The 72089-nt window shown below is 36.8% G+C and overlaps 2 pseudogenes; both read left to right on the plus strand.

Moving 5' to 3' along the window:
- The first annotated feature begins 5508 nt into the window (after window positions 1-5508).
- LOC144338527 (histone-lysine N-methyltransferase SETMAR pseudogene) lies at window positions 5509-48169 on the plus strand (annotated as a pseudogene).
- Window positions 48170-66521: 18352 nt separating this feature from the next.
- Window positions 66522-67470, plus strand: LOC144338528 (gem-associated protein 8 pseudogene; annotated as a pseudogene).
- Window positions 67471-72089: the final 4619 nt, after the last annotated feature.

Below are 72089 nucleotides of genomic sequence, written 5' to 3' on the forward strand. Positions count from 1 at the left end.
ATAAACCTAGAGGAATAAAGAAAGTTGTGTCTGGGACAGTTTCAGGTAAACTAGAGGGAGACTATATTAGTCCATTTTCACGCTGCTGATAAAGACATACCCGAGACTGGGAACAAAAAGAGGTTTAGTTGGACTTACAGTTCCACACGGTTGGGGAGACCTCAGAATCATGGCAGGAGGCAAAAGGCACTTCTTACATGGTGGTGGCAAGAGAAAATGAGGATGATGCAAAAGCAGAAATCTCTCATAAAACCATCAGATCTCATGAGACTTATTCACTACCATGAGAACAGTGTGGGGGAAACTACTGCTGTAATTCAAATAATCTCCTACCATGTCCCTCCCAAAACACGTGGGAATTATAGGAGTACAATTCAAGATGAGATTTTGGAGGGAACACAGAGCCAAACCATATCAGAGACTTTGTAGAGGAAATGCTTTATTGGAAAATGGAGGATGAGCAGTTCTTCATTGTAGGTGTTTATGGTTCGGGATAGTAGATAAACGTCTCTCTGCATTTATCTCTCACTTTGTAATGTACTTTTAACAGAGATAAACTAAAGAGACATTAAACTTTGAATGAAGAGGATTTAAAAACATGGGACACATTGTCCCCTTTGAAAACCATGGACAGTGACATGTGCAAATGGAATGAATGGTGACCACATGAAGAAGACTAAATATAATTTGATGTATTTTGAGAAGCTTCAAGCTGATCTACAATAATTGGTATTCTTTGTATAATTTCAGCTAACATTACTTTATAATATGAACTCTGCACACAAATTAATCTGAAATACTCAATATTCTCTAAACACATACTACTCTCTACCAAAATATTACATTGGTCACCCCCGACCCCATTTTTATAGACTTTGTTTTGTAGGACAGTTAATAGATTTTCAGAAAAATTTAAAAGTACAGAGAATTCTCATATATCCTGTACCTAGCTTCCGCTATTATTACCATCTTAAATTAGTATGGGTAAATTTCTTATAATTAATGATCCAATATTTGTACTTTATTTATATTTTAATTTAATGTAATTTTTTTTTTTTTTTTTTTTTTTTTTTTTGAGACAGAGTCTTGCTCTTCCACCCAGGTTGGAGTGCAGTGGTGCGATCTCGGCACACTGCAACTTCTTCCTTCCCGACTCCAGTGATCCTCCCACCTCAGTCTCCTGAATAACTGGGACTACGTGTGTGCACCACCATGCTTGCTAATTTTTGTATGTTTTGTAGAGTTGGGGTTTCACCAATTTGCCCAGACTGGTCTGGAGCTCCTGAGCTCAAGCTATCTGCCCGCCTCAACCTCCCAAGGTGCTGGAGTTACAGCCATGAGCCACTGCGCCCAGCCCAATATTTGTACTTTAGTATTAACTAAAATTTTCACTTTATTCAGAATTCCGTAGTTTTTACCTAATGTCCTCATGTTCTGTGATTGCATCCAGGATACCTCATTCCATTTAGTTGTCATGTTTCTAGGCTGCTCTTGTCTGTACAGTTTCTCAGATTTGCCTTGTTTTTGGTGACCTTTACAGTTTTGAGTACTGGTCAGGCATTTTTTAGAATATTCCTCAATAGAATTTGTCTGATGTTTTTCTGATGATAAGCCTGGGTTTATAGGTTACTGGGAGAAAGACCATTTTCATCACATCACGTCAAGGGTACATACTATCAGCATGATTTATAACTGTAGAGGCTGGCCTTTCAAAATAAAATTTTAAATCTTTGGTTTAGCTTGATGTCTTGTCTAGTATTCCACCATTTTCTGTCATCAGCCCACACTGAAGCTATACTGACCTCCAGGTACAGCTATACAGTACTTCTTGCTATTTCACCTCTTTAGACATATGTTTCCCCTGCTTACCTTCCATCTCCACCTATGTTGTGCATTCATATTTTTCAGAAATAACACCCTTGCTGGGATGTTGCTGTTCAGTCATAATTAAATGACCTCCTTCTCTGCTAACTTTGGAGCTAATACAGAATGTTCCATTGGCTGAAATTTTGAGCACCAACATGATGCCACATGGGTAGCAGAGATAGTAACGCCTTTGCTTTCTGATGGTTCAATGTACAAAAACTTTGTTTCATGCACAAAATTATTTAAAATACTGTAGAAAATTACCTTAAGGCTATGTGTATTAGGTGAATATGAAATATTATTCCATGTTTAGACTTGAGACCCCTCCCCAAGATATCTCATTATGTATCTGAAAATCCTCCAAAATCCAAAATAATATGAAACTCAAAACAGTTCTGTTTCCAAGCATTTTAGATAAGGGATACTAGGCCGGGCACAGTGGCTCACACCTGTAATCCTAGCACTTTGGGAGGCCAAGGTGGGTGGATCACCTGAGGGCAGGAGTTTGAGACCAGCCTGGCCAACATGGCAAAACCTATCTCTACTAAAAATACAAAACTAGCTGGGCATGGTGGTGGGTGCCTGTAATCCCAGTTACTTGGGAGACTGAGGCAGGAAAATCGCTTGAACCTGAGAAGTGGAGGTTGCAGTGAGGCAAAATCATGTCACTGCACTCCAGCCTGGGTGACAGAGCAAGGCTCTATCTCAAAAAAAATATAGATAAGGGATACTAAATCTGCACAACACTGTCCATGTTTCTGTATAGCACCTATTAAGCTGTTTGATAATGGTTTTGCTTGTTTGACTTTCCCACTGGATTTAAGCATCAGGACAGGAACTATGTCTTATTTGTGTTTGTATCCTCAAACAGCAGCATCTTGTACATTGTGGACACATAATAAGAGCTTATTGAATGAATAAATGAATAAAGAAGTGAATAACGTAACTCTGAAGCTGAAAACAAAATTGTTAACACAAGGCCATATGTTATATATTTAATATACAGTCATGCATCATTTATCAATGGGGATACATTCTAAGAAATGCATAATTCGGCAATTTTGTCATTGTGCTAGGGTTATACAGTGCATGTACACAAATTTAGATGAAATAGCCTATGACACACCTAGGCTATATGATACAGCCTATTGATTTTAAGCTATAAACCTGTATGGCATGTTACTGTACTGAATATTGTAGGCAATTGCAACACTATGGTATTTGGGAATCTGAACATACCTAAACATAGAAAAGGTACAGTAAAAATATGGCATAAAAGATAGAAAATGGCACATCTATATAGGGCACCATGAACAATTTGTGGACTGGAGGTTACACTGGGTGAGCTGGTGAAGGAGTTGTGAGTGAATGTGAAGTCCTAAGACATTACCGTCGACTTTACAAACACTGTACGCTTAGACTACACCGAATTTACTTTAGAGCTTATTTCTTCAATAATAAATTAACCTTAGCTTATTGTAACTTTTTTTACTTTACAAACTTCTATATTCTTAAAAAACTTTTTTATCCTTTTGTAATAACACAGCTTAATACACAACCACATTGTACAACTGTATGAAAATATTTTCTTTATATATTTATTCTGTAAGCTTTTTCCTATTAATTTTTAAAAACTTTTAAAACTTTCTTGTTAAAAGTAAAGACACAAAAACCCACATGAGCCTAGGCCTACACAGGGTTAGGATCATCAATGTCACTGCCTTGCACTGAAAGTTCTTCTGGGGCCACAACACACATACAGCTCTTGTCTCCTGTAATAACAATGCCTTCTTCTGTAATACCTCTTGAAAGCTCTGCCTGGGGCTGTTTTACGTTAACTTTTTTTTTTTTTTTATAAGAGGAAGGAGTACACTCTAAAATAATGATAAAAAGTACAGTGTAATACATACATGAACCAGTAACATAGTCCTTTATCATATCAAGTACCATGTACTATAAATAATTGTATGTGTTGTACTTTTTATACGACTGTCAGCACAGTAGGTTTTTTTTTTTTAATACCACCAGCATCACCACGAACACGTGAGTAATGTATTACATCATGACACATCGACAGCTATGACATTGTTATGGGATCCTTGGGGTGTGCTTCGCCATCCAGAAACCTCTGTGGCTGGTGCTGCCTCTGCCTGAGTTTTTACTTGAGCCCACTGTGCTCATTCCACCCATTTGGCCTGGCAGGCTGTGCTCGGCTTGTGCTACTGGCCTGACTCTCACACCTGGCAAGGGAGAGCCAGGTGTGGAGCGGCAAGGGGTGTGTGAGTGAATGAGCATGGGGTCTGGCCACTGCACATGGCTGGGCACAACGGCTGCAGTGGATGGGTAGCTCCAGGCACCGGCATGGGTACTGGCTCCCTGTGAGGCTGTGGCTGGACCAGGCCTAATCACAAGCAACTTTCATGGCTGACACTGAGGAATGCAGTGGTGACTGCAAGTTTGGAGATGTCAGGAATGGCAGAGCCCCAAAGAGACTGTCACAGCCATGGCTTAAGGAGCTCCTAGGTCTGGGCTCCCCGAAGTGCCACATCTTTTCTCTCCTTCTTATCTCACTCAATGTGGTGAGCAAGGGGCATGTTTCAGCCCTGTTTGTGTTAAAGCTCTTTCAGCCCTGCCATTCAGCAGGTCCCAAGTTCTTGTCCCATGCCTAGTAAAAATGAGGTGTGTGAACAAGAGGAGGGTGAGCAAGGTGAAGAGGAGCTTTATTAAGTGATAGAACAGCTCAGAGGAGACTTGCAGTGGGTAGCTCCTCACCACAGCCAGGGTGTCCCAATGACATTTCAGCTCTCAGCAGAGAAGAGACTCTGGAGTGAGTAACTCCTCTCCACAGCTGGTCATCTCCACACCTCTTCAGCTTTCAGTAGAGACGCTGGGGTGGGTAACTCTACTCCGCAGCTGGTTGTACTATAATCTCTTCAGATCTCATCAGAGAGGAGACCCTGGGGTGGGTAACCACTCTCTGCAGCTGGTCATCCCATTGTCTCATCAGCTCTCAGCAGAGAGGAGACCCTAGGGCGGGTAGCTCCTCTTTGCAGCTGGTCTCCCATCATCTTCCCAAGTCTGGCTGAGTATGGGGTTTTTAATGGGCCTTCAGAGGAGAGGAAATGTGTGCTGATTTGTCCATGGGTGGCCATGGGCAGGCCTGGGAAAAACACCATAATTTCTCACTCTGGTCCACAGGACTGGCAGCCTGAACCCAAGGCTTAAGCCCTACCTCTACTTGAAGGTAAGGCTTTACCAGTGACCTCCCCTGCTTTCTGCCCTGGAGCCCATCTGCTTCCTGCCATTGTTCATGGTGCCCAGGCTGTTTGTGCTGAGGGGCATCTGCAGGCCAGTGTCAACCTGCCCTCAGCTCCCCCTCAGTCTCCCTCTCATGCTCGTTGATGCCTAAAGTCTGAAGGGGGCTGAGGTAACAAGGGGCTGGCACGTCAGCGCTGACCTGAGGATTCACACACCTGGCTGGGTTGCAACAGCACCTGGGCTCAGACTCAACTTTGCTCTGAGATGGGAATGGATGCCAGGCATGAGGAGAGGCAAGGCAGCAGGAGCAGGCATTTCTGAGCCTGTGTGGGCAGGGGGCCTTCCTGGGTCCCTGAGAGTGCAGAGATGCCTGGGTCCACAGCCATGGCTTGGGTGGCTGCAACTGTGCCAGGGAAGGCAGGGCTTCTGCCTGCTCCTGGCCCCCAAGAGCACAGGGATGCCTGGGTCTGCAGCCATGGATTTGGCAGCTCCAGCTGCATCCCGGAGGTCAGGGCTCCTGCCTGGTCTCCACTCTCAAGAGCACAGGGATGCCCAGGTTTTTAGCTGTGGCTGGGTGGCCACAGCTGTACCCAGGGAGCACAAAGCTCCCACCCTGCCAACTCAGAAGGGGACAGGCTCCCACCTATTTTTGGCTCCCACTGGTCCCATGTATGCAGCCCTGGCTGCATCTCCTTTGCTACAGCCAGCGTCATGGTAGCAGCCACTCTTGATGGGCCACTGCTGCCACCAGCATCACTAGGCAATAGCAATTTTTCAGCTCCATTATAATATTATATAATGGAGACCAGTGTTATTATATGGAGTCCATTGTTGACTGCAATGTCATAATTTGGTGAGTGACTATAATTATTTTCTCCCATTGCAATCCCAGCACTTTGGGAGGCCAAGGTGGGCAGATCACTTGAGCCCAGGAGTTCTAGACCAGCCTGTCCAACCTGGTGAAACCCTGTCTCTACTAAAAAAGAAAACATTAGCTGGGTGTGTCAGCACATGCCTGTAGTCCCAGCTATTTGGGAAGGTGAGGCATGAGAATTGGTTGAACCTGGGAGGCGGAGGTTGCAGTGAGTTGAGATTATGCCACTGCACTCAAACCTGTGCAACAGAATGAGACTGTCTCAAAAAACAAACAAACAATAAAAGAGTGAGGCCTATTGAAAAGGGAAAAATCAGATATTTGCTGAAAAGTAAGAGTAAATATCTTCGATGGAGTATCCTTTGGCAGTACATATTTTGTTTTCTTGTTTTTCTACATTTTTCATAGTCATTGGCATGCAGAATTATGACCTTGTGGTTTTGTCAGATCCTTAGTCATCTTATGTTTTGAAACTAAAGCGATTTTCAGCTTAATCTTTAGCCAATCAAATTTTCTTGAATCAGAATGACCAACTCTCTGATCATTCTGGTTAATCAAGAATTTATTGTATTTTATTTGACAGATTTTAGCAGGGTCTTATTCACAATAATAAATATTTCACAGTTCTAATGGTTTGTCCCTAATCACTCCTTTTACCTCATTGAACTCATTTTTGTGTATCTTTTAGATGCCATTTGGCAGGATCCCTTTTCTAAATGCCGTCAGATTTCTCCTAATGATATGGGAAGCATTCAGAATATATTTCTGGCAATCCAGGGTGATATTTTAAAAAGTGACATTGTTCTTGATTTTTTTTTGTGCTCACCAACTTTTATATATAGCTTTGTCTTTATTGGAAGGCCTTCAAATATTTTCATAGCACTAGACACATGTGATACGTTCTTACAAGGAGCTAATCAAGTCCTTTGTAGCAAAGAATAAAATGCCAAGCTGGTAGTTTTTTATAGTTATAAAACCTACTCTTAAACTTTGAAAATAATATATATGTCAGTAAAAATATTTGTAATGTTCCAGCATAAGTCCTTGCCCATTTATTAAACTGCTACAACAGTACTGCATTCAAATAATGAAAACTCAACATTCGAATGGTGTTTAATAAAATTGCTCTCTGCCTCTCTCTTGTATCTTGGATGAAAGAGCAATTCAGATATAATAGTAGCTTGCATCGTATAATGAATGTGTGTCCCTACCAGTACATAATGCAAGAACATGAAATTAATACAAATAAAAGCTTTATTTTTTGATATCAGTTGTATGCTTTCTTTTTGAGTTCAGTTAATTAGTGGGATAACTAAATTTTTTATTAAAATTCAATAAAGTGCTTTTTATTTAAAAATATCAATATTGTTCTTAAACAAGCAAATGTAAATCATGATAAGATAATTCAGCTACAACAGGATGGCGTTAGTGTGTTGTATATTTATGAGGATTAGTGGGGTGACTGCTAAAAGTGCGAAGTACTAGAAATTTTAAAAAGTAAAGAATTTGCATTTCTGTAGCCAGTGAACCATTTCTATGCTGCCAATAGAGAAAGCAGTAAGGTTACAATCCCAAATTTTATTCATTGTGGTTTATATTAGCTGATGTAGTATTATTTTAGTATTATTTGCTTTGATGGGATAAAGCAATCGTAGTTTTTGGTTTGAGCTTTGAAGTAACTGATTTAGATAGTTTTTTTTTTTAATTGAACTATAAATATGAGTGCAGATATTATAAGTATACAACTTCTCTGATTTTTTTTTTTTTTTTTTTTACAAGGGAAATACACCTGTGCCCATGTAGCCAGCAACTAGGTCAAGAATTGGAACATTATTAGCATGCAGAAGCCCCCCTTTTTACCCCATTTTAGATACTACCACCTGCCAAGGGACAATATGTATTCTAACATTTATGTGTTTGTTTGCCTATTACTGACCTATATCTAAATAGAATCACAGAATATGTAGTCTTTCGTATCTGGCTTATTTTATTCACCTGTATGTCTGCAAGATTCATCCTCATTTTTACATGTAGCAGTAGTTCATTCTTTTTATTGCTGCATAATATGCCATTGTATGAATATAACAAAATTTACTTACTCTTTCTGCTGTTGATGAACTTTTGGGTTGTCTCTAATTTGGGTTATTTTAAATGATGCCTCTGTGAGCAGTCATGTGTATGCCTTTGTATCTTTTGGTAGACAAATGCACTAATTCTTGTTGACTATAGCATTGCTGTATCATAGACTTAGTCTTGTTTTAAGCCTTAGTAGATGATGCCATATAGCTTTAGACTTCCATCAGCAAGCAGAGTATGAGAGTTCCAGTTTCTCCACATTGTCATTAACACTTGGCATTATCTATCTTTTTCATTTTAACCATTTCCCTGAGTGTGTAATGAAGTTTGTTAAAATTATTAGATGAGGAAAATATGTGTCTGCATGGAGGATTTTAAATACTGAAAATTCTGTTCAGTGAACATGTGTAAGTGATAGCCCAATAGGGAGTATAGAGGCCTCTGGCTTGGAAGAACAAGTGTCCTTCTTGTGTTACAGTTTCTCTGTGGCTTAATGTCATTCATTTCATCTCAATATTTTTATCTCACCAATTATAACCAAAAGCAAGAAACTACCAAGGCTGATTCTAAACTGTCATTTGAAGCCAGTCTTGGAAGGTAGAGTGAGTCCTGGAACAGAAATCTTTATAGTAGTTTTGAAAGATTAACCTGGTTAAGCTCAATTTAGAATTGTAAACGTACACTCATCACACAAGAGAGTTTTGTTGTTTTGGGTGGATCAACAAGTAGATTTTGATCCCAACAAGTGGATTTTGAAAGCCTGAGAAACGTTTTGGAATGTTAAAGTTAGCTATCCTCAAACTTAAATTATTTGAGCTAAAGGTATTTTGCAGTTGAATGCAATAAGAAAATATATTCATCACCATGGAGGTTGTATCAGATTATTATTATTATTATTACCTTTTGAGACATAGTCTTGCTCTGTCACCCAGTCTGGAGTGCGGTGGTGCAACCATGGCTCACTGCAGCCCTGACCTTGTGGGCCATAGTGATTCTCTACCTTAGCCTCCCTAGTAGCTGGGACTACAAGCACATGCTGCCAGGCCTGGCTAATGTTTATTTTTATATATATTTTTGTAGAGATGGTGATATGGTTTGGCTCTGTGTCCCCATCCAAATCTAATGTCAAATTTTAATCCCTATATGTTAGGGGAGGGTCCAAGTGGAAGGTGATTGGATCATGGGGGTGGATTTCCTCCTTGCTGTTCTCCTGATAATAAGTGTGTTCTCACAGTATCTGATGGTTGAAAAGTGTGTGGCACCTACTGCTTCTCTTTCTCTCTCTCTCCTGCTATGCCATGGTAAGATGTGGATGCTTCCCCTTTGCCTTCCACCAAAATTGTAAGTTTCCTGAGGCCTCCTAGCCATGCTTCCTCTACAGCCTGTGGAACTGTGAGTTAATTAGCTTATTTTCTTTGTAAATTACTTAGTGTCAGGTAGTTCTTTATAGCAGTGTGAGAATGGACTAATAAAAAAAAATGGTAAATTTTTTTATTTACCAATTTTTTGTAGTGGGGCAATGCTATAAAGATGCCTGAAAATGTGGGGTCAACTTTGGAACTGGGTAACAGGTAGAGGTTGGAACAGTTTGGAAGTCTCAGAAGAAGACAGGGAGATGTGGGAAAGTTTTGAACTTCCTAGAGACTTCTTGTATGGTTTTAACCAAAATGCCGATAGTGATATGGACAATGAAGTTCAGTGGTCTCAGATGGAGATGAGGAACCTATTGAAAACTAGAGTAAAGGTCACTCTTGCTATGCTTTAGCAAAGAGACTGGTGCCATTTTGCCCCTGCCCTAGAGATGTGTGGAATTTTGAACTTGAGAGAGATGAATCAGGGTTTATGGGGGAAGAAATTTCTAAACAGCAGAGTGTTCAAGATGTGGCTTGGCTGCTTCTAACAGCATATGCTGATATGCATTTGCAAAGACATGGTCTGAAATTGGAACTTACATTTAAATGGGAAGCAGAGCATGAAAATTGGCAAAATTTGCAGCCTGATCATGAGGTAGAAGAGAAAAGCCCATTTCCTAGGGAGAAATTCAAGCTGGCTGCAGAAATTTGCTTAAGTAAAAGAAGCTGAATGGTAATAGCCAAGGCAATAGGAACAGTCTCAAGGGCATGTCAGAGACCATCACAGCAGCCCCTCCCATCACAGGCCCTAAGGCCTAGGGGGATAAAATGGTTTTGTGAGCCAGGCCCAGGGCCCAGCTACTCTTGCAGCCTTGGAACATGACGTCCTGCACTGCTTCAGGTCCACCTGTGGCTAAAAGGGACCAAGGCACAGCTCAGGCCATGGTCTCAGAAGATACAAATCCCAAGCCTTGGCAGCTTCCACATGGTGTTGGGCCTGCAGGTGCACAGAAGGCAAGAGTTGAGGTTTGGGAACCTCTGCCTAGATTTCAGAGGATGCATGGAAACATCTGGATGTCTAGGCAGAAGTCTTTTGCAGGGGCAGAGCCCTCATGGAGACCTCTACTAAGGCAATGCAGAGGGGAAATGTGGGCTTGGAGCCCTCACACAGAGTCCCCACTGGGCCACTGCCTAGTGGAGCTGTGAGAAGAGGGCTACTATCCTCCAGACCCCAGAATGGTAGGTCCACTGACAGCTTGCACCATACATCTGGTAAAGGTGCAGGTACTCATTGCCAGAACTTGAAAGCAGCCAAAGGTGCTGTACCCTGCAAAACTACAGGGGTGGGGCTTCCCAAGACCTTAAGAGCCCACCCCTTGCATCACTGTATCCTGGATGTGAGTCAGGGAGTCAAAGGAGATTATTTTGGAGCTTTAAGATTTCATGAGTGCCCTGCTGCATTCAGACTTTCATGAAGCCTACAGCCCCTTTGTTTTGGCCAATTTCTTCCTTTTGGAATGGTAGCATTTACCCAATGCCCGTACCCCCATTTTATCTTGAAGGTAACTAAATTGTTTTGATTTTACCGGTTCTTAGGCAGAAAGGACTTGCCTTGTCTCAGATGAGACTCTGGACTTATTTGGACTTTTGAGTTAATGCTGGAATGAGTTAAGACTTTGGGGGACTGTTGGGAAGTCATGACTGGTTTTGAATTGTGAGAAGGACATGAGATTTGTGAGAAACCAGGGGCTGAGTGATATGATTTGGCTCTGTGTCACCTCCCAAATCTCATGTCAAATTGTAATCCCCACGTGTCAGGAGAGGGACCTGGTGGGAGGTGATTGGATCATGGGAGGCGGGTTTCTCCCTTGTTGCTTTTGTGATAGTGAGTGTGTTCTCATGAGATCTGATGGTTTAAAAGTGTGTGGCACTTCCCTCTTCTTTCTCCTGCTCCATTTTGGTAAGATGTGTTTGCTTCCCCTTCACCTTCCATTATGATTGTAAGTTTTCTGAGGCCTCATTGCCATGCTTCCTGTATAGCCTATGCAACTGTGAGTCAATTAAACCTCTTGTCTTTATCAATTACCCAGTCTTAGGTAGTTCTTTATTACAGAGTGAGAATACGCAAATATAGATGGGGGTCTCACTATATTGACCAGGCTGGTCTCCAACAGAGTAGTAGTATTTTATTTCTTGTTCTTCATTCTTTCCCAAATTGCTTTTAGAATTAGATGATACAGTGGTTCCCAGGAGTTGTGAGAGCTGAAGTTGGTAGAAAATGGGGAGATATGGATCAAAAGATACAAAGGAGCAGATACATAGGGAAAAAAGTCAAGAGATCTAACTGAAGACTACAGTTAATAAAATTTTTTTGGATTGTGAATATTTGTCAAATTGTACAGGTTTTAGTTACTTTTCTAAAGAAAGTAACGATGTGGGATGATATATGCATTAATTTATTTCACTATAGTAAGGATTTTACTATCTATTTCCATGCCATAAAATCATTTTGTAAAACTCAGTCACACTAAAATTCATGTTTTTTTTAAAAAAAGAACTAGATCATAGTGAAGAGATAGTTGCTGTGTCAATTATAATTTTCTGGTCATTACCTGTGTAAGAGAGATTGTTTTTTTCTACTTTAATGGAGTATCTTGATTTGATAAATCAAGATATTTGTCGCTATTCAGAGACAGTGGATTTATACAGAAGCAGAGACTATTTTCTTTGATATTGTCACTCCTCAGGGTTCTCTCCAAGAAAAGTGTGCTCTCCACAGTCTCTGGTTATTTCTTTAGTTCATCACAATAAGACTGTAAGTAAAGCATAGAAAGAACATACTGTCAGGAAAGCATAGAAAGAAATCAGATCAATGTTTGTGAAGTTTAATTTATTATAGACTATTCAATCAGGCCACAAATTAATTCTGGTGTATAATTTTCTTCAGAGTCCTGGAAACCATTTAGATCTTTCCATATGAAGCATCTGTACTCCATCACCTTTACATTAGGAAACTGGCAGTATTTTATAGCATTATATTAAATATTTAATAAAAAATTTGTGTTGATAATCTAGAATAATCTATTTTTATTTTCTTTTATGTCAATATCCGATTATCTGGGAAATTCAATGACTCTTTTATATTCACAAAGCAACGTTTGTATGTTAGGCCTACTGTAATACATTTTAATATCTGACTATTTTGCATTAAGATGTGGAAATTATTCTTAAAGGGGTTTTGTTTGTTAATAGGTCCTAAGTGAAGCCACATTACAAAGCCAATCAAAAAGATTGGGTACATCAGTCTGGGTTTATTGCAGTTCTACACTGAATTTGAACAAGGGACAAAAGCCTTTCTGTTCTATAATCATCCCCTGAGTCAATTGATTATCCCAATACTATTAATACTTCTTCTAATACTGAATAAAAGTCAGGAGAAGATACAATCATAGCTAACTTATGGATGAAGCAAGGAAAATTATTTGATTAGATGGAGGTATAAGCAGCGAGTTGTGGCAGAAAGAAGAATAGAAGACAGAAAATATCAAATTTTCTCCAAAATTAGCTGGGCATGTTGGCATGCACCTGTAGTCCCAGCTACTCAGGAGGCTGAGGTGGGAGGATCGCTTAAGCCCTTGAGTTTGACAATGCAGTGAGCCACAATTGTACCACTGCACTCCAGCCTAGGCAATAGAGTGAGATGCCATCTCTAAAAATAATTCTAGTCTTGGGTTGGCTGAAACCGTTGCTGTCTGTGTGATATGCAAGTCACTTAACTTCTCTTGATCATAGCTTCCTTGTCTGTAAAGTGAAAAGAAATATTCGCTGTTACTACCTTAAATATTTATCACGAGCATTAAAAAGTTTTTCAAATTTATAATACTCTATAGACAACACATTATAATTAGAATTTCACGATCTGGGATAAAGAGATTGCCATTAAAAATTATTATAGAAACAGAAAATACTTGCTTCCCAATGAATACACATTATATGTAACTGGTGAAATATGTAAAAACAAACTAGAAAAATACATCTACCACCTTGTATTATATGTAGATATGCAGTCTTTATTATTTAATAAGGTTTGCACTGTCAGTAAGATATAGTCTGGTAAAGGACTTAAGACAGGACTATAAGAACAACAAAATTAAGGTATTACAGAAAATAATATAAGATATAATGTGATAAAACCAATACAACAAATTGTTTTTATAGCTATTATAAAAGCTGTTATTGTTTTCTAACTGTTATAGCTGTTTTACTTTGAAGAAACATTGAAAAAATACTCAGTGTTCCTGCTGGCACTAACATACCCCACCCTGCCACTGTCAGGACATGTGCATGCGCAGGCACTGCCACAGAGCCACAACTGGTGCAAGTGCATGCTTGCACTCCCCATGACCCTGACACCACCTATGCATGCTTATGGACTCTGCTGCCCCACTACTGCTGGCACATGTGCACGAGCATGGACCCTGCTGTCACCACCTGATGAGGTGCTTTTGCTAGTAACTCCCCATCAGAATGTTGTTGCCAGTGTACCAGGAACATCTTGCCCCCTTTAGAGCAGAAGGTGTTTAACCTTGAGGGGCCAGAGAACAAAGTCATGGGCCTGGTACTAGCCTGGCAGGGTTATAGCACGTAGCCCAGGAATGCTGAGCTGATCTTTGGTCCCCTGAAACCAGCCAGAAACGAAAGCAGTTGACTGAACCAAAGTTATACTACAGTCAAATCTTCAAAGGCGTAAAAGAATATAGAAGCAAAAACTCCCATCCAAAAAACAGCAACATCAAAGATTAAATGAATATCAGCCCACACAGGAGAAAGAACCAGCACATGAACTCTGGCACTTCTATAAGCCAGAATATCTTGCCTTCAAGCAACCACACTAACTCTCCAGCCATGATTTTTAACCAGGCTGAAATGGCAGAAATGACATATAGAATTCAGAATCTGGATAGCAACAAAGATAATCAGAATTCAGGTGAAAGTTGAAACCAATCCAAAGAATCTCAGGAATCTAATAAAATGATACAAGAGCTGCAAGATGAAGTAGCCATTTTAAGAAAGAAACAAACTGATCTGATAAAGCTGAAAAATACACTACAAGAATTTCACAATACAATCACAAGTATTAGCAACAGAATACACCAAGCTGAGGAAAGGATCTCAGAGCTCGAAGACTGGTTCTTTGAACTACCTCAATCAAATAAAAATAAAGAAAAAAGAATAAAATGGAATGAAGAAAGTCTCCAAGAAATATAGGATTATGTACAGGGACCGATCATATGAAACACTGGCATCCCTGAAAGTGAGGGAGAGAAAACAAGCAAATTGGAAACATATTTGAAGATATTGTCCATGAAAAATTTCCCAAACTTGCTAGAGAGGTCAACATTCAAATTCAGGAAATTCAGAGAACCCATGTAAGATACTATACAAGAAGATCATCTCCAAGACATATAGTCATCAGATTCTCCAAAGTCAACATGAAAGAAAAAACATTAAAGAGAGCTAGAGAGAAGGGGCGAGTTACCTACAAAGGGAACCTATCAGGCTAACAGTGAACCTTTCATCAGAGACCCTATAATCCAGAAGAGATTGGGGGTATATATTGAGCATTGTGAAAGAAAAGGAATTCCAAACAAGAATTTCTTATCTGGCCAAACTAAGCTTCATAAGTTAAAGGTGAAATAAGTTCCTTTTCAGACAAGTAAATGATAAAGTAATTTGTTGCCACCACACCTGTCTTACTAGAGGTCCTTAAGCGAGTGCTAAACATGGAAATGAAATACTGTTACCAGCCACCACAAAAACATACTTAAATATGTTGCCAAAACATACTTTGACCGTTGACAATACAAAGCAATTATAGGATCAAGTCTGAATAACGACCAGATAACAGTGTGATAGGATCAAGTCCACACATATCAATATTAGCCTTGAATGTAAACAGGCTAAACACCCTACTTAAAAGGCTTAGAGTGGTAAGTTGGATAAAGAGGCAAGACTGAACTATTCGCTGTCTTTAAGAGACCCATTTCACATGCAATGACACGGATAGGCTCAAAGAAAAGGGATAGAGCAAAATCTACCAAGCAAATGAAAAACAAAATAAAAGCATGGGTTGCATTTTAATTTCAGGCAAAACAAATTTTAAACCAACAAAGATGAAAAAGACAAAGACAGGCATTATATAATGGTAAGGTTCAATTCAATGAGAAGACTTAACTATTCTATGTTTATATGCATCCAACACTGTAGCAGCCAGATTAATAAATCAAGTTGTGTGAAGTTCCTAACATCACATATAGAGGAACTAGAAAAACAATTGTGAACCAACCCTAAAACTAGCAAGAAAAGAAGTAACCAAAATCAGAACTGAACTGAATGAAATTGAGACATGAAAAACCACACAAAAGATCAATGAAACCAAAGTTGGTCCTTTTAAAGAATAAATAGATCAATAGACCACTAGCTAGACTAATGAAGAAGAAGAAAAAAAGGGAAGATCCAAATAAAAATAATCAGAAATGACAAAGGAGATATTACCACCAACTCCACAGAAATTCAAAAAAAATTCAGAGATTATTACAAATACATTTATGCACACAAACTAGAAAATAATAGATAAATTCTGGGAAACATACAACTTCTCAAGATTGAACCAGGAAGAAATTGACTCTCTGAACACTTATAATTTATGAGTTCCAAAATTGAATCAATAATAAAAAGCCTACCAACCACAGAAAGCCCTGGACCAGATGAATTCACAGTCAAATTCTACCAGATGTAAAGAAGATCTGGTACCATTCCTACCGAAAGTATTACAAAAATTGAGGAGGAGGGCTTCCTCCCTAACTCGTTATATGAGGCCAACATCATTCTGATACAAAAACCCAGCAGAGACACAACAAAAAAGGACTTTAGGACAATATCCCTGATTAACATAGACGCAAAAATCCACAACAAAATACTAGCAAACTAAATCTAGCTGCACATCAAAAAGCAAATCCATCATGATCAAGTAGGCTTTATTCCTGGGATGCAAGGTTGGCTTAACCTACGCAAATCAATAAAGCTGATTCATCACATAGATAGAACTAAAAACAAAAACTACATGATCATCTCAATAGATGCAGAAAAGGCTTTCAATAAAGTTCATCATTCCTTCATGATAAAACTCTCAACAAACTAGGCATTAAAAAAACATACCTCAAAATAATAAGGGCCCTCTATTACAAACCCACAGCCAACATTATACTGAATAGGCAAAAGTTACAAGCATTCCTCTTGAGAACTGCAACAAGACAAGTATATCCATTCTCACCACTTCTGTTCAACATAGTACTGGAATTTCTAGCTAGAGCAATCAGGCAAGAGAAAGAAAGAAAAGGCACCCACATAAGAAGAGAGGATGTCAAAACAACTCTCTTCACAGACAATATGATTTTATACCTAGAAAGCCCCATAGTTTCTGCTCCAAAGCTCCTAGATCTGATAAATGACTTCATCAGTGTCTCAGGATACAAAATCAATACACAAAAATCAGCAGCATTTCTATACACCAACAACCTCCAAGCTGAGAGCCTTATCAAGAATACAATTCCATTTACAATAGCCATAAAGAAAGAAAAATATACCTAGGAATACAGCAAATAAGGGAGGCTAAATATCTCTACAATAGGAATTACAAAACACTGCTGAAAGTAATAAGAGATGACACACACAAATGGAGAAATACTCCATGCTCATGGATAGGTATAATCAATATTGTTGAAATGGCCTTACTTCCCAAAGCAGTGTATAGATTCAATGCTATTCCTATCAATCTTCTGATACCATTTTTCACAGAATTAGAAAAAGTTGTTCCAGAATTCATATGAAACCAAAAAAGAGCTCAAATAGCTTAAACAATCATAAGTAAAAAGTACAGAGCCTGAGGAATCACAATACCCAACTTCAGACTATACTACAAGGCCACAGTAACCAAAACAGCATGGTACTGGTAAAAGACAGACACACCGAATGATAGAACATAATAAGAAATCCAGAAATCAGATGGCTTTGTTGCACACCCATAACCATCTGATCTTTGACAAAGTCAACAACAACAACAACAACAACAACAACAACAACAAAACAATTGGGAAAGAACTCCCTATTCAATAAATAGTGTTGGGATAACTGACTAGTTATATTCAGAAGATTGAAATTGGACCCCCTTCCTTACACCATACACAAAAATCAACTCAAAATGTATTAAAGACTTACAGGTAAAACCCACAACTTAAAAAACCCTAGAAGAAAACCTAGGTCATACTATTCTGTACATAGCCCCTGGTAGAGTTTTCATGACAAAAGCTTCAAAAGCAATTTCAACAAACAAAAACTGGTAAGTGGGGCCTAATTTAACTAAGGAGCCTTTGCAAAGCAAAAGGAACTATTAACAGAGTAAACAGACAGCCTACAGAATGAGAGAAAATATTTGTATCTTATGCATGCAACAAATGTCTCATATCCAGAATCTATACGGAAATTAAGCAAATTAATAAGAAAAAAAACACCCTATTAAAAAATGGGCAAAGGACATGAACAGAAACTTCTCTATAGAAGACATACACTTGGCCAATAAGCATATGAAAAAAATGCTCAATATCACTATTTATTAGAGAAATGTAAATTAAAACCACAATGAGATATCATCTCACATTAGTCAGAATGGCTATTATAAAAAAGTTAAAAAATGACAGGTGATGCTGTAGAGAAACTGGAACACTTATATGCTGCCAGTGTGAATATAAATTAGCTCAGCCACTGTGAAAAGCACTTTGGAGATTTCTTGAAGACCTTAAAACATAACTACCATTTGGCACAGCAATCCTATTACTGGGTACATACCCAAAGGAATATAAATTATTCTACCATTAAGACACATACACATCTATGTTCATCCCAGCACTATTCACAATACCAAAGACCTGGAATCAATCTATATGCCCACCAATAGTGGATTACATAAGAAAATGTGATACATATACATCATGGATTACTACACAACCATAATAAAGAATGAGATCATGTCCTTTTCAGCAACTTGGATGGAGCTGGAGGTTTTCATCCTAAGCAAATTAATACAGCAACAGAGAAGCAAATACTACATGTTCTCACTTATAAGTGGAAGCTAAACATCGAGTACATATGGACACAAAGAAGGAAACAACAGACACCAGGGCCTACGTGACGGTGAAGGGAAGGAGGAGGGTGAGGAATAAAACATTACCTATCAGGCAGTATGCTTATTACCTGCGTGATGAAATAATCTGTACACCAAACCCCTGTGATGCACAATTTACCCATGTAACAAACTTGCACATGTACTTCATGAACCTAAAATAAAAGTTGGAAGGAAAAGAAAAACTCATTGTAAATACTCTGCCATCTATTTTTCCCATCCTTGGCCAAGGAATTTACGTAATTGGGAAGATTCGAGATTATCAAGGGAAAACCATTAAAATGTTGTCAATGTGGTCGTTTTATATGCACTGGCAGGGTATATTTGAGAACTGAGAGTCTATTTTTTTGCTATAATAGGAGGAATTTTAGCATGTACCTATCACAGGTAATTCTAGCTCAGAGTATTGCTTCATTCTTGGCCAATAAATCAATATCGTTATATGGATACACAAAAAATCAACTGGAGTTATAAAAACAATTGTTAATAATACTGCATATTTTATGCCACTTTGTACTATTTTAAAGTGATTTTACATATTTTCCTATTTTCTTCATTTGAAGTCATTCCACATTTTGAAAATGTTTTCTGAGTTCTGTACATTCTTATTATAAACAGTGTTTAAAGATGACCACAAAGTTCTAAGAGTGGGGAAATTTAGACATATCATTTCAAATAACATTTATTTGGTTTTTAAGTTAATGTTGCTGATAAGACTCTGCAATATAATAATTCAATGAATCCACAGTAATTTAACACCAGATAAAGAATGTATAATATTGTTCTTTCTGGGTTATTACATCTGCTTTTAAAGGTAAGTGGAGCATTGACACCTGAGGCTACAGCATTGATAATAACATTGTTATTGTAAAAGTCTCACTGCTGTTGTTTTAATTCTAAAATAAAATAAAGTTCAGTCTACCTTTCAATCAGGTGACTAACTTACTGGAGCTGCAATTGAGGTTTCCAGTTTCAAAAAGGTATGTGTCCCTGTAGGTATCCTAACCCCTAACTTTTATAGATGTTCTAGGCATCAGATGGTTACTTGCATTGTCTTTCCAGTAGTGCAATTTGTCCACACCTTCCTTGAGCATAAAAAAATGTTATTAAAAGTATTTATGTAAAGCATAGTTGTCCATTAAAAATAGACATATACATTAAATAAGGCTTGGAGATGGTCTAAGAAATCTCCATGGTTTCATGGCAATATCAAAGTTGTAAAAGCAGCAAATTTCATCTAAGTTTCATTAAATGAAGAAATACTTTAGCCTGTTTGGAATCTTCTCTGTTATTTCATTGACAATCTTTTAAAATTTTTATTTCCATAGGGTTTTGGGGAACAGGTGGTATTTGGTTACATGAGTACGTTCTTTAATGGTGATTTCTGAGATTTTGGTGCACCCATCACCCAAGCAGTATGCACTGAACTCAATCTGTAGTTATCCCTTAGCACTCTCTCACCCTTTCCCCCGAGTCCCCAAAGTCCATTGTATCATTCATATGCCTTTGCGTCTTCATAGGTTAGCTTCCAATTATGAGTGAGGACATACGATGTTTGATTTTTCCATTCCTGAGTTACTTCACTTAGAATAATAGTCTCCAGTTCCATGCAGGTTGCTGCAAATACCACTAATTTGTTACCATTTATGACTGAGTAATATTCCATCATATATATGTATACCACATTGTCTTTATCCACTCGTTGATTGATGGGCATTTGGGCTGCTTCCATATTTTTTCAGTTGCGAATTGCACTGCTATGAACATGCGTGTGCAAGTATCTTTTTCATATAATGACTTATTTTCCTCTGGATAGATACTCAGTAGTGGGATTGCTGGGTCAAATGGTAGTTCTACTTTTAGTTCTTTAAGGAATCTTAAAGAACACTGTTCTCCATAATGGTTTTACTAGTTTACATTCCCGTCAGCAGCATAGAAGTGTTTCCTTTTCACTGCGTCCATGCCAATATCTATTATTTTTAATTTTTTTTTTTATTGTGGCCATTCTTGCAGGAGTAAAGTGGTATCACACTGTGATTTTGATTTGCATTTCCCTGATAATTAGTGATGTTGACCATTTTTTTCACATGTTTGTTGGCCATTTGTATATCTTCTTTTGACAGTTGTCTATTCATGTCCTTAGTCTTCTTTGATGGGATTGTTTTGTTTTTCTTGCTAATTTGTTTGAGTTCTTTGTAAATTCTGGATATTAGTACTTTGCTGGATGTATAGATTGTGAAGATTTTCTCTCACTCTGTGAGTTGTCTGTTTATTCTGCTGTTTCTTTGGCTATGCAGAAGCTCTTTAGTTTAATTAAGTCTCATATATTTATCTTTGTATTTGTTGCATTTGCTTTTGGTTTCTTGGTCGTGAAGTCTTTGCCTGAGCCAGTGTCTAAAAGGGTTTTTCTGATTTTATCTTCTATAATTTTTATAGGCTCACGTCTTAAATTTAAGTTCTTGATCGATCTTGAGTTGATTTTTGTATAAGGTGAGAGATGAGGATCCAGGTTCATTCTCTTACATGTGGCTTGCCAATTATCCCAGCAACGTTTGTTGAATAGGGTGTCCTTTCCCCACTTTATGTTTTTTTTTTTTTGCTTTGTCGAAGATCAGTCGGCTATAAGTATTTGGGTTTATTTCTGGGTTCTCTATGCTGTTCCATTGGTCTATGTGTCTATTTTGCTACTAGTACTATGCTGTTTTGGTGAATATGCCCTTATAGTATAGTTTGAAGTCAGGTAATGTGATGCCTCCAGCTTTGTTCTTTTTGCTTAATCTTGGTTTGGCTATGTGGGCTCTTTTTTGGTTCTGTACGAATTTTAGGACTGTTTTTTCTAGTTCTTTTGTTACTTCTATTCAACATAGTATTGGAAGTCCTAGCCAGAGCAATCAGACAAGAGAAAGAAATAAAGGGCATCCAAATCGATAAAGAGAAAGTGCAACTGTCACTGTTTGCAGATGATATGATTATATACCTAGAAAACTTTAAAGACTCCTCCAAAAAGCCCCTAGAACAGATAAATAAACTCAGCAAAGTTTCAGGATACAAAATTAATGTAAGCAAATCAGTAGTTCTGCTATACACCAACAGTGACCAAGCAGGTAATCAAATCAATAACCCCTTTTACAACAGCTGCAATAAATAAATAAATAAATAAAACATGTGGGAATATACCTAACCAAGGAGGGGAAAGCCCTCTACAAGGAAAACTACAAAACAGTGCTGAAGGAAATCATAGATGACACAAAGAAATGGAAACCCATTCAATGCTCATGGGTGGGTAGAATCAATATTGTGAAAATGACCATACTGTCAAAAGCAATCTACAGATTCAATGCAATTTCCGTTGACAATCTTATCACCTCTTAAAAGCTGCTTCCAAAATTTCCTTCTATTATCTTGCTATTGCTCAAGTGATCAATACGTATTGCCTTTTTGCATGTTGATGTGCAAATTTAACAATTTTTAAAAATCTTCAACAAGACTAGTGAGATTTAGATTTATTATCTAAATAGCTCCAGCATGCAAAGTTCTAACCATTTTTGACCAAAGGCCTAAATAATAGATTTTTATGTCTTCAGGTCACAAATTCTAGGGGAGCTTGGTATAATATGTGACTCCCAGAAGAATGTGTTATTTGTGTCTGGAAAATTATTTTTGCCTTACCCTGTGTTCGCATTCATCATTGGTTTAAGAACTAGACGGATTTTGAAAACCAGGAAACTCTGGGATGTAAGAGAAGAATAAAGAAAGGCAACATCTACAAGGCCCTGTAAATTACCTAGACATCTGATTGGATTCTTTATGCTTACTGTATCAGGGAGATGATGCCAGAAAGGAAGTGACACAGATATTTTCCAATTATATTATTTGTACCTTTTGACACATTGGTTGATAAGCTTCTAATATTTATAGAAAAATCTATTAAATATTCACAAATATTTTTGTAAGATGTATTGGGTTTCTAAAAGTTTTCTATGGATGTTATCAATCAGGGAATATTAAGTTAAAAAGAATCAACTCCAGAAACAATCCTTGGGCATAAAGGGAACATCAAACTTCTTGTTAGGTGATCAGCTTTGTTCAAAGTATATTCTTTGCATATGGCATTTACATTTTAGATCATAGAGAAATTGGAGTTCTGACAATTGGCTAATAATTTCTAATATGTTTTGTTTAGATAAATTTGACCATGTATTAAAGATCATCCTACAGAGATGTAACGGTGTCACATTAATATTCTTTTTTTTTTTTTTTTTTTAAATTTATTTATTATTATTATACTTTAAGTTGTAGGGTACATGTGCATAACGTGCAGGTTTGTTACATATGTATACTTGTGCCATGTTGCTGTGCTGCACCCATCAACTCGTCATTTACATCAGGTATAACTCCCAATGCAATCCCTCCCCCCTCCCCCCTCCCCATGATAGGCCCCGGTGTGTGATGTTCCCCTTCCTGAGTCCGAGTGATCTCATTGTTCAGTTCCCACCTATGAGTGAGAACATGCGGTGTTTGGTTTTCTGTTCTTGTGATAGTTTGCTAAGAATGATGGATTCCAGCTGCATCCAAGTCCCTACAAAGGACTCAAACTCATCCTTTTTTATGGCTGCATAAACAGTATGGCGATTCCTCAAGGATCTAGAACTAGATGTACCATATGACCCAGCCATCCCATTACTGGGTATATACCCAAAGGATTATAAATTATGCTGCTATAAAGACACATGCACACGTATGTTTATTGCAGCACTATTCACAATAGCAAAGACTTGGAATCAACCCAAATGTCCATCAGTGACAGATTGGATTAAGAAAATGTGGCACATATACACATTAATATTCTTATGCCTACTTCATAGTAAGGCAAATAAAATCTTCAGAATTGTTGCTGGCTGCCTAAACATGAGTTACTGTTTATTCATATTTTCTTTTTTCTTATTTATTACCTTTCTAGAAACTTGAGATTTTCATGTGATGCTTCTTTCTCTTTTTTTGTATGCCCTGAAGTATTTTGTGTAAAGCAATTAAAAGAGTAATTGCAGTAACTAGTTTATGTCATGTACCAAATTCAAAAATGACAGCTAAGAATGAAATTTAGTTCTAGCAAGGAGGCTTTAATTAAAGGATCCTTGCATCTATTGAAGTGACTTCCTGCTAGTAATTCAACCATCTCTTGGTTCACTATTTGTGCAGTGTTCTGAAAATGAAGCTTCTCTACTTACTTTTTTTGTTGTGTTTCATAAGAATTGAAGAAGCACTCATAAGAAAGGGAAAGAGGGAAAGCAAATGGACCTAGGATATCATGCTTAAGTATATTCAAATATATACATGCGAGAGAGAAGGTTTGTAAAACAAAAATTGCAGAAAGTATATTTTTACTATTTGTTTAAAGAATAACCCATAAAAGAAGCTTTCTGAGATAAAGTTGAAAAATGCACATAGGGGCAGGTGGTGCCATTAGCCCTGCTGTTGGGACTGACAGATCAGTACTGAAGTGGCATCAGGGCAGGAAGGTATCAGCTTCAGTAATGGAGAGATGTCCAAAGGAAAGATTGCTCTATCACAGTGATGGGATCCTAGCATGTTATAAATCGAAGATTGTTCTTTCCTGCCACTGAGATGAGCAGCTCTTTCTCCTTTCCAGAATGAAATGTTGGACAGAGACAAGGAAAAGATGAAAACAAAAAAGTAGGAAAAAGTTTTTTCTCTTTAACATAAATCTCCCGGGAGAACAGACAGTGTAGTGCCAATCTCCATTTTAAACAGGAGGCGAAGAAAATGCTCCCTTTTGGCAATTTCTTCTCATCTTAGCATACAGAATACGTAAATTATGGTAATAGTTCTATATGTCTCTTGATATAACTTGGTTCTTATTGTTTTTTAAATTGGAACTATTAATAGATTTACACTTTTGGTTTGGAATGAAAGATATATTGAGCTGGGATGAGATTCAGTTAGAAGAAGGTGGAGTGTGTAGTAAAACCTGTACAACCTAGGTTTTGATTTCTGGCCAACTTGCTCTTACATATAACCCACTAGGCAATATTAGGCAAGATGCTTTCCCTCTTTGAGTGTAGGTCTCCTGATCAGTGAACTGGAAGATGACATGTAAAAAGAACCTAGCACAGGACCGTGTCTGTAGTAAGTAGTTGAAAAATGTTAGTCTCTTCCTTCCGAGCAGTCTATGTTAACCTACGTGGCCAATATTTGTCTTTTACTGGAAATAAGTAAATGGGAACAAAATAACCTTTCTCTGATTATTTAAAAAATATTTTATTGCATTAAGATGATATTAGTGAAGTCCTATATAAATCACAAAGTTTGTAAAACTGATTGCATTTTAATAAACAAAACTAAAGGAAACACACATAATTCACACAAAAAATTTCCAATAAAATATATAGAGTAAATTAATAACATGGGAAGGGTTACAAATTTGTTATCATTTTAGCCACAGGTTGATTGAAGAAACTGCCAAAACCCCCACATGAAGATTATTGGCAAAGGTGGAAATGAGTACCACATTTTTCTTTCTTTCCATCCAGCACTCCAGCTTTAGGCTCATAAAATGTGTCACTGGGCCAGCTAAGTTAGCATAGGGATTTTTATTTTCTTAAAAAGGAATATAATAAAAAACAAAACTAGTGGAAAAAAAAAGCACATGATGTGAAGTGAGGTACCTCTTTTAGGGAAACATATAGAACATCAGTGAAGATACTAATTGATCTATATATTAATTAATCATCATACTAGTCAGAAATAAAATAACAAATTTTATCTTCTGGAAGAGCAGCATGGTATTTCTCTACATACTCTATTTTGACCAAAATAGCAAAACATAACTTTCTTCTGAAGACAGACATGACACTGATGTCCAAGATGAGAATTATAATAAAAGAAAAATATTCTCACAAAATAATGCATTGAATTAAGGAAGCAGTTCTCAAACTACCATCTTGGGTACTCCCAGAGGCCCCTGAGATGCTTTCAATAGTTCCATAAGTCCCTCCTTTTTCTTTTTCAAGTACACATGTGTGTGAGACTGAATTTTCTCCCTGTACTTCAACCAAAACATCATACTGCATCCGATTGAACGTAGAAGAGAATTCAGTTGTCTTTTGAATTTACAAAATATGTAAAACAGTGCCATTGTTGTCACTGAATATTGTTTTTGCTTATTTGTTTGTTTTCAAAAATAGTTACCTTGTCTTAAAATGTATTATTTATGCTAATAGATAATGGTTTTATTATTTTATTTTTAATGAATTGATAAATAAGATGGAAAACAGTCCTAAGACCAAAACCTTTGAGAACTGCCTATTTAAGGTATGAGACTTTTTGTGTTTAGAGATTAGATTTCCATCTCATTTTGTGTGTGTGTGTATATAGGTGTGTGTGTATATAGGTGTGTGTATATTCTGCTTATAAAAGTGAAATATAAGTCAGAAAACATTTGGGAATTTGTGTAAAGTCAAATATTAACCCCCTATATTCACATAATCCAAAGGTATTGCATTATCTTTCTTCATTTCTTCTATGTACACATCTACATATTTATTTAAACATTAGGATCATAAGTTTTATATGTTTCTGCATCTTTTTTTCACTTAACATTGTGTGATGAATACTTTTGTGATTTTTTAATAATCTTCAGAAATATGCTATTTAATGACTGTAATGATCCTTTATATAAAATCCTTAAGCACTCTGTTGATGGGCATATAAATTGTATTTTTAGGTGTTGTTAGTATCATCTTAAACATCATCACTTTTGTCATCATATTTAAACATTTGTTAGGCTCTTATTATGCTCTAGGCAATGTGCTAAACTCATTATATGCCTTATTGCATGTAACCTACTTTTGGAGTATCTTGCCATTTCCTCTAAGAAATGGTCTTCCTCTTTCTTACTCTTACATCCCTTCAATTATTTCTGTCATTGGATCTAGCTGACAGACCATATGGAACAGGGAGTGAGATATTTTGAACCAAGTCTTTATTTTTTTTTATTTAAAAAAATTTTTTTGAGACAGGTGTGATCTTGGTTCACTGCAACCTCCAGCTCCTGGGCTCAAGCCATCCTCCTGCCTCAACCTCCTGAGTAGCTGGGGCCACAGGCCCATGCCACCATGCTAGTCTAATTTTTTGTATTTTTGTAAAAATGGGGTTTTACTATATTTCCCAGGCTGGTCTCCAACTCCTGGGGTCAAGAGATCCTCCCACCTAGGCTTGCTAAAGTGCTAGGATTATAAGCGTGAGCCACCACACCCGGCCTCCAACTGTTGCTCTTAATATGTAAGAAGCAAAGGAAAAAAAATGCCTGATTATTGCAGTCTAATTCATTCTAATGACAATAACTATATAAGAATATTGTCATTATGGTTTTATTTTTTCTGCTTTTGTTTGATATGGTCAGCTAAGATGCTTTCTCTTTCTTTTCTATTCAGGATTCTTGGGATGGTAGAATTTGCTCTGGTTAGTTTGGTTAGAATCACCACAGATATCGATACAGATTGGATAGAGGCTAGAGAGCCTTAAACTCAGACAAATTCTGCCTCACAGATATGCAATATACTAATTCCAGTCTGCTCCTTTAAGAATACATGTCATTGGTTATTAGGACAATCGGCAAGAGAATGTAGATAGCTCACTATAAACCATCCATAGGGATGGTTGTGTATAATGACATTTTGGCATATTGGACAAAAATATTTTTCAGAATAAAGAATTGAGTATTGATTTCCTCACCATCATACAATTCTTTTTAAGTTTTTTAAATCAGAAAGTTGTGTATTTTTTAAGCTTGACTTTGCAGGTTAGGTTTTTTGAAAGTATTCAGGTACATTCTGAACTTCCCAGATGTGAGGAAATTGAAAGCACACAATGCTTACTGAAGTGTAAAACTCTGGGAAACAGTTTTCATTAGTTAAATTTAAAATCTGTTCTCTTTTACCCTTTGTAAATGTGACCAGTGAGTCAGATTGAATTAGTTAGGGAAGTCAGAGGCTAAGGGTCATTTTGCCTCTCATCTGCATGTACAATATCAATTGAAATAAGTGATTATTTTTCATTGCAATCAAGATTATTATCTATTGTAAGTATTTTAATACCATTTCCTATGGTTAAGTTACGCATTATGCTTTTTAAATCTAGTATCTTAGTGGAAACTCACGTTAGAAATATAGAAGCTAGCTGTGAGACTGTGTTCTTAAAACTAATGATCTAGATGCATGAAGGGATAAGAATACTTAGTTTAATACATTTTCCAGTGTATATATTTACGTGCCATCTTTAACTTCAAAGTTGTATTCTTTGAACAACTTGTTCTTTAGGAATGAAATAATTTTTCAGAAGGTACCCATGTTAGTGGTGGCAAGACCCATTAAATATTTAAATAGTGTTATTAGGTACATCATAAAAATACATGTAGAATTTGTCTATTTTAAGGTATTTAGCCATATGTCAAATATAAAATGTTACTAATGTGCTGAGTTGAGGAGACTTTGGTTAACTTTTGAGTAGGTTTTTATTGTCATGTAACCTTTTGGGATTCTTTCCTTTTCTTTAAGGAGACAAATGGACGATTGTAACATGAACATTTAAAAATGAAATGCTTGATGGAAACATGAATAAATGGAAACAGATTTGCCTGTCAAAAATTAAATAGCAATATTCTTTGATTAATATCAAAATCTAATCTAAAATAGTTTTAGCCATTTCATGCAGATGACATCTGTGCTTAAATATAATTTTCTCTCCCTGTTCTGGCATGACTGTTAATTACTTACTCAATGTAGTTCAACATTTAGTTAATAAATATGTCAAGCTTTTTCCTTAGTGTTCTTTTTGCAGAGTTGTGAATTTGCAATTAGTTTTAGATTTACAACATGGTGACAGACAGTGCTGTATAAATAGAGGTTAAACACACAATTTACATATTAATTTCATGATTCATTTATTCAGTTATTTATGGGGATATAGATTGTTTTTAATGTCTGTCCTGTAGTTGTTTCAGGCATGACAAAAGGAATCACTATAGTAGCAGAGAAGTGATGGTGTCTGTATTGAACTACAGGGTGTTGAGGGGAAAATAAGAAAGGTTTGGAAACACAATGATTCATTACCTTTAATACTCTCCGAGAGGCAAGTGAAAAGTAATAATTGATTTTTAAGAAGATTGCATCTGATAATTCTAAAAGTAGGGGAGGAGATAAATTAACCAGCTAGCATAGTGTCTTGCACATAGTAGGAACTAAAATGTTTGTTAAATTGAAGTGAGTTGAAGTTAAGGATCATAATACATTTTTAAGACTGGATAAAACTTAAGTTAAACTTTGAGAATCTTTAAACAAATCTTTTTTAGCTGACTTCTATTAATTGGCCTTGTTTCCTCATGACAGGTGCCCTCCTATTTTTAAAATCCTCTTCTTATCCATTATCTATGTAGATTTATTAGATATTCTTGGCCATATTGATGCAATGTCAAACATAGGTTGCAATAAGGAGATTTTCTTACTGCTTATGTTTTTTTTTAGAAATATCGATATGTCTGAATGATGAAAATAGGCTATGTTATATAATGAAATGAAAACCTGTCAAGTTTGTAGTGGACAGAGGTCTGCTTTCAAGATATTTCAAAAAATTCTATTTAAGACAGGTAAACACTGTCTATACTCCTTTTTTGCAATATCAAACTTATGACTAATTAACTTATGGATTTAATCCATAAGTTTAAACCAGATAAAACTTACTAGATACAGTAATATTCCTTAAGCAACTTGTGGTCCTCAAACTGACTTCATGTTGCGCCTGTAAATGGCAACAGCAGTTATTGTGGAGAATACTTAACTTAGTGCTGGGAGATTGACCTTGTTTTCTTCTTGAGAAGATCATGCCCTACAAATTTGATATTCTCAATAACCTCCTCTATGTAGAGGTACAAATGTACCTTCTTTTGACAGTTCAGCAAGGACTGTGGATTACTTTCACAGGCCCCTGAGCTAGGTTCTCTGAATAGGTAAAGTACTTTGGGGACATCTTTGTATTACCTATGTACTTTTTCAAGCCACTAGAGTTAGCAATTAGTGCAAGAACCAGAATTTTTTAACTTAAATTCTAGTGGCTGGAAATCATACCAAACCCCAGGAACTGTAAGTTTAATTTAATAAATCTGTACAATATGCATTTGTTTAATCCCTACTTTATTACAAGTCCTCTTACATACTTGCCAAGTCCTTTTTACAAAATCCAAAGATCTCATTTAATCCTTATATACCCCATCAATAGGGCATGATTAAATCTATTTTGCAAATGCAAAATCTGAGCCTCTGGGAGGCTACATGATTAGCTCTGGAGACAATTTTTAAAGGATTGGAACTCAAATGGGTCTGGCTCCAAGGAGTTACTTTTTCTTTCACATCGCGGTGTCTCCTATTAAGGGATGGAGTTAATGTGTTTGCAGAGGCACGTAAAGTATCCCAAAAAGTAAAATTGGAGGGTCTAATCCAGGATGCTCCATCTTAAACCTTGGCAACGTTGGTTCAACTCTTACTTAACGTTGCCCAGTCTAAATGATGCTTCCAGTAATTTTAGCAATTTTAATTAAGTCAACAGAGTTGATTACTTCCATTGCCTGCATTGCCTTTTTTCAGTGGTTCAAATCCAGCTATTTCACATGTTCAGAGCTCCCAAGTGCTTCAGAAAAGTTCTAGGAGCTAAAGAGTTAAATGACTGGTGAGTAAATCTTCACACTTTTTCACACTTCTTTACTCAGTGATGTCTCAGCATTTTTCTTGAATGCAGCAGTTTCTTATAATTTTACTAGAAATATTAAAACATGTTTCCAGTGAAGGTAGTATGCAAATACACGACATGCATTGGATCCCTGAGGTAATCTAATGATATAATGCAAGGAGATTTAGTGAAAAATAAAGTCGTAGCACCAAAACAATTGGTAGTAAAGCTAACAGAAAATTTCAAAAGTCAGTTCTTTAGTTCCTCTTCCCTGATGGCTCTTATCCTCTTCCTTTTTGACTCCATTTTCTACTGCCTTGCTGCTTTCCAAAGAGTGAGGCAGGGATTAAGGCTTGATTTTATCTGGAGACATCTTCTAACCATTTAAAATTCACAGTGAAAATGTAATGGACTTAAAACTGCCAAAAATGATTGACTAGGAGTGAAAGATGAAGAGGAATTTCTAGGAGGAAAAATGTTAGTGGAGTACATTTCATTCTGTGGCCCATACTTGAAATTATAACCATCCCCACTTGCTAAGCACCTAATAAGAACTTTCCAAGTTGAGCAAATAGAGGTCAATAAAATAAGCTCCTCCCCATTAATAAAAGTTAGCTTATTATAGCCTTCTGCACTGTGAGCTGTCTTTTCAGCCAATGATTAATGCCACCTAGAGCTTGCGTATGGATGAAAGTTGAAGTAGGGTGAGTGAAGTGATTATTTTCAACAGTAGATTACCTAGAAAAAGACAATTTAATGAATGAACAGGTGGGTTCATTTTTGGCCAGATTTCAAATATGGTCTCAAAAATAAACACTTGAGGCCAGGCACAGTGACTCACACCAGTAATCCCAGGACTTTGGGATGCTGAGGTGGGAAGATTGCTTGAGGCCAGGAGTTTGAAACAGGCCTGTTCAACATGGCAAGATCCCATCTCTATAAAAGAAAAAACATATACTAGCTGGGCCTGGTGGCATCCCTCTGTAGTTCCAGCTCCTCGGGAGGCTGAGACAGAGGATTCCTTGATCCCAGGAATCTGAGGCTTCCATGAGCCATGATTCTGCCACTGCACCCCAGCCTGGGCAATAGAGGGAGACCCTGTCTCAAAACAAAACAAAATAAACAAACAGAAAAATAAACACTTGAAAGCTAAGGACAGGAGAGGGTGCTGAAGCTTACATAGTCTTCTCCCATATAGATTCACAAAACTGAATCAGTTGCATTTCCATTTATTTAAATAATTTGCATATATCAGCAGTGTATTCTTATCTTGGTTTGTAGATGAGTTTCTGTTTTCTTACTGGACATAAAGTTAAATCTCACTTTTAAATCCCTCAAATTTGAAATGTGATGAACAGATGACTACAGGGAGCAGGTGTCAAACAATATTTAAATGATATTTTCAAGAAAATAAATATTTGAACCACCCTGACACATTGGTGATAGAATAATCTGCTCCAAAAAAAAAAAAAAAATGCCATTCATTGTATACCGCCTCTGACATTTGTTCTTCAGGAATTACTTACAGTTTATCTTCTGAGCTGGAGCCTTTTATCAGCAAAGCAGTTGAACTACAGTGTAAAAAATGGTAATTGCGTATTTTATCAAATGCTTCTAACAAAATGGACTTTGCAACTTGCACATGAAAATTAAAACCATTGGTTGCAGGGATGAACAAATTGGAATGATTCATTATCTGAAATATCAATATGTCACTGTTCAGAAATAAAAAGAAACAAACAATCTCAGTCTCCCTCCACATTAAAACTCCCCCCATCCCATTCCCAGACATATGCACTGAAAGCACTCTTAGCTGCAGCCAAAGCAGTGGAAGGTAAGTACATTTTAATTCTTTGTGCTAGCAAAACCGCTAAAGAAAAAGGAGAAAAAAGCATCATCATAATAGGCCAGCTGCTTCAGGACATTATGTAAGGAAAAGAGACAGTAATAAAAGAACCATGTCAAAAGAAAGCAGCTATGAATGTGTACTTCAGTGCTGGTGATTGCAGAAGGAGGATTAAATATAATATATGGGGCAATTTAGAAAAGTGAATTTACTGCTTATGTTTATAACCTAAGTAACCAATGCGTTTAAAATGGGCTTTATCTAACTTATGTAACATAGCTTTAACAAATGGTATTAGAAGAACAGCATTGCAGATTAATTATTTAAATTTTGCATTTATTTAAATGCACCATATGTGTGAATTCAGGTTGGAAACATGAAGTAGATCAACAACATGAATGGGAGTGGATGTGTTTTTTCTTGAATTTTATTGAGTTGAATATTAAGGTTTTTATTTTTAAAGAAAAAGGTCAGAAATAAAATGTGTAAGAGAAAAACCCTTTTTGTGATTGTTCAAGCTGCTTTTAAAAATGGTGTCTTGACTTTGGGGATGTCATTGAATAAGAATGTTTAACTTCCTTCCAGGCTGCCAGCAGGATGCCATTGTCTGTGCTGTTCTTCTCTGTGTGAATCTAAGAGTTTACTTCTCTCACCCATGAGCACCCATGACTATTCACTAAGTACAAATCAAATGGGTTTACATCAGGTAGAAACCTAGACTGGGACCTTTTTTAAGGCATGCAGAAAACAATTAGGTATACCTCTTTAAGACTGGATAAAAGGGAGCTTTATTTTCTTCCCTCATTTCCCTAAAACTTCCATCTCCTTTAGATCTTTTGGATATAAAATTCAAGAGGCAATTGATTGTTAGTTACATGCCAATTGTAGTATAATTTTATGAAGAAGTCATAGGTAGTTGAATAATATTTTTAAAAACCTGAGGAATCTTCTTCTACTTTCCTTTTTAGCCACATGATTTTCTGTCTATAATTTATGTGTAATGCATGCTTAAAATATTTCTCTGAATTAGTTATTGCAAGCAACTTGAAAAACTGGATTTATCTAGAGGGTTGTGTCTAGATTTGAGCAAAACTAACAAATTTGTAGGAAAAAAACAAAAGGTAAAATCAAATTACTGACTTGCACTTGGGAGAGAACGTTCTGAATTAATGAAAAGTTTGACAGGATATTTTTTAAAGTTATAATTTTTCATGTACATTTGGTAACTTGAATTGCTCTTTTCTGGCAACTGTCAGAGACTATTTTAATGAACACATGCATGCATACACTTATTGTGGGAAAGTTTTTAAGTAGCCTTTTCTCTCAGATAAGTTAAGCCAGCTAAATTACCAGTTTATTTACATGTTTAATAATGTTTGCAAACTCATTTTTAATAGATAGTATAAAGATATTCAAAATTAGTATCTGTGAAACTGTAGGGTTGTATCCTTTATACTAAAAGCCTGGTATCTTTACTAGTTCTGCCCAATACAGGTTAAATGGGTAGTTCAATCTCATGACTTTTTAAAAACCTAAAGATGTTACAAAACTGTTGTCTTATAATTGAACCAACTCTGTTACTTACTACATGTGTCTGTTTGTGTGAAAAGGCAAAATCTTTCCCAATACTTCTATTTTTGTATTATAAACAGTATTATTGAAAGAGAGGCATGGTCGTGTTATGAAAGAACTGATGGGCTTAGGCTCCTTTTTCACAACTCATGGCACTGTGCTATATAGACTTGTCCCTCACTGTGAAGGCCAATCAATTGATTTCTTTTGGATTGAAAAAAAATAATTCCCAAGTTCTCAGGTCTCTGTGGAAAACATCCTTTATCATTTTTGTTGAAGTACAAACCTAGCGGTAGGATAACAAGAGGACTATAATTAACATCTTCAGCCCTAAAGACGCATGGGCAGTTGGGAGGGGTTCATGATCTCCGTGGCCATTAGATTCAAAGCTATCTTACAAGTTCTAACCATAAGCTCAGCATTGAAATATACAGAAAATCGGTGCATACTATGAAGAGTGAATATGGCAGTTCCTTGTACTTCCAAGGTTTAATAGAAGCAGTTCTTTTTATAAATGAATACATATAGTTGATATTATTGCGGGACAGATGAGTGGCGAAACAAGATTCTCCCAGTCTTCCTGGAGTGTAAGTGATCTTCTCTTAAGGAAGCATATATATTTAACTCCAATAGTACACATTATATTATATTCCTAAAAGACTAACATCACCCCTTGTATTCTAAAAGGCTTGTTGTCACCTTTTTTTCCCCTTTCAGTGCTGACCAATTCTTTTTTTTTTTTAATTAATTTATTATTATTATACTTTAAGTTGTAGGGTACATGTGCATAACGTGCAGGTTTGTTACATATGCATACCTGTGCCATGTTTGTGTGCTGCACCCATCAACTCGTCATTTACATCAGGTATAACTCCCAATGCAATCCCTCCCCCCTCCCCCCTCCCCATGATAGGCCCCGGTGTGTGATGTTCCCCTTCCCGAGTCCAAGTGATCTCATTGTTCAGTTCCCACCTATGAGTGAGAACATGCGGTGTTTGGTTTTCTGTTCTTGTGATAGTTTGCTAAGAATGATGGTTTCCAGCTGCATCCATGTCCCTACAAAGGATACAAACTCATCCTTTTTTATGGCGCATAGTATTCCATGGTGTATATGTGCCACATTTTCTTAATCCAATCTGTCACTGATGGACATTTGGGTTGATTCCAAGTCTTTGCTATTGTGAATAGTGCTGCAATAAACATACATGTGCATGTGTCTTTATAGCAGCATAATTTATAATCCTTTGGGTATATCCCCAGTAATGGGATGGCTGGGTCATATGGTACATCAAGTTCTAGATCCTTGAGGAATCGCCATACTGTTTTCCATAATGGTTGAACTAGTTTACAATCCCACCAACAGTGTAAAAGTGTTCCCTTTTCTCCACATCCTCTCCAGCACCTGTTGTTTCCTGACTTTTTAATGATCGCCATTCTAACTGGTGTGAGATGGTATCTCATTGTGGTTTTGATTTGCATTTCTCTGATGGCCAGTGATGATGAGCATTTTTTCATGTGTCTGTTGGCTGTATGAATGTCTTCTTTTGAGAAATGTCTGTTCATATCCTTTGCCCACTTTTTGATGGGGTTGTTTGTTTTTTTTCTTGTAAATTTGTTTGAGTTCTTTGTAGGTTCTGGATATTAGCCCTTTGTCAGATGAGTAGATTGCAAAAATTTTCTCCCATTCTGTAGGTTGCCTGTTCACTCTGATGGTAGTTTCTTTTGCTGTGCAGAAGCTCTTTAGTTTAATGAGATCCCATTTGTCAATTTTGGTTTTTGCTGCTGTTGCTTTTGGTGTTTTAGACATGAAGTCTTTGCCCATGCCTATGTCCTGAATGGTACTACCTAGGTTTTCCTCTAGGATTTTTATGGTATTAGGTCTAACATTTAAGTCTCTAATCCATCTTGAATTAATTTTCGTATAAGGAGTAAGGAAAGGATCCAGTTTCAGCTTTCTACTTATGGCTAGCCAATTTTCCCAGCACCATTTATTAAATAGGGAATCCTTTCCCCATTTCTTGTTTCTCTCAGGTTTGTCAAAGATCAGATGGCTGTAGATGTGTGGTATTATTTCTGAGGACTCTGTTCTGTTCCATTGGTCTATATCTCTGTTTTGGTACCAGTACCATGCTGTTTTGGTTACTGTAGCCTTGTAGTATAGTTTGAAGTCAGGTAGTGTGATGCCTCCAGCTTTGTTCTTTTGACTTAGGATTGTCTTGGAGACGCAGGCTCTTTTTTGGTACCATATGAACTTTAAAGCAGTTTTTTCCAATTCTGTGAAGAAACTCATTGGTAGCTTGATGGGGATGGCATTGAATCTATAAATTACCTTGGGCAGTATGGCCATTTTCACGATATTGATTCTTCCTATCCATGAGCATGGTATGTTCTTCCATTTGTTTGTGTCCTCTTTTATTTCACTGAGCAATGGTTTGTAGTTCTCCTTGAAGAGGTCCTTTACATCCCTTGTAAGTTGGATTCCTAGGTATTTTATTCTCTTTGAAGCAATTGTGAATGGAAGTTCATTCCTGATTTGGCTCTCTGTTTGTCTGTTACTGGTGTATAAGAATGGTTGTGATTTTTGCACATTAATTTTGTATCCTGAGACTTTGCTGAAGTTGCTTATCAGCTTAAGGAGATTTTGGGCTGGACAATGGGGTTTTCTAAATATACAATCATGTCATCTGCAAACAGGGACAATTTGACTTCTTCTTTTCCTAACTGAATACCCTTGATTTCTTTCTCTTGCCTGATTGCCCTAGCCAGAACTTCCAACACTATGTTGAATAGGAGTGGTGAGAGAGGGCATCCCTGTCTTGTGCCAGTTTTCAAAGGGAATTTTTCCAGTTTTTGCCCATTCAATATGATATTGGCTGTGGGTTTGTCATAAATAGCTCTTATTATTTTGAGGTACGTTCCATCAATACCGAATTTATTGAGCGTTTTTAGCATGAAGGGCTGTTGAATTTTGTCAAAAGCCTTTTCTGCATCTATTGAGATAATCATGTGGTTCTTGTCTTTGGTTCTGTTTATATGCTGGATTATGTTTATTGATTTGCGAATGTTGAACCAGCCTTGCATCCCAGGGATGAAGCCCACTTGATCATGGTGTATAAGCTTTTTGATGTGTTGCCGAATCCGGTTTGCCAGTATTTTATTGAGGATTTTTGCATCGATGTTCATCAGAGATATTGGTCTAAAATTCTCTTTTTTTGTTGTGTCTCTGCCAGGCTTTGGTATCAGGGTGATGTTGGCCTCATAAAATGAGTTGGGGAGGATTCCCTCTTTTTCTGTTGATTGGAATAGTTTCAGAAGGAATGGTACCAACTCCTCCTTGTACCTCTGGTAGAATTCAGCTGTGAATCCATCTGGTCCTGGACTTTTTTTGGTTGGTAGGCTATTAATTATTGCCTCAATTTCAGAGCCTGCTATTGGTCTATTCAGGGATTCAACTTCTTCCTGGTTTAGTCTTGGAAGAGTGTAAGTGTCCAGGAAATTATCCATTTCTTCTAGATTTTCCAGTTGATTTGCGTAGAGGTGTTTATAGTATTCTCTGATGGTAGTTTGTATTTCTGTGGGGTCGGTGGTGATATCCCCTTTATCTTTTTTAATTGCGTCGATTTGATTCTTCTCTCTTTTCTTCTTTATTAGTCTTGCTAGTCTGATATTAAATGTTATACTTCCATTCATTATAGACCTAAATCTCACTGTACATTGGCTGCATGGGTCATATAGATAAAAGAACTTCTCATTACATAAATGGCATAAACATCAGTCTGCCTAGCTAAATTCTGACATCAAAAATTTCTGACACCAAAATTTCTGTTACTATGTGCTAGTTGTTTTATGTCTATGTGTTTGTAATTGAGAGAACAGCAGCAGATGAGAAAAATTGTCAGGAAAGAAAAAAGATCACTAGAAAACCTAAGAAAAAAATTTCCTTCAAGGAGTTTAGTGATTTCAACTTTGTGTGTGAAAAGAGCTAGGTTAAATTCATTTTATTATATGGCAAAGTGCCATAATATAACAGGCTTCCTTAATTGTTTAATTCATGTAATGAAAAAATAACAGTCTCAAATTCCTTGTGTTCTTTGAGAAAAAGTAATCATAGTAAATAATAGTTAACATTCATTGAGTGCTTACTATGTGCCAGGAATTCTTCTAAGTGCTTTGTACCTATTAACTCATTTAAGCCTCCCAACAAATTTTGAGCTAGGTCTCAAAATCATCTCCATTTTTCAGATGAAGCACAAAAACGCAAAGCAACTTAACCAATGCCACATGGGAGATCAAAAGTGAATCTTAAAATTTTTTTTTTCATTCATTAAAAACTTTTATTTTATTTTATTTTATTTTATTTTATTTTATTTTATTTTATTTTATTTTATTTTTTTGAGATGGAGTCCCGCTCTGTCACCTAGGCTGGAGTGCAGTGGTAGATCTCAGCTCACAGCAATCTCTGCCTCCCAGGTTCAAGCGATTCTCGTGCCTCACTCTCCCAAGTAGCTGGGATTACAGGAGGCACCACCACGCCCAGATAATTTTTGTATTTTCAGTCGAGACAGGGTTTCACCATGTTGTCCAGGCTGGTCTCGAACTCCTGACCTCAAGCTATCTGCTTGCCTCAACCTCCCAAAGTGGTGGGATTACAAGTGTGACCCACCGAGCCTGGACAATTTATTTTAATTTTTGTGGGTACATAGTAGTGTATATATTTATGGGGTGCATGAGATGGTTTGATACAGGCATGCGATCTATAATAATCACATCTTATAAAATGGAGTATCCATCCCCTCAAGAATTTATCCTTTGTGTTACAAACAGTCTAGTTACCCTCTTTTAGTTATTTTAAAATGTACAATTAAGTTACTGTTGACTATAGTCACCCTGTTGTGCTATCAAATACTAGGTGTTATTCATTCTTTCCAACTATTTTTTTTGTACCTATGAACCATCCCTATCTATCCCTCCCTGCTCCCCAGCTACCCTTCTCAGCCTCTGGTAGCCAGCCTACTCTCTATGTTCATGAGATCAATTGTTTTGATTTTTAAATCCCACAAATATGTGAGAACATGTGATGTTCTCAATGTTTGTCTTTCTGTGCCTGGCTTATTTCATGTAGCGTAATGAACTCCAGTATTATCCCATGTTGTTGCAAATGACAGAATCTCTTTATTTTTTGTAGCTGGATAGAACTCCTTTATGTATATGTACCGCATTTTCCAACTTTCTAAGAACCTGTTGATGACAACTTTGAGGACTTACTCTATAAGTGTTGCTGAAGGCGCTTTAGCCTACTAACATATTGGGCTTGAGCTTTTCACAGCTAAATTCTACACATCACATAAAGGGACAGTCCACTGGCTTGTATTTTAGTGACTCAGGCAGAAGTATAACAATTTTTTAAAGTGCAAGATCTGATAATACAGGTAATCAAATTTCACACTTAAGAGAATATGCTGTTCTTCAAGGGCAGGGAGGAAATTTTCTGAAGAAGTCATATAAAGAACTCAACAATTGACTAGGTATATCATTATTATTATTTTAACCTCCATTCTTGGGATCTGGCATGTCCTTTTACCAAAGGCAGGGCTGAAACTTAGAAGTATATTACAATGAAACAAATATTACATAGAAATGACATGTTAGAACCTACTTTTGCTCTCTAATGAGGTTCTTTGAGATTTGTCATTTTGTGTTAAAAAGTACTCTGAGGCTTTTAGGGCGTTGCTGTTTGGTTTTATATATTCACTATTATTGTCAATAAGGATAACATTTTTAAGCTAATAAGATGACTGGTTCGAAGTATAAGGCTTTCAGAAAAGTGAATAGAAAACAATTCTTCACCCACTCCTCAAAGCAGGAAACAAACTAAGATAACATTCATATTTTAATTATGTATTTTTTTCCTAAAGAGTTAACCACCTTTTACATGTATTTTGTCATTCGGATGATTTTTCAATTGGGTTGACTTGGCTTGGGGGTGGGGATACATACAGATTGTAGAAATCCATGTTTCCAAATGGTTGTGTTTTGGTCAGAGTAAAGTTGAGTGACTTGCTGAGCTTTGAAGGCAGATATTGGAACCTAGTTCTCCTGATTCCTAAGCAAATACTCTGTTCTTTGGACTTTGACACAAAATATGACTTTGAATGGTAATGCCTTTGTTTCTACACTGATATTAAATATAGAAAAGAGACAACACATAGGTTGCTTTTTGAGACTATAGCAGGGAACTTCTGAGAATGGAACAAGTGGAAGGGAAAATAAGGCAATGGCCATCAAGTACATTTCTCCATACACACACTTGAGAATAGCTCACGCTCTACAAAAGACTTATGAGTCAAGTGTAGTATTTCAGCACCTTTAGACGTCACTTGGATTAAAAGATATGGTTAGATAGAGGAGGGATTTGTTTCATGCCAGATTTTTTATAAGTTTTATGAGGTTAATTCCTCAATAGTCATTGATTTGGATGCTTCAAAGTCACAAGCAGGTTATCAAAACCTTCCACCCTTTATATTTTCTACAGATCTTAGAAATTTTTCTTTTAATTTACTTATAATTGCTCTTGCCAAATGCATTGTTATAATTGGATAATGGAAAGACAGGGTGTAGACTTAACTGTATATAAAATATTGTGTCTCCATCTGGTTTCAGAGTGTACAGATTGCGTCTGTGTTTCACTTTATTATGTGAGTGAATGCAGATATTCTTTTCTGGCTGCTGGTGGGTCCCCAGTAGAGGGAGAAATCACTTCTTTTTAAAAGAAAATAAATTAATATTTAGATAGACATCTGTAATATCTTTCATTTAAATCCATCAGTTAATTAACTGTGTCTTGGTTGTCGACTATGTGGCCACCCTATAAAAGATATTGTATGGGAAATTTCTAAGAAATATAAGACATTTTGGCACTTACAGAACTCATAGTCTTTTGTAAGAGTCAAGTTGTACAAAAAAATTAGAGTACACAGCAACTCTATAACAAATAAGTGCCAAATAATGTACTATAGAGAACAAGTGCTACAGGAAGTTGGAGAAAAGATTGATAAAAGAGAGGACCATTAAGGCTCTTCAAGAATTAGCTTGTTTGACTCTCTGACAATGTTAATGCTGTTGTTTCAGCCTTATAGGGCAGCCCCTCAGTGTTCCCTGCTCAAATTTCTATTTGAAGTATTTCAAGGCAAATTCAAATTCCATCTTTTCCATGAATCCACATAGTCAGATTTGATTTTTCCTTTTCTGTACACAGAATATTATAATACAATTTTTTCTACAATATATTTGCCTTTAGTTTCTATCGCAATACTTTGCTCATAGCAGAATTTCAATAAATGTTATATTCGATGGAACTATTAAAGATGAGAATTGTAAAGAAGCTGAGACATGAAAGATGAGTAGGAATTGGTTGAGCAGGGAGAAGTAAGGAACACAGCCATGGGGGTGCAAATGAATTTGGTGAAGGTAGAAGCAGTAAGGAACACTACATTCCAAAATGTACATTTTGATTTGGGTCTAATAAAAGCATTTTTAAACTTTCCATTCTACTCCCAGAATCAAGAAATTTTAACGCCAGAGCTAAAATATTTTACCTTAACTTTTATCATGCCCTTGTTAAAATAGTTTTATAAAAGGATCAGTGCATTTCCAATTTTCCTTCCTCAAATAATGCCTACTACACTAAATATACTTTTTTTTAAATATATAAGTGTGTTTTTTATTTGTGAAAGTTGGCGTAATTCTACGAAAAGTAATCTGGATTGTAACAGAATAGATAATTTAAATAAATGCAAAAGTGAGATGTCATAAACCTCTTATCCAGATTTGAAGAGAATACATTTTTTAAAAGGTGAGGATTTCCTATAAATCATTTTAACATGTCCAATAAGGACATCCAATGATTCTCTAGTTGGTGATTACTTTTTATTCTTTTTATTCTTTTTTTTTATTATACTTTAAGTTTAGGGTAAAATATACTTTTTGATTTGTACAAATTTGTGGGGTACAAGTGCAATTTTGTTATATGCATAGATTATGCAGTGGTGAAATGAGGGCATTTAGGGTATCCATCACCTTAATAATGTACATTGTACCCATTAAGTAATTTCTCATCCCTCACCCCCTGCCCAGCTCCCCATGCTTCCCAGTCTCCAGTGTTTATTATTCCATACTTTGTGGCCATGTTTACGCATTATGTAGCTCTCACTTATGTGAGAACATGTGGTATTTGACTTTCTATTTTTGAGTTGTTTCACTTAGGATAATGGCCTCCAGTTCCATCCATGTTGCTGCAAAACACATGATTTCATTATTTTTAATGGCTGAATAGTATTCCTTTGATTATATGTGTGTGTGTGTGTGTGTGTGTGTGTGTGTGTGTGTATAACATTTTCGTTATCTAATTACTTGTTGATGGATGCTTTGGTTGATTTCATATCTTTGCTATTGTGAATAGTGCTGTAAATATACTATTTTAACAGAGGGAATTTTGAGAAAAATGAGAAAAATGTCAAGATAACAAAATTTAACTTGGATTCAGAGAGAACTAAAGGGTAGCAGTGCCTCACACTCCCTGCAAGTAGCTAGAGTTTACAGGTAAGACAACAGCAGCAACAGCAGCAGCAACAACGATGAGAAAAATAGCTTTGTATAAAAAACAACCATGAAGAAAACATCTTTGTGTGAGCATTACTAAGATAATTTTAGATTGGAGTAGATTGGACACCTGATGAAAGGAATAGAGAGGTCTCTAGTTCTTTCTGAGGAAAAGTAAAAATTCAAAACTAGTCACATTGAGGAGGGACTAAGGTTACATTCCTGTTGATTTGAATTGTATGGGTCAATTTAGAAGTCAGCTCAGGTGAGGTGGTCTACGTCAGAGAAAACAAGTCCCTATAAAGGTTTACTTGATGATTCCATATAATAAGATTAGTTGAAAATTGTTTTTTTAATGAAGAAAATATTTCTCTAACATTTTAAATACTATCAGATCTCTCAATGGGATAATGTAGCTTTTAATCAATATACCAGCAAATCGGTGGCCCTCTTGGTTTATGTTGTATCTGTTGACTGCATTGTAGTTATATTTTTGGGAGGAAGGAAATCTAAAGATTTTTAATGCTGATAGGACCACCAAAGAGATTTCCCTTCTTCCCAAGTTGTTTCCTTCCTTTGTAAGAAAGATGACAACCAAATGGGAGACATGCAAATGACCCCATGCCACTCAATAGACAAACCAATTATATGATAATATTTTTTTAAAAATGTATTCATGTTTCTGTTTCCATTCATAGACCTCTTTGTAGTACCCCAGTTTTCTATATGTACATTTCACAAGAACAAAATTGTAGAAATAAAAAATTATGTATTTTTTACCATGAATAATTAGATGTTTGTTCCCAGAAGTCCCTATTTATCTTTAATGTTCAATTTACTCTATGCATTAATTTACTATTTGTTTATTTTAAACTGAGCCTTTTTCCTATGAAATCTCACACTTTATTTGAATAGGATGTCCAGCCAGTTTTCTTAGGATTTGCATGACTTGCTGGTTGTTAATTATATTTTAATTGAATCTTTCTGACCTATGTTTAGAACACTTGCATTGTTACATATTTAGTAATGCTTTACTTAGTCTTCTGAAAGAGTACATCTATTCCCCTGGTTCCTAACAAGAATGCAGACTATGACTAATTGGTGTAAAAAAAAGTTTCCTTTCAAGCAAATATTCCATCAGACAAATTGAAAAAATTATTAAAAAGAGTTTCAGCATATTACCACCTACATTTTCTCCAGATAAACAAGTGTGTTTTGATATAAATGTAGTCAATATGGGATATGATGATTTTTGAGAGATCTATCGTATTACGGTTTTGTGGGGAATAAAAATCATTCACCAGAAAACAAGCCGGGCTCTTGATATTAGTAACTTTTCAGAAAATAAAAAATACTTTGCTTTTCCAAATTTTATCATTCTGGTCTAATGGGATTACATCCCAATTCACATTTAAGAGCAAACCAGTGGATCACAGAAATAATATGCTTGTTCCTTTAGAATTTATTTGAACGTTCAGAGTACTTTCTTTTGATCTTTACAGAATGTGCATTTTAAATGTAGATATCCTATTTAGATATTTTTATATTTTTCCTTTAGGGAACATTATTTGCATGCATTCGGTGCTTGAAGTTTCAAGGTCAGCATTTCTTGCACTGTTGTAATAGTCCCAACAGAAAGATAAATATATATTGACTGAGGCTGGAGTTCTAGTTCTTTCAGTTGCTGAAGGTCAACAGTCCCTTTGAGATACTCTCCAACCTTCAAATATCTATAGGTTAAATTACTGATGAATCACTGCACTCTTCTAAATGGAGGAAGCCGACATTGTACTGGGAAGCAGACCTATGTATTGTGTGTTTTGACTGTTGTAATTTTGAACAAGATAGGAAGCAATTTCAATCCAGGCCTGGTTCCAAAACTTTATGAAAATGATTGCAAAAGTGACCACTGAGGCTGAATATTACTAGCCAAAAAGATTTAGGGGCATCATTTCTTTGGTAGATTTAAGTTGTAACTTTGTCATAGGATTTATTTAGAATGAGCTAATAACGTTAAAGTCTAAAGTATGTTAACAAATTATTTAGGTAGTGAAGGCATGTTTGATACAATTGGGAGTGCTGGAGGAAGAATTAATGAAAACAGTGAATAACAATAAAAAAGGTCACTATAAAGTTATCTTCAATGAATACAAAACGATTTGAAGCTTGAGGAAATCATATGGCCCAGAGTATTGAAAGCAGCATAGCAAAACATAGTGAAAGTAAATGAGACACTTGACTTTTGCACATTTCCACTGGCATATTTTAGAGAATATGATCCCTGCAAGCCAGGGTTAAGAGAACTAAATGAACTAAATAGGCAGAATGAAGGAGAATGTATTGCAACAGCTGCTTAATTATTTTCTCCTGTTTTACATATAATGAAGCAATATGCTACAAGGGATTTATACCACAAACTCTATTATAAAACTTAGAACTTCTTTTTAATTCAGTAAAATTTAAATTACAGAAAGTTAATTCCATAACTATGTTCAGCTATTTTTCTTTCAAAAATGAATTCATGTACAGGGAATTACATTTTGATTATTGTTTGATACTGATTTAGAATCATTTAAATTGAAATTTTGTTTTTTTAACCTTTAAAGTTTTTAATTTTAATTTTTGTGGGTACATAGTAGGTATATATATTTATGAGCTACATTAGATGTTTTGATCCAGGCATACAATGTGACTTAAGCACATCATGGAGAATGAGGTGTCCATCCCCTCAAGCACTTAATCTTTCAGTTTTAAACAATTGAATCACTCTCTTTAAGTTATTTAAATATGTACAGTTAATTTATTATTGACTCTAGCCACCCTGTTGTGCTATCAAATAGAAGGTCTTATTCATTCTTTCTATATCTTTTGTACCCATTAACTGTCGCCACATCCCCCTTACTCTCCCACTACCCTTCCTGGCATCTGGAAACCGTCCTTCTACTCTCTGTATTCGTGAGTTCAATTGTTTTTATTTTTAGATCCCACAAATAAGTGAGAACATGCGATGTTTGTCCTTCTGTGCCTGGCTTATTTCACTTAACATAAAGATCTGCAGTTCCATCCATGTTGTTGCAAATGACAGGCTCTCTTATTCATTTTTATTGCTGAATACTATTCCATTAGTATATATGTACCACATTTTCTTTATTCATTCATCTCTTAATGGACACTTAGGTTGATTCCAAATATTAGCTGTTGTAAACAGTGCTGCAACAAACACAGGAGTGCATATATCTCTTTGATATACTGATTTCCTTTCTTTTGGGTACATACCCAGCAGTGAGATTGCTGGATCATATGGTAGCTTAAACTGTTCTCCATAGTGGTTGTACTAATTTACATTCCCACCAACAGTGTACGAGGGTTCCCTTTTTTCCATATCCTCACTAGCATTTGTTATTGCCTGTCTTTTGAATATAAGCCATTTGAACTGGGGTGAGATGATATATCATTGTAGTTTTGATTTTCATTTCTCTAATGATCAGTGATGCTGATCACCTTTTCATGTGCCTGTTTGCCACTTGGGTGTCTTCTTTTGAGAAGTGTCTATTCAAATACTTTGCCCATTTTTGATCAGATTATTAAAATTTTTTCTATAGAGTTGTTTGAGCTCCTTATATATTATTCATATTAATCCCTTGTCAGATGGGTGGCTTACAAATATTTTCTACCATTCTGTGAGTTGTGTTTTCACTTTGTTGATTGTATTCTTTGCTGTGTAGAAGCTTTTTAACAAGCTGTGATTCTATTTGTTCATTTTTGCTTTGGTTGCCTGTGCTTGTGGGGTATTGCTCAAGAAGTTTTTGCCCAGACCAATGTCCTGGAGATTTTCCCCAATGTTTACTTGCATTATTTTCATATTTTGAGGACTTAGGTTTGTCTTTAATCATTTTGATTCCACTTTTATATATGGCAAGAGATAGAGATCTGGTTTCATTCTTCTGCATGTGGATTTCCAGTTTCTCCAGCACTCTTTATTGAAGAGACTGCCTTTTCCCCAGTGTATGTTCTTGGTACCTTTGTCAAAAATGAGTTAATTATAGATGTGTGGATTTGTTTCTGGCTTCTCTATTCTGTTTCATTGGCCTATGTGTCTGTTTGTATGCCAGTACCATGCTGTTTTGGTTCCTATAGCTTCGTAGTGTAAAATTTGTAGCTGGGTAATGCGATTCCTTGAGTTTTGTTCGTTTTGATTAGCATAGATTGGGCTATTCTGGGTCTTCTGTAGTTCCGAATAAACTTCAAGATTTTTTTTCCTATTTCTGCAAATAATGTCATTGGTATATTGATAGGGATAGCATTGATTCTGTAGATTGCTTTGGGTAGTAGGGATATTTTAACAATATTGGGTCTTCCAATTTATATACATGGAATGTCTTCATTTTTTGATGTCCTCTTCAATTTCTTTTATCAGTCTTTTATAGTGTTTATTATAGAGGTCTTTTAGTTTTTTGGTTAACTTAATTTCTAGGTATTTAATTTTATTTGTGGCTATTGTAAACAGATGACTTTTTTGATTTCTTTTTCTGATTGTTCACTGTTGGCATATACTTGGTGGGTGCAAATGTAATTATGGTTTTTGCATTGTTGGAATTTGCCATTTGATATTGGAATACATTCTTAAATGAATGTGATTGTGTTATGCATCATTTTAATGGGCATTTCTTGCTTTATGTCTTTTTGATAATGATGTTACTTGCTGTTTATTTTAAATTTATTTTAGACTGGAAATGATGTTAGACAAAAAAACAAATTCAAGTGATTTTCTTATTTGAGTTAAAAATGGGTTGTAAGGCAGCAGAGACAACTCGCAACATCAACAACGCATTTGGCCTAGGAGCTGCTAACAAACATACAGTGCAGCGGTGGTTCAAGAAGTTTTGCAAAGGAGAGGAGAGTCTTGAAGATGAGGAGCATAGTGGCCAGCCATTGGAAGTTGACAACAAACAATTGAGAGCAATCATTGAAGCCAGTCCTTTTACAACTACATGAGAAGCTGTGGAAGAACTCAATGTCCACCATTCTATAGGAATTTGAAGCAAATTGGAAAGGTGAAAAAGCTCGATAAGTGGGTGTCTCATGAGCTGAGCAAAAATAAAAAAAATTGTCATTTTGAAGTGTGGTTTTCTCCTATTCTCTGCGACGACAATGAACTATTTCTCAATCAGATTGTGACGTGTGACAAAAAGTGGATTTTAGACAACAACTGGAGACAACCAGCTCAGTGGTTGAACCAAGAAGATGCTCCAAAGCACTTCCCGAAGCCAAACTTGCACCCGAAAAAGGTCAGATGGTTACTGTTTGGTGGTCTGCTGCCAGTCTGATTCACTACAACTTTCTGAATACCGGCGAAACCATTATACCTGAGAAGTATGCTCAGCAAATCGATGAGATGAACTGAAAACTTCAGTGCCTGCAGCCGTCATTAGTTAACAGAGGGGCCCAACTCTTCTCCATGACAACTCCCGAGTGCACGTCGCACAACCAATGCTTCAAAAGTTGAACCAATTGGGCTACGAAGTTTTGCCTCATCTGCCATGTTTATCTGACCTCTCACCAGCTGACTACCACTTCTTCAAGCGTCTTGACCACTTTTTGCAGGGCAAATGCATCCACAACCAGCAGGATGCAGAAAATGCTCTCCATGTGTTTGTCGAATCCTGAAGCATGGATTTTTATGTTACAGGAATAAACAAGCTTCTCATTGGCAAAAATGTGTTGATTGTAATGGTTCCTATTTTGATTAATAAAGATGTGTTTGAGCCTAGCTAAAATAATTTTAAAAATTCATGGTCCAAAACCACAATTACTTTCATACTAACCTAATAGAAATGCTACTGACTTTTGGAGTTTCTTTTATACCCCAGTGGCACCTGGAACGCCAGCGGGACAGAACGGTTCATTCCCCTGGAAATGGGGCTGAAGCCAGGGAGCCAAGTGGTCTAGCTCAGTGGATCCCATCCCCATGGAGCCCAGCAAGCTAAGATCTATTGGTTTGAAATTCTCGCTGCCAGTACAGCAGTCTGAAATCGACCTGGGATGCTCGAGCTTGGTGGGGGAAGGGGCATCCACCATTACTGAGGCTTGAGTAGGCGGTTTTCCTCTCACAGCATAAACAAAGCCACCAGAACCAGAACACTTGAAGTGGGCGGAGTGAGCCACAGTTCTGCAAAACTGCTGTAGCCAGATTGCCTCTCTAGATTCCTCTTCTATGGGCAGGGCATCTTTGAAATAAAGGCATCAGCCCCAGTCAGGGCTTATAGATAAAACTGCCTTCTCCCTGGGACAGAGCACCTGGGGGAAGGGGTGGCTGTGGGTACAGCTTCAGCAGACGTAAGCATTCCTGCTTGCTGGCTCTGAAAAGAGCAGCAGATGTCCCAACACAGTTCTTGAGCTCTGCTAAAGGACAGACTGCTTCCTCAAGTGGGTCCCTGACCCCTGTGCCTCCTGACTGGGAGACACCTCCCAGCAGGGGAAACAGACACCTCATACAGGAGAGCTCTGGCTGGCATCTGCCGGGTGGCCCTCTGGGATGAAGCTTCCAGAGAAAGGAACAGGCAGCAATCTTTGCTGTTCTGCAGACTCTGCTGGCAATACCCAGGCAAAGAGGGTCTGTAGTGGACCTCCAGTGAACTCCAGCAGACCTGCAGCAGGGGGGCCTGTTAGAAGGAAAACTAACAAACCGAAAGGAATAGCATTAACATCAATAAAAAGGACGTCCATGTAGAAACCCCAACATCAAAGATCAAAGGTAGATAAATCCACAAAGATGACGATAAACCAGCACAAAAAGGCTGAAAATTCCAAAAACCAGAACGCCTTTCTCCTACAAAGGATCACAACTCCTTGCCAGCAAGGGAACAAAACTGGATGGAGAATGAGTTTTACGAATTGACAGAAGTAGGCTTCAGAAGATAGGTAATAACAAACTCCTCTGAGCTAAAGGAGCATGTTCTAACCAAATGCAAGGAAGATAAGAACCTTGAAAAAAGATTAGACAAATTTCTAACTAGAATAACCAGTTTAGAGAATACATAAATGACATGATGGAGCTGAAAAACACAGCATGAGAAGTACGTGAAGCATACACAAGTATCAATAGCTGAATCAATCAAGCAGAAGAAAGGATATCAGAGATTGAAGATCAACTTGGAATATGGAAGTATTTGAAAAGACCAAACCTACATTTTACTGGTGTACCTGAAAGTGATGGGGAGAATGAAAACAAGTTGGAAAACACTCTTCAGGGTACTATCCAGGAAGACTTCCCCAATCCAGCAAGACAGGCCAACATTCAAATTCAAGAAATAGAGAGAACACCACAAAGATACTCCTCGAGAAGACCAAACCCAAGACACATAATTGTCAGATTCACCAAGGTTGAAATGAAGGAAAAAATGCTAAGGGCAGCCCGAGAGAAAGGTCAGGTTACCCACAAAGGGAAGCCCATCAGACTAACAGCAGATCTCTCTGCAGAAACCCTGTAAGTCAGAAGACAGTGAGGGCCAATATTCAACATTCTTTAAGAAAAGAATTTTCAACCCAGAATTTCATATCCACCTGAACTAAGCTTCGTAAGCAAAGGAGAAATAAAATCCTTTCCAGACAAGCAAATGCTGAGAGATTTTATCACCACCAGGTCTGCCTTACAAGAGCTCCTGAAGGAAGCACTAAACATGGAAGGGAAAAACTGGTACCAGCCACTACAAAAACGTACTAAATGGTAAAGACCATTGACACTATGAAGAAATCGCATCAACTGTGGGCAAAAAACCAGGTAGCATCATAACAACGGGATCAAATTCACACATTACAATATTAACCTTAAATGTAAATGGGCTAAATGCCCCAGTTAAAAGACACAGACTGGCAAATTAGATAAAGAGTCATGATCCATTGAGGTGCTGTATTCAGAGATCAATGCAACAAGAAGAGCTAACTCTCCTAAATATATATGCACCAAGTACAGGAGCACCCAGATTCATAAAGCAAGTTCTTAGAGACCTACAAAGAGATTTATACTCCCACACAGTAATAGTGGAATACTGTAAAACCCTACTGTCAATATTAGACAGATCGATGAGACAGAAAATTGGCAAGGATATTCAGGACTTGAACTCAGCTCTGGACCAAGCAGACCTAATAGACATCTACAGAGCTCTCCACCCCAAATCAGCAGAACATATTTTCTTCTCAGCACCACATCACACTTATTCTAAAATTGACCACGCACACACACACACACACACACACACACACACACACACACACACAAAATTTCAGGTCAATATCCCTGATGAACATCAGTGTGAAAATTCTCAATAAAATACTGGCAAATCGAATCCAGCAGCACATCAAAAAGCTTATCCACCACGATCAAGTTGGCTTCACCCTTGGGATGCAAGGCTGGTTAAACATACACAAATTAATAAATGTAATCCATCACGTAAACAGAACCAGTGACAAAAACCACATGATTATCTCAATAGATGCAGAAAAGGCCTTTGATAAAATTCAACACCCCATCATGCTAAACACTCTCAATCAACTAGGTATTGATGAAACATATCTCAAAATAATAAGAGCTATTTATGACAAACCTATAGCCAGTATCATACTGAATGGTCAACAGCTGGAAGCCTTCCCTTTGAAAACCTGCACAAGACAAGGATACCCTCTTTCACCACTCCTATTCAACATGATATTGGAAGTTCCAGCCAGGGCAGTCAGGCAAGAGAAGGAAATAAAGGGTATTCAAATAGGAAGAGAGGAAGTCAAATTGTCTCTGTTCACAGATGGCATGATTGTATATTTAGAAAACCCCATCGTCTCAGCCCCAAGTCTCTTTAGGCTGATAAGCAACTTCAGCAAAGTCTCAGGATACAAAATCAATGTGCAAAAATCACAAGCATTCCTATACACCAATAATAGAGAGACAGAGAACTAAATCATGAGTGAACTCCCATTCAGAGTTGCTACAAAGAGCATAAAATTCCTAGGAATAAAATTCACAAGGGATGTGAAGGACTTTTTCAAAGAGAACTACAAACCACTTCTCAAGGAAATAAGAGACGACACAAACAAATGGAAACACATTCCATGCTCAGGGATAGGAAGAATGAATATCTTGAAAATAGCCTTCCTGGCCAAAGTAATTTATAGATTCAATGCTATCCCCATCAAGCTACCACTGACTTTCTTCATAGAATTAGAAAAAATTACTTTAAATTTTGTATGGAAAAAAAAAGAGCCCATATAACCAAGACAGTACTAAGCAAAAAGAACAAAGCTGGAGGCATCACACTACCTGACTTCAAACTATACTACAAGGCTACAGTAACCAAAACAGCATGGTATTGCTACCAAAACAGATATGTAGACCAACAGAACAGAACACAGGCCTCAGAATTAATACCACACATCTACAACCATCTTGTGTTTGACAAACCTGACAAAAACAAGCAATGAGGAAAGGATTCTCTATTTGATAAATGGTGTTGGGAAAACTGGCTAGCCATATGCAGAAAAAGGAAACTGGTCGCCTTCCTTACACCTTATACAAAAATTAACTTAAAATGGATTAAAGACCTAAAACCATAAAAACTTTAGAAGAAAACCTAGGCTATACCATTCAGGACATACTTATGAGCAAAGACTTCTTGACTAAAACACCAAAAGCAATGGCAACAAAAGCCAAAATTAACAAATGGGATCTAATTAAACTAAGGAGCTTCTGCACAGAAAAAGAAACTATCATCAGAGTGAACAGGCAACCTACAGAATGGGAGAAAATTTTTTCAATCTATTCATCTGACAAAGGGCTAATACCCAGAATCTACAAAGAACTTAAACAAATTTACAAGAAACAAACAACCGCATGAAAACATGGGCAAATGATATGAACAGACATTTCTCAAAAGAAGGCGTTTATGTAGCAAACAAACATATGAACAAAAGCTCTTCATCGCTGGTCATTAGAGAAATGCAAATCAAAATCACAATGAACTACCATCTCACGCCATTTAGAATAGCGATCATTAAAAAGTCAGGAAACTGCTGATGCTGGAGAGGATGTGGAGAAATAGGAACACTTTTACAATTTTGGTTGGAATTTAAATTAATTCAACCATTATGGAAGACAGTGTGGCAATTCCTCAAGGATCTAGAACTAGAAATACCATTTGACCCAGCAATCCCATTACTGGTTATATACCCAAAGGATTATAAATCATTCCACATAAAGACACATGCACATGTATGTTTATTGCAGCACTGTTCACAATAGCAAAGACTTGGAACCAACCCAAATGCCCATCTATGATAGAATGGATACAGAAAATGTGGCACATATACACTACTGAATACTATGCAGCTGTAAAAAGGATGAGTTCATGTCCTTTGCAGGGAGATGGATGAAGCTGGAAACTATCATTCTCAGCAAGCTAACACAGGAACAGAAAACCAAACACTGCATGTTCTCACTCATAAATGGGATTTGAACAATGAGAACACATGGACACAGGGAGGGGAACATCACACAATGGGGCCTGTCAGGCAGTGGGGGACTAGGGGAGGGATAACATTAGGAGAAATACCTAATATAGATGACGGGTTGATGGATGGAGCAAACCACCATGGCAGGCGTATACCTATGTAACAAACCTGCATGTTCTGCACATGTATCCCAGAACTTAAAGTATATATATATATATATATGTGTGTGTGTGTGTGTGTGTGTGTGTGTGTATACCCTGCTGACTTTGTGCATTTTGTATCCTGCAACTTTACTGAATTTATCAGTTTTAAAATTTTTTTGGTGTATTCTTTAGGTTTTTCCAAATATAATATTACACCCTCTGCAAACAAGGATAATTTGACTTTTTTCTTTCTAGTTTGGATGCCTTTTATATCTTTCTCTTGTCTGATTGCTCTAGCTAAAATGTCCAGTACTATGTTAAATAACAGTGATGAAAGTGAGCTTTCTTATCATGTTCCAGATCTTAAAGGAAAGGCTTTCAGTTTTTCCCCAGTCAGTATGATACTAGCTTTTAGTCTGTCATATATGGCTTATATTATTCTTTCTATCCCCAGTTTTTTTAGGGTGTTTATCATGAAGGGGTGTTGAATTTTATCAAATGCCTTTTCAGCATCAATTGAAATGATCATATGGTTATTGTTCTTCATTCTGTTGATATGACTTATCACAATAATTGATTTGTTTATGTTGAGCCATCCTTGTATCCCAAGGACAAATCCACTTGGTCATGATAAATGATCTTTTACATTTATTGTTGAATTTTGTTTGCTAGTATTTTGTTGAGAATTTTCACAGCAATATTCATCAGAGATACTGGCCTGTAGTTTTCTTTTTTTTCTTTCTTTTTTTTTAAACGTGTCTTTGTTGGGTTTTGGAATCAGAGTAGTACTGATTTCATAGAATGTGTTTGGAAGCAGTCTTCCTCCCCTGTTTTTCAGAACTGTTTGAGTAGGATTGGTATTAGTTCTTCTTTAAATGTTTTGTAGAATTCAACAGGAAATTGTTGGGTTGCAGGCTTTTCTTTATGGGAGACTCTTCAGCTTCAATCTCATTACTTTGATCTAATTTCTTCGATCTTGTTACTTTGATCTCATTTCAGCTTCAATCTCATTACTTGTTATTGGTCTGCTCAGGTTTTGTACTTCTTCATGGTTCAATCTTGGTGGGTTATTTGTGTCTAGGAAGTTGTCTGTTTCTTCTAGATTTTCCAATTTATTGGCATGTAGTTGATGACAGTAGCCACTAATGATCCTTTGAATTTCTCAGTATTAGTTGTAATGTCTCCTTTTATATTTATTTACTTATTTGTATTTGTTTGGATTTTCTCTCTTATTTATTTAATCTTTTTTATTTATTTGAATCTTCTCTCTTCTTTGATCAGCTTGTCTGGCTTATGGTTTGTCAATTTTACTTAACTTTAAAAAATATCAGCCTTTTGTTTCATTGATTTTTTGCATGATTTTTGTTTCAATTTCATTGATTTTGTTCTCATGTTTATTTCTTTTTTCTAGTGATTTGGGGTTTGGTTTGCTCTTGCTTTTCCAGTTGTTTAAGATATCTCATCAGATTGCTTATTTGAAGTTTTACTTCTTTTTGATGTACACACTCATAGCTATAAACTTTTCTCTTAGTACTGCTATTACTGTATCCCATAAATTTTGTATGTTGTGTTTTTATTATCATTTGTTTTAAGACAATTTTTCCATCTTAATTAATTGATTGACCCACTGGTGATTCAGAATCATACAGTTTAATTTGTGTATTTATGTAGTTTCCAAAATTTCTCTTGTTATTGTTTTCTCATTTTATTTCACTGTGTTTAGAAAAGATTCATGGTATTATTTCAATTTTTGTGAATGTTTTAAGACTTGTTTTATGACCTAAGATGTGGTCTTTTTTACAGTGATCCATGTACTGAGTAGAGCAATGTGCATTCTACAGCAGTAGGATGAAATGTTCTGTCAATATCTATTATGTTAATTTGGCCTATAAATACAGATTAAGTCCATTCAATACTTCTTTGTTGATATTCTGTCTGAAAGATCTGTCCAGTGCTGAAAGTGGGGTATTGAAGTCTCCAGTTATTATTGTATTGGGGCCTATCCTCTCTTTAGCTTTAATAATATTTTCTTTATATTTTGGGGTGCTCCAGTGTTGGGTGTATATATATTTAAATTGTTGTATTTTCTTGCTGAATTGACTCCGTCGTTATATAATGATATTCTTTGTCTCTCATAGTTTTTTTTTCTTGAAATCTAGTTTTTCTGAAATAAGTGTAGCTACTCATGCTCTTTTTTGTTTGCCTTGGCATGGCATATCTTATTCCTTTCCTTTATTTTCAGTCTATATATGTCTTTATAGGTGAAGTGTGTTTCTTGTAGGCAACAAATCAATGATTCTTGTTCTTCCATCCATTCAGCCAGTCTGTTTTGATTGGAGAGTTTAGTCTATTTACATTCATTGTTATTACTGGTAAGTAAGGACTTACTCCTGCCATTTCATTGTTTGAGCTTTGGTAGTTTATGGTATTCTCCTCCTTCTTTTTTTTCCCTTCCTGTGTTCCTTTTAGAGAAGGTGGTTTTCTCTGGTAATACTGTTTAGTTTCTTGCATTATATATATCTTTTGGACCCCTTGTATTTTTTTGCTTAAAGGTTAACATAGGGATTGCAAATTTTATTTTATAAACCATTGTTTTAATCTCATGACAACTTACACTGTTTGCATAAACTCGCAAACAAACAAACAAGCCAAAAGGAAGCATAACAATAACTTTATGCCTTAGCTTCATTCTCCAACTTTTAAACTTTTAGTTGTTTCTATTTAAATCTCATTTTACTATGTCTGAAAATGTAGTTGTAGTTACTATTTTCTATTCATTCATTGTTTAGAGTTTCTATATAAAGTAAGAGTATTTACACACCACAGTTACTGTGTTGTAATATTCTGTTTTTTCTCTATAATTACTATTAATATTACCAGTGAGGTTTGTACCATCAGATAATTTCTTATTGCTCATTAATGTTTTTTTGTTTCTCATTGAAGCACTTCATTTAGCATGTCACTTAGAATAGGTCTAGGTCTGGTATTGATAATATGTCTCAGCTTTGGTTTGTCTGGGAAAGTCTTTATTTCTCCTTCATGTTTCAAGGATGTTTTTCCCAGATATGCTATTCTAGGGTAAATATATTTTTTTCCTTCAGCATTTTAAATATATCATGCCACTATTTACTGGCCTGTGAGGTTTCCATTGAAAAGTCTGCTTCCAGATGTAATGGAGATCCATTGTATGTTATTTGTGTCTTTTCTTTTGCTGCTTTTACTATCTTTTATTTATCTTAGGCCTTTGGGAGTTTGATTATGAAATGCTTTGAGTTAGTCTTCTTTGGGTTAAATCTACTTGGTATTCTATAACCTTCCTGTATGTTGCTATTGATATCTTTCTCCAGGTTTGGGAAGTTCTCTGTTATTATCCCTTTGAATAAGCTTTCTACCACTACATCTTTCTCTGCCTGCTCTTTAAGGCCCAAAACTTAGATTTGCCTTTTTGAGTCTATATTCTAGATCTTGTGTGTGTGCTTCATTGTTTTTGTCTTTTTCTTTTATCTCCTCTGACTGTGTATTTTTAAATAGCCTGTTTTCAAGCTCATGAATTTATTCTTCTACATGACTGATTGTACTTTTAAGACTCTAATGCATTCTTCAGTATGCCAATTACATTTTTTAGCTCCAGAATTTCTGCTTAATTATTTTTGATTATTTCTACATTTTAATTAAATTTATCTGATAGAATTCTGAATTCCTTCCTGTGTTATGTTGAATTTCTTTGAGTTTTCTCAAAACAACTATTTTGAATTCTCTATCTAAAAGGTCACATATCTCTGTTTCTCCAGTTTTTGTGCCTGGTGTTTTATTTAGTTCATTTGGTGAGGTCATGTTTTCTAGAGGGTCTTGATGCTTGTATATATTCCTCAGTGTCTGGGAATTGAAGTGTTAGGTATTTTTTTGTATTCATCTCAGTCTGTGTTTGTCTGTACCTATCCTTCCTGTGACGGCTTTCCAGATATTTGAAAGGACTTGGGTGATACAATCTAAGCTGTATGTCTCTTAGGGAGCACCCTAAGCCCAGTTAGCTCTGTGACTCTTGCAGACTCCTAGAGGTACCACCTTGATGGTCTTGGACAAGATTGCAGAGAATTCTCCAGATTTTTAGGACAGAGATTTTTGTTCTTCTCCCTTACTATTTCCCAAGAAAAGGAGTCTTTCTCTCTGTTCTGAGTCACCTAAAGCTAGAGGTGGAGTGACACAAGCACTGCTATGGCCACCACTTCTATGACTGCACTGGGTCAGATCTGATGCCACCACAGCACTGAGTCTCACCCAAGGCCTGATGTAACCCTTCCCTGGTTACCTACCACCTATGTTCGCTTAAGGACCTGGGGCTCTACAATCAGCAGGTAGAAAAGCCTCCAGACCTGTGACCTTCCCTTCAGAGTGGTGAGCTCCCCCAGACCCCTGGCATATCCAGAGGTGCTGTCTGGGAGCCAGGCCCTAGAGTCACATACCTTAGAAGTGTAATTGTGTATTCTATTGTACTGTGACTGCCCTGGCACTCAAACCACAAGACAGAGTCCTTTTCACTCTTCCCTCCCTTTCTTAAATGCAGAGGAGCCTCACCCAGTGGCTACCAGTACCATAGACCCACAGGGAGTACTGCCAGACTACCACTGATGTTCCCTTAAGACCCAGGGCTGTTCACTCAGCTTGTGTTGAATACTGCCTGACTTCAGGGCAGTGGGCTCCCCTCTTGCCCAAGGCAGGTACAGAAATGCTGTAATAGAGCCAAGTCCTGGAATAAGTCCCCTCAAAGGCTGGATTGGTGCTCTATTATCCTGTGGCAGAGCTGGTACCTAAGGTAGCGAGACAAAGTCCCATTTACTTTTCTCTGTACTTTTCTCTTATGGAAGGAGTCTTGCCCTGTAGCCTCCATAGCTGGGAGTGTGTTGAGTCTCACCTGAAGCCAGCAAGTCTCAGTGTCTCACAGCCCTTGATGTAGTATCTGGGTATCACTGCTGGTTATTCAGGGGCTAAGGGCTCTTCAGTTAGCAGGTGATGACTTCTTCCAGGTCTTGGTCATTCCCTTCAAGGCAGAAGGTTCCCTTATGGCCCAGGATGTGTCCAGAAATGTTGCTCAGGAGGAACGTCCTGGAAAAGGTGCCTAATGACTGACCAGTGCCCTCTTCTGCTGTGGCTGAGCTGGTATTCAAGATGCAAGACCAAGTCCTCCGCACTCTTATCTCTCCTCTCCTTAAGCGGAAGGAGGGGGTCTCTTTTGGAACTGTGAGCTGTGCATCCTGGGGTTGGGGGGGGGGTTGATGTAAGCATTCCCTTAGCTGCCTCATTTGGTGTCTAAATAGGTTTCATACACAACCAGTTCACTCTCTCTGGCCCTAGTTTAACACTTCGGCTTGCTTAGGAGTTGCAGTCCTCTTGGTGTTGACTGTTTTTCAAGTTTATTTGCAGCCCCAAAACACTTTAGCCCATGGTGGTGAGGCTTGTGGGAACTCAAGTTTGGACCACTAGGATTGTCAATTCCCCTCTGGCTAGGGCTGGTTTAAATGCTCTCTTGTTGGTCGGGCATCAGCTGAGTTTGGTCGGGTTTTGCTTTTTGTTATAAGAGGGCAACACTGAGTTCAATGCCTCCCAATTGCTATGATTTCCATCTCCTCAGACACAGAAATGGTCTCCACAAGAAACTTCAAAAGACAGAGGAGCCAGGGGGATTTGGGAGGGGTAGCATCAGAGAACAAGACTTTTCTTTTTTTTTTGTACTTCTTCAGTGCCTCTTTTAGTGATTTTGAAGTTACAATTAGGTACTATGAGTGCTCACCTGATTTTTGGTTCTTATGAAGGGTTGTGTGTGTGTGTGTGTGTGTATGTGTGTGTGTGTAGATAGTTGTTAAGTTGATATCCGTTGGTGGGGAAGACGATTGGTGAAACCTATTCTGCCATCTTGCCTTGAAGACCTGATTAAAATTTTGGAGACAATAATAATTTAACTTTTTTACCAAAAATTATTTGTGAAAATTATATATGAAATATCTTAAGTTGGTTCATGACATATTTGATATAATTTGTGACAAATATATCACATCAATTATATAAGTCAACTTTAATCTTTATTATTAGAGATCCCATGTTCAAGTTTGCTTATAAATGCAAGAATTAGTGGCAGTGTGTTTTACAAATTTATATCAGAGGATAATTTTATTTTTTCATTATTAGACCCTCTTTGTTATTGTGCTTTCTTTTGGTTTGTCTCTAAAATGAGTACCAATAGAATCCTTTTGATTTCAAATGTATTTTGAGATGTATAAATACATATCACTTTGATTAAAAATCATTCACAAAAATATTTGGTAAAATGTATTACATTCATGCTGGAGACTTTACAACATTTTACTAGGCTTATTCATTTTATTATGGTAGATCATTTGTGAGAATCCAGGTTGTGGGGGGCATGTATAGATTGTGCACAAAAGATAAAATAATAGATATGACTGGTAGTATCTTGTTGGTAGATAGTGAACTAGGAAATAGGGATGTAGCACATATTTAGACACACATGTCATAACATACACATGCATGCACATATATGCAAACATACTTTTTCTGCCTTCAGAGTCATGTATAGAAACATATACAGTCCTATAAAGAAATAGAATTTTTTATATATATATATAGTTATTAGAGCACTGAAGGCAATGAAAAACATTACAATTGTACACATAGAAACCATTGGTCTGGCTACTGTATAATAGGGTAAGTAGCTCGATTTTCACAATGTTGTGGGGTTGGAGAAAAAATAGCTTCGACCTTCTTAGGGCATACTTTTGGATATTCTTTCCAAAGGCCAAGGGACAAACAAGACCAAATTCTCAGTCCATGCGTCACATCTGGCTCTCACTCTAATCTGATACAACCGTCATCACTACACAGTGATAGCGAGTACTTTTCTGTTTTCTGCTGTAAAAAAATTAATTTGTCAGTTGCAGTGGTCTGTGAGCAGCTGTCTGAACACCGAAGCATATAGCACCCCCATCATAGGAGGTTAGCTGTAATAGGAGTAGGTGGTCCTGTAATTATATGATTTTATGTAGACCATTTTAGAAGCCTTCTAAATGAAAATCTCTTCCTGACAAGAGTAATGACAAAAAGATAATTTATTGGAAAGCAGTCAGATTGTATAAGGCTGTTAAATTACTCTACTACAGGTGAATCAGGAGCTAAGTGTGTTAAATTGGTGGTAGCTGAATTGTGACTGATAACACTCAATGGTCGTACCATATTATGTTTGCTTAGAACATGTTTCATGCTCTATTCATATTGTTATCAGAAGTACAATCTCTATATAAAGGAGAAAGTAAAAGTATTTCCTCTAGTAGATAATTATAGACATTTATATATAGTCAATGGGATATTAATAGGAAAATCATATACTTTATTTTCCAAACTGGAACACTTTTGACAGTGAAAGTGACCACTATTAGTAATTACATCACAACAACAGGCATAAACAAGGAAGCAGTTTCAGAGAAATTGGGATGTATAGTTACTCTAAGAATGAGATATACAACTTGACAAGATAGTTCCACAGGTGACTCAGGCCTGGGCAGCAGTGAAACGCCTTGCCTTCTGCCTTCTACTGAAGTGACATTTGTATAAATGAATTGGTTTCCATGTTGTAGGTATTCATTTATAATAGGAGGATATAATATAGTTCCTGAGCACATTGTTTGTATTGGTTTTGCTTTAGAGCCCTAGAAATGTTTGAATGTGGTAGTGTGTTGCAGCATCATTAAATGGAGATGGCTGGTACAATGGGTGTTATCCAAAATGTTATATTTCCATAATTCCCAGTAGTGTTTTGACCCCCTTGGTCTACCTCCAGTTTGTTTCCTTCTTAGAATTTTTGTGGGAGGCTGATTTCCAATTTAAGAAAACATGTTATATTTTATTTGTTTCCTCTTTTAACTCTATTTTTCTGTACAACTGACTAATATGAATATTGTAGTTAATAGAGGCTGACAAGAAACACTCTTAATTCTCTTGTTTGCTCTGATGATATCTCACTGTGGCCTCTTAGATAGATGACTAAGTAGTTTTTTTGATGTCTTTGTGAAGTTTTATAATAGAATAAACTGGGTAAAGTGCATTTTATGGGGCTTACTTAGGTTTTTAGTTTAAAGACAATATAGCCACGAGGAGTAGTACTATTTCAATAGAACCCAAAACTAAGTCCTTTTCATCCACAATTTTTTAATTCTCTGTTAAAAATGTCATTGTAGAGATGATCTTTATACTTTTGAAAAGTACCTAATTAGATCAATCATTCCAGGTGTCTAAATTATTTTTACAAAAAATGGTTTCAGACTTCAGGTCCAACTTGTAAAATGATGGCAAAAATTATTTTAGCTGTGAGTTGCTTGGCTTATTCATATTTCTTTTTGTCTTTCTGCACCTTTGGTATATTGCTAGATTTCCATAATTTTCATAATAGTTTGAAGAAAACCACAGTTAAGTTTAAAATTTGTTGTGACTGTGAAACTTTGCTGTTGAAAGATAAGGACACCCCACCCTGTTCATTGGCTAAGGGGAAATATAATCAAAGTATTCCCTTTGTTCAGTCCATAGTCAACTTGCATTGTTTCTTAATTTGTGTCTTTAGATTCTGGGATATGTTCAGTTTAGAAAGTTCATTTTTACACTGTCAGCATCTTTCTTTTAAAACAATTTCTCATTTGTACACAAATATTTTAGTCTCTTCAACCTTAACTTTTGTAAGCTACACAAATGTTACTGTATATCTTATATTATACTGCAGTATCTTTTTTGAAGGAGAATACATAATGTTGGTTGCCTTTTATAATTAAGTTACTGTGGATCAACCTTTTATGACAAATAACAGACAATTTTGTTATGAGTCTTATGTTACACTGTGATGCAGTTGTCTCTACTTTTCCATGCCCCCAATAAGGGGGTTTTCATTCTACTTCAGCTTCCTTTTATCCAGTGACATGTGCATAAAAGATCATGTTGAGCTTAGCAGTGATTCTGACAGTGCTCAGCACAAAGTAGATGCTCAGTACTTCTTTGCTGGATCTAAGTTAGCTATCGAATTTCTTTTTGCATCTCATAAAGATACATGTGTTGAGATATGATTACTTAAGGAATATTCAGGACAATGGGGAGCTGTGATGGTTGCTTTAGGCTGGGTTTGTTTTACCTACAACGGAGAAAAGAGTGACTACCACCCAAAATTTGTTTTGTATTCTGAGAAGTCAGGTTTATTTCATAACTTGAAAAAAATGTCAGTGTTTATTCAAATGAAGAAGCAAAAAATTTCAAATAGTATGCATCCACATAGAGCTCGGCTTAAAATCAGGGACATTTGTGGCATTTCTCCCCCTTTGGCCTCCTCCATCTGTCAACTTTTTGAGAAGGGTGTGTATGTTTCCATAAAATTCAGTTGGCTGACAGTAATAACATAAAACTTATTTTAGAGATTATCATTGTATATTTTTAATTTTTTTATTGGTACATGATATTTGTACATATTTATGGGATACATGCTAACTTTTGTTACATGCATAGAATGTGTAATGTTTAGCCAGAGGGGTATCCAACATGTTGAGTATTTAGCATTTCTATGTGTTGGGAACATTTCAAGTCCTCTGTTTTAGCTGTTTTGAAATATACAATACATTGTTGTTAACTATAGTCACACCCCACCCTGGTATAGAACATTAGGACTTATTCTAACTCTATGTGTGTACCCGTTAACCATTAATTATATAGGCATCCCAAATAGAACACTTAATGAAGAACCCTGAAGGAACTGAACTTTACTTCTTTGAGAAAGAAAATTGCATAATAGTGCTTAAGAAAAATGTGTATATTTAATTTCATACTGATAATGTTGGTTCTTAATGGCATTTCACTGTACTAATGGATTTTCTCATTTTGTATTACTTTCATTTTAAACATGAGAGAGCCTAGTTTTTAAAAAGTTTATTTTATTAGTATACCAGTTCTTAATTTCAAAAATGTTTAGCATAATAAAAATAACCAAAATAAAATTCAGGCAGGTCCTCTTCATTTAAATGCTCAGTGGCTTTATACTTGAGTACTTGATTATACAATTTACAGTAATATTAGTTAGGGTATGGCACATGGAAATTCTATTTTGCCATTTCCTGTGCTCATTCAGTTTCCTTTGATTTAAAAATTATTAAAATTGAATAAATATTCAGCACCAGATAAGAAAAGTTTTATTTCAAAGTGAAGCAGTACAAAAGTTAATGGCCATATTTTGAACAATGTACTATGAAGTGGATTCCTTTAGTTGTTCACTTATTAACAAGATAACTGGAAAAAGGGAGAAAGAACACAATGTTTATGTTATTTGTGACCTATATTGCCCTTCAAATACTGAAGTAACACATTGGACTTAAGAATTGTAAGAGGAATAAAGATTATAAAGCATATACAAAAATCCATTATTTCTGGCTTTCTCTTACATCAGTCATGGAAAAATTTGGCATGGGAGAGAAAAGTGATGGAATTATCTGTATCTTCTATAATACTAATAAAGAACATCATAAAAATGTCTTAATCAAAGTTTTCCAGCAAGACAATGGTTTGTGTAACAGATACATCTGATGTAGCAGAATTTTCTTTCTTTTACCGGTGCCAAATATAGGTTCATAAATATATTACTGAAGACATTTTAATTTTGAAAGCCTTGCCCTTCTACTTCAGAGATAAAAAATTATTTTTGAAATACAAGGAACATTATTCTTGAAATATAAAGAAACTGCCCTGTGGTCAATGATAGTCTTAACTACTTGTCAGTCAAAAGCAGAAGTTTGTTGAGACATTTAATTACAAGGTAATGTAGTCATCAAAATGTCATTGTGGTAACTGACAGCTCATTTTGGACTGAAAGTGTGCAACTACCTCCCCTGAGGTCAGAGATATTTGGAGGTTAACTTAGTAATGACAAATCCTTTATTATCACGTTATGACATTGAAAAAATGCAGTTACACTAATGAATTAATAACAGTAATAAAATGACAGTCATAATTGCATAATGTACAAGTTGTCAACTGCGTTTTTTTTTTACATGGTTGGAATTTTTATTTTATCAGTATATTTGCAGTATATTAATTGTCCCGAATATGGCACAGACACAGAAGGATTTCTAAAATTTTTCAAATGCCATGGTCTATACTTATGGCAATCCAGTGTATCCATACTTTGATTCTACTTATCTTCTTCCCACCTCTTTCTCTTCTGCTATTTTACAAAGCTTTAAAATAAATAAGGAGAATTTGCAATTACCACCAGACCCAGTGTTAATGTGTACTTAACGTCCTTTTTATCTCAGAAAGCTTTGACTTCTGTCTGAAGAAAATTTTGGCCTAAATGTCTTGTACTTAATGCATTCAGAAGAAAATGAAAGGAAAAGGACAGGGTTTTATATATATTTATTTTATTTTATTATTTTATTTTAAATAGCAGCAGATGCAATCTTTGACTTCCTAACTTTGCATAAATATAGAAAGTAGATCTCCTTAGTATCTAACTTCCTTCTGCCTTGAAATCTTCCAGTTAATGTAACTAGGAGCTGGCTAATAATAGGTTTATGTGTCTAGTGATCTAGCCATGAGTTGGCACTTGACAGTTGACATTTATTTATAAAGAGAATTTGTGGAAAAAATGATGAGTTGGCTACTGTTTTCATTGACCTGAATTATAGAGAATGAGTTGTATTCCTTTTCAAACTTTTCCGTGGGATAACAGAAGAGCTTTTAAAATGGTGATTTGCCCGTTCTTTTTATATTTGCTTGCAATTCTTTATTTATATCTTCTCCTGAGTGCACTTAGAAACTTCTGGGTGTGCTGGGAAGGAAAGGTTTGCTGTTTGGTACTCAAGTCAGAAAGTTTACCCAAGTCTCTGCTAGGACCATAGCTTTAATAAACTGTTAAAAAGGACTGATTTCTTTGAGAGAAGTTTGAAAGTAGTATACAATAGCTTTTAGATTATGTATTACTTATATATATTTATATAGCATATATATTGTATATATAATAATTAGGAAGCTTATGTTATTTTTTCCCCAAAGGAGAGAAGGAATGCTCCAGAGTCAAATATGTTTTAGGGGAGCCTCAATATTCTTAGGAACTCATTGGTAATATGTCTGTGAATTGGCAGTGTTTTTGCAAGTTTGAAAAGACTATAAATGATAATAACCAATATGTATTGAGTAAATTTTACTGTGTTCTCAGCATTTATTAAGAATATGGCAATGGTAACACAATCTTCCCAAAATGTATGAAGAGGTACTATTATTATCTTCGTATTGCAGATGAGAAACTGAAGCACAGGGCGAGTAAGTAGCTTGCCTCAAATTATACATCTATTGTGTTGTGGAGGTGGGATTCAAACCCAGACATTGTGACCCCATAGTCCATGTTCTTAGGCCACTAAGTATATTGGAGGAAAACATACTGTAAATAACACTTACCAGGAATCAGGAGACGTGAATTCTAGTTTTACTGCTACTAAATAGTCCTTATGGTCTTGCACAAGGTTACTCTCTGGTCCCAAGTTTCCTCACTCCCAAAAATGGACAAGTTCATGGATCTGTAATCTGGTTTTATGAGAACTTCGAAAGCAGACATTCTTTTTGCATTCACTCTTTGATCATAGAGCTTTCCATTTTAATGTGTATCATTTGTTATGTTGGCTATAGAGGGTGAGGTTAAACAAAAAGCAATATGGGTCCAAATGTGAAATAGAACATATTGGTCTGGGCTGTCCAAAGACAGAATAGATTTATTTAAACAAATGGTGCATTTACCGTCAACTGGCAATGTTCAATCAGAGGATGGATGACCAGTTAGTGGGGTACTGAAGAGAGGACTCAAGTATCAGTTGGGAACTGGGATAGATCAGAAGACTTTTAATATTTCTTTCTGTCTTGGGATTTTACGCTTCTGCAAATCTCATCAATATTTCATTCATTCATTTAACAAAAGCAGTCTACCTGTAATGATATCTAAGCACATATGTATAATTATGTGAGCATACTATATATATCTTTCTGTACCTATAACCTGACTTATAGAGTGAATCTTGCATGGATTTCATCTATTAAAATAATACATACTATTCAAAGTGATCTACAGATTCAGTGCAATACCTAACAATGCCATTCTTCACAGAAATCAAAAACACAATCTGAAAATTCATGTTGAACCACAAAAGACTCCGAATAGTCAAAGCAATATTGAGTAAAACAAAGCTGGAGGTATCACACTACCTGACCTCAAAATATACTATGGTTATAATAACCAAAACAAGCATGGCATTGACATAAAAACAGACACATAAACTACTGAAACAAAGTGGAGAGCCCAGATAAATCCATGCATTTACAGCCAACAGATTTTTGTGCCAAGTACACACAATGGGGGAAAGAAGAGTTGCTTCAATAAATGGTGCTGGGAAAACTGGATATCCACATGTGGAAGAATGGAACTAGACCCTTTTCTCTTACCCTATACAAAAATCACCTCAGAGTTGCCCTGGCAACAGCCTTCCCCCGACTACTCCTCTGTCTCTCCAGTGAAAAATGGGCCCCTGCTTGCCCACTGCTTGGAAGCTGCAAACTGTTGTCTCATGAATTTTGGATCCCATTTGGACTTTCGTAATCAGTGATGGCAGTAAAGGCATCAACATTGAGAGCTACTGAGTTTTGGCACTCTCATCAGGTATATTTACGTTATTGGCAACATTATCATCATGTCATGGCTTGGATGCAAAGCCACCAGAATGCCTGCAGGAAGGCTGTGGAATCCTATTTCAGTCTTCCATGGTAATTTCCTCCTGCTGTTCTTCCCTGAAGAGCTTACGATAACCACGCCAGGTATCCTATGTCCTTCTCTGACCATCACGTGACTTGGCAGAACTCCTACCTCAGTTCTACAGATTTTGGAAGGTCTGGGCGGCATCCACATGACAACAGTAGGATCCAGGCATCCATAAGAGAAGAACAAGCTTAGTCTAAAGAGGAGGAGATGGAGACCAAGTCAGATGGGGAGGTAGAATGTGACCTAAGCAATATGGAAGTCACCCAGGACCTCTGTCAGTACTTTGCAGAGACTCAGAGGCACAGAGAAGACCAATGGTGGCAGCAACAGCTGGATGCAGAATACCTGGATGACTACACGAATGCTGACCATGACCTGTACTACAACATCTACTGGTCAGTGGAGCCCCTGACTAAGAAGCCCAGTGAGAAGCAACAGACTGAGAATAAAGCATTTGTTTGGGAGAGTGCCACGAAGATCCAGGCCATGGAGGCTGCAGTGCAGCTGAGCTTTGACAAGCACTGTGACAGAAAAGCAGCCCAAGTATTAGCTGGTCATCACCCTGAAGTTCTGAGCACTGGGCACAGGGACCTCTGAGAGTGCTTTCTAACAGAGTTCCCAGCTTCGCCCTTTTTGGGGGGGTACACACTCTATATCTCTCCTTCTGTACATTTCTCATGGAAAGGGGAATTTGTAGTGAGGCACAAGCATGTTCACCAAAGTCCCAGTTGACCTGTCATGGATGTATGTACTATGCCAGCCCCTTAGAGGTCAGCCAGATGTGTACTGTTAACAACATGTGAAATTTTCTCCTGACATAAAATGATAATGTTGTATATATTACACTCGTTTTTGATGTTGTCAATAACAGTTCAATTCATTAAAGTTCTTGCCTAGAAAAAAAATCAAATAAAAAAAGATTAAAGACCTAAATGTAAGTCTCGAAACTGTAGAACTACTAAAAGAAAAAGCACAGGAGAAATGCTTCATGATATTCGTCAGGGCAAGGATTTTTTGGATAAGACCCCAAATTATAGACTACAAAAGCAAAAATAGACAAATGGGATTTCATCAAACTAAAATGCTTCTGCATAGCAAAGGAAATAATTAGCAGAGTGAAGAGACAACATATAGAATGGGAGAAAATATTTATAAATAATGCATCTGACAAGGGGTTGATATCAGGAATATGTATAACAAAATCAGATAACTCGATGGCAGGAAAAAACCCTAAATAATCTGATTTAAAAATGGGCAAAGACCTGAATAGACATTTCTCAAAAGAAGATATACAAATTATGAATAACCAGTAGGTATATGACAAAATTTTTAACATCACTCATCATCAGGGAAATGCAAATCAAAACCACAATGAGATATCATCTCACACCAGTTAGAATGGCTGTCATCAAAAAGATAAAAAACTAACAAATGTTGACAATGATACAGTTAAAAGGGAACTCTTATACACTGTTGGTGGAAATGTAAATTAATATAGTCATATGGAAAATACTATGGAGGTTTCTCAAAAAAATGAAAAGTAGAACTACATGTAATTCAACAATCCTACCACTGAATATATATCCAAAGAAGCTGAAATTAATTTGTCAAAGAGATACCTATACTCCCGTCTCTATTCCAGCACTATTTGTATTAGCCAAGATATAAAATCAACCTAAATGTCCATCAAAAGATGAAGAACTAAAGAAAATGTAGTATTTATAAACAATGGAATGTTACTCATCTACAAAAAGGAATGAAATCCTGTTATTTGCAGCAGCATGGATAAACCTGGAGGATGATATGTTAGGTAAAATGAGCCAGGCACCAAAGGACAAATATCACATCATCTTACTCATATGTGAAACCTAAATAAGTTGATGTCTGTGATGGTTAGTACTGAGTGTCAACTTGATTGGATTGAGAGATACAGAGTAATAATTCTGGGTGTGTCTGTGTGGATGTTGCCGAAAAGAGATTAACATTTGAGTCAGTGGACTGGGGAATGCAAATCCAGCCTTAATCAAGTGGGCAAAATCTAATCAGCTTCCAGCAAATACAAAGCAGGCAGAAAAACATGAAAAGGCAAGATGACCCTAGCCTCCTAGCCTACATGTGTCTCCTTGTGCTGGATGCTTCCTTCTCTCAAAAATTGGACTCCAAGTTCTTCAGTTTTGCAACTCGGACTGGCTCTCCTTGCTCCTCAACTTGCAGACAGCCTATTGTGGGACCTTGTGATTTTGTAAGTTAATACTCAATAAACTCATATATATATATCCTATTAATTCTGTCCCTCCCAGAGAACCTTGACTAATAAAGATTTTGGTACCAGAAGTGGGGTGATACTAGAGGAACAGAATATAAATGATGGAAATATAAATTTATTTCCTTGGTTTTGTGTTTTCTAAAGTTGGCTACTTAATATGAGTAGACCCAAAAATGCTAAAGACTCTACTTCTAGTAGTATGGAGAACACCGATAGTCCTTGGCATGAACTATTTGGAGAGTTATGCAAAATAAATGCATTTTATACTCCTGATTACTGCTCATGAGAGGCAAGGAGTTTAGTGGCTCTATACATAATACCATTGGCCATATATGGAGAACCAAGGAATATAATGAATCTGGTTGGTTGCCCTGAAGTTCAGTGGACAAAGTGATGAAAAAAAATGATGAACTCAAGGATTCTGTCTCCTGACTTCAGAAGCAGATACTGAGCCTCAAATCTGCTAAGATTGCCCTGAGTGAGAGTCTTATCTCCTATAAAGAGCTGACATTGTAGAAAAACAGACACAAGCTCTTATCATGAAAGTGGCTAATCTGCAATGAAAGATGCATAGACTTCCTTGCCACGTGTCTACTGTTAAAGTGAGGGCATTTATTGGAAAAGAATGGGACCCTGCAACTTGGAATAGGGATGTGTGAGAAGACCCTGATGAAGCTGGGGACACTGTGTTTGCAAATTCTGAGGAACCTTTTTTGACAGAAGGAACAGCTTTCCCATCCCCAGTAGTGGCAACATCGCCTCCCTGACCCAGGCTGCCATCAGCCTTTCCACCTTTGTCTGAGGAGATAAACCCTGCACTGCCTGAGGCAACAGTGATGGCCTCCACTGAGGCAGTTGCCAGGCAGGATAATGTTGATTCTCCTCAGAAGCCACCCCCAACACCTCTGTTTGCTTCTAGACCTATAACTGGACTAAAGTCGTGGTGGGCCCCTAGAGGTGAGGTTGAGAGTGTGACCCCTGAGGAGGTGTGCTACACTTGAAAACAACTGTCTGAGTTCTCTAAATTATATAAACAGCAATCTGGAGAACAGGAATGGGAATGGATACAAAGGGCATGGGATAATGGTGGAAGCAACATAGAGTTGGTTCAGGCGGAATTTATTGATTTGGGCCCACTAAGTAGGGACTCTGCCTTTAATGTTGCAGCTCAGGGAGTTAAAAAAGGTTTTAATAGTTTACTTGCTTGGTTAGCTGAAATATGGATTAAAAGATGGCCCACTGTGAGTGAGTTGGAAATGCCTGATCTCCCTTGGTTTAATGTAGAGGAAGGGATCTAAAGGCTAAGGAAGATTGGGAGCGTGGATTGGATTAGTCACTTTAGAACTACTCATCCCATCTGGGAGGGTTCAGAAGATATACCCTTGACCCATGTCTTGTGAAATAGATTTGTGAGGGCAATACCTGTATCTTTGAAGAGCCTATAGTTGTTCTTTTCCACATATTAGGTTCTCTAACAGTGGGAACCACAATTACTCAACTATAAGATTTAAATACAATGGGAATAATTGGATCTTGGATCCTTAGGTGGTAGAGGCCAAGTGGCAGCACTCAGCTGTCAAAGGCAAGGTGGGCATAGCTACCATAATGGATAAAAGAGGCAAATCAGCAATCGCATAGAGCTCTGGCATTGGCTAATTAATCACAGTATTCCTAGAAGTGAAATTGATAGGAAGTCTACTGCATTCCTTCTTAAATTATACAAACAGAAAACTTGTAAGTAGAATGGACAAAATACTAAATTGAATTATAAAGTCAGAGAATCCTGCCCCCTTAATCAATTTCCAGACTTGAACCAGTTTACAGAACCAGAACCTCTTGAATGAAGGGGAGGCCGGGTCCCCTTGAGGAAGGACCACACTACACTATCAACAATTTATGCTGTGAATCTTTCTCCCATCGTTCCCTAAGGGGACCACTGGCCTTTTACCAGGGTAACTGTGCACTGGGGAAAGGGAAATGATCAGACATTCGAGGACTACTGGATACTGGCTCTGAGCTGATGTTGATTCTAGGCAACTCATAATGTCAATGTGGTCCTTCAGTTAAAGTACAGGCTTATGGAGGTCAGGTAATTAATGGAGTTTTATCTCAGGTCTGACTTACAGTGGGTCCAGTGAGTCACTGGACTCATCCTGTGGTCATTTACCCAGTGCCAGAATGCATAATTGGCATAGACAACTTAGCAGCTGGCAGAACCCCCACATTGGCTCCCTGACTGGTAGGGTGAGGGCTATTATGGTGAGAAAGGCCAAATGGAAGCCATTAGAGCTGCCTCTATCTAGAACATTGTAAATTAAAAACAATATCACATCCCTGAAGGGATTGCGGAGATTAGTGCCACCATCAAGGACTTGAAAGACACAGAGGTGGTGATTCCCATCACATCCCTGTTAAATTCTCCCATTTAGCCTGTGCAGAAGACAGATGTGTCTTAGAGAATGACAGTAGATTACTGTAATCTTAACCAAGTGGTGACTCCAATTGCAGCTGCTGTACCAGATGTGGTTTGATTGCTTGAGCAAAATAACACATCTCCTGATACCTGGTACACAACCATTGACTGTACAAATGCCTTTTTCTCCATTCCTGTTTATAAGTCCCACTAGAAGCAATTTGCCTTCAGAAGGCAAGGACAGCAATATACCTTTACTGTCCTACTTCAGGGGTATATCTACTCTCCGTCTTTCTGTCATTATCTTATTTGGAGAGCCCTTAGACCCTGTTTGCTTCCACAAGATATCACACTGGTCCATTACATTGATGACATTATGTCGATTGGATCCAGTACGCAAGAAGTAGTAAACACATTGGAGACATTTGCATGCTAGAGAATGGGAAATAAATCTGACTAAAATTTAGGGACAATCTACCTCACTAAAATTTCTAGGGATTTAGTGGTTTGGGGC

The sequence above is a fragment of the Macaca mulatta genome, chromosome X (genome assembly GCF_049350105.2).
Source record: "Macaca mulatta isolate MMU2019108-1 chromosome X, T2T-MMU8v2.0, whole genome shotgun sequence".
NCBI classification, from domain to species: Eukaryota; Metazoa; Chordata; class Mammalia; order Primates; family Cercopithecidae; genus Macaca; species Macaca mulatta.